General features: G+C 32.2%; 7 protein-coding genes and 1 long non-coding RNA gene across 16 annotated transcripts; 3 read left to right on the top strand and 5 right to left on the bottom strand.

The window, feature by feature from the left end:
• Nucleotides 1–1,253: 1,253 nt before the first annotated feature.
• On the top strand, nt 1,254–16,074 carry ATP8B (ATPase phospholipid transporting 8B). 2 transcript variants are annotated; one of them, XM_076402533.1, is made up of 19 exons: nt 1,254–1,942; nt 3,318–3,376; nt 3,444–3,656; nt 4,025–4,230; nt 4,341–4,518; nt 4,763–4,915; nt 5,066–5,210; nt 5,492–5,674; nt 5,992–6,284; nt 6,349–6,468; nt 6,587–6,778; nt 6,829–7,105; nt 7,742–8,015; nt 10,905–11,179; nt 11,236–11,459; nt 13,065–13,290; nt 13,349–13,452; nt 14,757–15,032; nt 15,287–16,074. In XM_076402533.1, the coding sequence occupies exons 1-19, from the start codon at nt 1,615–1,617 to the stop codon at nt 15,590–15,592; spliced, it is 4,032 nt and encodes a 1,343-aa protein (XP_076258648.1). In that variant the 5' UTR covers nt 1,254–1,614; the 3' UTR covers nt 15,593–16,074. The 2 variants fall into 2 exon arrangements, with proteins under 2 accessions (XP_076258648.1, XP_076258647.1); XM_076402532.1 differs by having other exon boundaries at nt 7,742–8,054.
• A 724-nt stretch (nt 16,075–16,798) lies between these two features.
• LOC143195437 (uncharacterized) lies at nt 16,799–17,478 on the bottom strand. Its single transcript, XR_013005536.1, has 2 exons — nt 17,338–17,478; nt 16,799–16,960 (listed from the first exon to the last, which is right to left on the bottom strand). It is a non-coding gene; the product is annotated as an uncharacterized LOC143195437 (long non-coding RNA).
• Nucleotides 17,479–19,269: 1,791 nt separating this feature from the next.
• LOC143195433 (uncharacterized) lies at nt 19,270–34,258 on the bottom strand. Of its 4 annotated transcripts, none has more exons than XM_076402528.1 (22): nt 33,798–34,182; nt 33,494–33,734; nt 33,359–33,435; nt 33,121–33,306; nt 32,829–33,068; nt 32,552–32,767; nt 32,255–32,494; nt 31,865–32,193; nt 27,154–31,566; nt 26,431–26,612; nt 26,148–26,377; nt 25,850–26,091; nt 24,683–24,871; nt 23,887–24,087; nt 23,631–23,733; nt 23,289–23,577; nt 22,899–23,230; nt 22,482–22,844; nt 22,210–22,427; nt 21,631–22,152; nt 21,281–21,504; nt 19,270–20,201 (listed from the first exon to the last, which is right to left on the bottom strand). In XM_076402528.1, the coding sequence occupies exons 2-22, from the start codon at nt 33,679–33,681 to the stop codon at nt 19,895–19,897; spliced, it is 9,291 nt and encodes a 3,096-aa protein (XP_076258643.1). In that variant the 5' UTR covers nt 33,682–33,734; nt 33,798–34,182; the 3' UTR covers nt 19,270–19,894. The 4 variants fall into 4 exon arrangements, with proteins under 4 accessions (XP_076258643.1, XP_076258645.1, XP_076258644.1 ...); XM_076402530.1 differs by having other exon boundaries at nt 32,255–32,488; XM_076402529.1 differs by having other exon boundaries at nt 33,494–34,258.
• Nucleotides 34,259–35,076: 818 nt separating this feature from the next.
• On the top strand, nt 35,077–37,055 carry LOC143195431 (uncharacterized). The gene is made up of 3 exons (XM_076402522.1): nt 35,077–36,316; nt 36,518–36,693; nt 36,746–37,055. The coding sequence occupies exons 1-3, from the start codon at nt 35,389–35,391 to the stop codon at nt 36,893–36,895; spliced, it is 1,254 nt and encodes a 417-aa protein (XP_076258637.1). The 5' UTR covers nt 35,077–35,388; the 3' UTR covers nt 36,896–37,055.
• Nucleotides 37,056–39,691: 2,636 nt separating this feature from the next.
• LOC143195432 (thiamine pyrophosphokinase 1) lies at nt 39,692–42,644 on the bottom strand. 4 transcript variants are annotated; one of them, XM_076402526.1, is made up of 5 exons: nt 42,517–42,644; nt 41,389–41,547; nt 41,075–41,325; nt 40,556–40,820; nt 39,692–39,966 (listed from the first exon to the last, which is right to left on the bottom strand). In XM_076402526.1, the coding sequence occupies exons 2-5, from the start codon at nt 41,537–41,539 to the stop codon at nt 39,842–39,844; spliced, it is 792 nt and encodes a 263-aa protein (XP_076258641.1). In that variant the 5' UTR covers nt 41,540–41,547; nt 42,517–42,644; the 3' UTR covers nt 39,692–39,841. The 4 variants fall into 4 exon arrangements, with proteins under 4 accessions (XP_076258641.1, XP_076258640.1, XP_076258639.1 ...); XM_076402525.1 differs by lacking the exon at nt 42,517–42,644 and adding an exon at nt 42,145–42,260; XM_076402524.1 differs by lacking the exon at nt 42,517–42,644 and adding an exon at nt 41,691–41,950.
• betaCOP (coatomer subunit beta) lies at nt 42,642–48,213 on the top strand. The gene is made up of 14 exons (XM_076402521.1): nt 42,642–43,146; nt 43,208–43,541; nt 43,597–44,131; nt 44,185–44,332; nt 44,615–44,826; nt 44,884–44,997; nt 45,051–45,217; nt 45,277–45,473; nt 46,202–46,387; nt 46,447–46,626; nt 46,680–46,888; nt 47,474–47,659; nt 47,718–47,960; nt 48,027–48,213. Exons 1-14 carry the CDS (start codon nt 43,056–43,058, stop codon nt 48,102–48,104), a joined length of 2,880 nt encoding a protein of 959 aa, XP_076258636.1. The 5' UTR covers nt 42,642–43,055; the 3' UTR covers nt 48,105–48,213.
• A 1,114-nt stretch (nt 48,214–49,327) lies between these two features.
• Nucleotides 49,328–53,348, bottom strand: LOC143195429 (troponin T, skeletal muscle). The gene is made up of 9 exons (XM_076402520.1): nt 53,201–53,348; nt 53,015–53,143; nt 52,686–52,932; nt 52,015–52,233; nt 51,855–51,947; nt 51,723–51,803; nt 51,592–51,670; nt 49,712–49,777; nt 49,328–49,655 (listed from the first exon to the last, which is right to left on the bottom strand). Exons 1-9 carry the CDS (start codon nt 53,212–53,214, stop codon nt 49,471–49,473), a joined length of 1,113 nt encoding a protein of 370 aa, XP_076258635.1. The 5' UTR covers nt 53,215–53,348; the 3' UTR covers nt 49,328–49,470.
• Nucleotides 53,349–54,845: 1,497 nt separating this feature from the next.
• LOC143195428 (troponin T, skeletal muscle) lies at nt 54,846–67,144 on the bottom strand. 2 transcript variants are annotated; one of them, XM_076402518.1, is made up of 13 exons: nt 67,031–67,144; nt 61,931–61,976; nt 61,839–61,874; nt 60,993–61,019; nt 59,817–59,942; nt 59,580–59,701; nt 58,835–58,953; nt 57,649–57,870; nt 57,495–57,587; nt 57,360–57,440; nt 56,670–56,748; nt 55,032–55,269; nt 54,846–54,969 (listed from the first exon to the last, which is right to left on the bottom strand). In XM_076402518.1, the coding sequence occupies exons 2-12, from the start codon at nt 61,954–61,956 to the stop codon at nt 55,049–55,051; spliced, it is 1,152 nt and encodes a 383-aa protein (XP_076258633.1). In that variant the 5' UTR covers nt 61,957–61,976; nt 67,031–67,144; the 3' UTR covers nt 54,846–54,969; nt 55,032–55,048. The 2 variants fall into 2 exon arrangements, with proteins under 2 accessions (XP_076258633.1, XP_076258634.1); XM_076402519.1 differs by lacking the exon at nt 60,993–61,019.
• Nucleotides 67,145–70,743: the final 3,599 nt, after the last annotated feature.

Below are 70,743 nucleotides of genomic sequence, written 5' to 3'. Positions count from 1 at the left end.
ACTTTCACCAAATACACAAACTAATAGTGATGATATATATGACCCGCGTGAGTACGCTTTCATTGACCTTAACCCCGCGGTGGAAATCAATGTCCGGTAAAACAGGCAACCACCATCGGTCAATTAGAAACATATCAACCTTCCATTGTATATTTATTTTTTTAATCCAGTTGCATATTTTTAAACCTCTCTTTGATCAAAATTTTTAATTACATGCTTCTGTCTGACAAAAGGGTAAATGATATTTTCTTTGTTGTCATGGACATACATTTAATATGTTGAAGTTATGACCTGCACTAAAGCAAGATATATGTATGAGTTAGTCAATGAATTAACACACCCGTAAAATAACAACATATAATTTCTTGGTAAAAATGCGTCACTTTACTAAATATTAATATATAAATCATAAGATAACTTATCAGTTTTTGTAAGACAGATAAGAAGTTACTATATTATATTAGCAATTGTCAATATACATTAAATTGTTATCTATCACCTTAGAATGTAAGTAAAAGAATGATTAATATCGTATAATTAATAGCAATATTATTTGTTTCAGGGCAGTAAATGGCTAAGTGCATTATATCAACTGGCGCCAATGTTCAACCCCCCAGCCCCCCCTTGATACCACAAAGGCGCCCTCCTCCATTTCTACCCCATTCCTATTCGCCTTTAATTTCAAACGTTCGATTCAAAATTTTAAACGAGGACTCATATTTTTTCCTTAATAGAAAATAAAATCCTATACTTAGATTGTTAGTTGATTAATTTATTTTGTTTTATATACACTGAATATTTCTACCTCCCGCATTTTTTACTTACTAAATCATTTTTTTTATAAAAATTTTGCATATTACTAAGTGGCCTTAATCTATACCTGATCTAGTTGTTTAGCGAATTTAGAGTATTTGTATATCTTGCGAAGTGTCCTTACTAATATTTATAGTAAACAGGCTAGACCTGGAACATTATTATTTTCTTAAAAGTAACGTTAGTTTTCATCATTCCCTGCGTTCCCCATATCCGTTGATTCGAACTTTATTTTCATAATGGGTGGCAGAAGTTCATTACGGATGTCTCGTAGATCACAAATAATCGGTAAGTTTATGAAACATGTTTAATCAGGTAACTGTCCAAAAGTATTTTTAAGTGCGTTTATTAAACATTTCCTATATTTTACTTGAATTTTATTGGTCAGGCAACTTATAATACAATATATGATGCAGTGCGTAGCAGCGCCATCTTTACATTAGTCTATAAATTAATGGGAACATGGCGAATCGAAGTTTAGAACAGATCTAGTTTTTTAAAGAAATATGATATTTCAGTTATTTTCGGTGTTTATCGGTGATATAATACTCGTTATTTCGCATAGATAAAAGGGAGTAATCAACGAATCAATATTATTACTTAATTAACTATTTAAAGTGTTTACTGTGATTGTTGTATTTCTCTATATTGATGTCAAACAGTATTATTTTGGTATAATAATATATTTTGCAAACAATAAACGAAAGGTCCCGTGACGAATTAGTTAGTTTATAACTGGCATCAGCAATTAAAGCCGAAAAGCAATACAAACAAACAAATGGTAACAGTGGAAAAAATAACATGGATTTTGAACTTGAAGTATTTGAGGTATATGATGAAACTGAGCCCCATGCTCAAAAGAAACGATCCAAACACACTAGGAAAAAGTGTAAACAAAAAGCAAAAGCACCAAAAACCTTGGCCAACATAGAAAATAATGAGAATGATATATCAAGATCCAAGTCTAGTGTTCGAAATAGCGATAGAAGACATTTGAGTCTTAGAGAATCTATACTAAATGTCTTTAGTAAGTTGGTTGTATGGAAACGGAGTTCTAAATATCAAGTTCCTGATAAATTGGATTCTCCTCATTCTTCAAAAGATTATCGTAGAGGTTACATTCCTTGTGGTAAGTGTAATGAGAATGACTCATTCTATTTAAAAATATTTATGTGATAGGAAATACATGGATTAGTTAAATGATTGCTTTTAATATAATTGAGTGATTTTCAAGTAAAAATGACTGAGGCCAGTATTGATAATATAAAAGTGTGATTTATAATTGTTTTTGTAGGTGTGGTAAATTTGATATCAATGAATGTTATATAGTAAAAATTACTCTATTTTAATGTATATTTTGAGTAAGAAATTAAATAGCATTAAATGGAACTATGCCAGTTGTTTAACAAACTGACGTAAGCAGTCAATTAACTTTAAATTGGGAACTAATATTCAGAAAATAAAATTGAACATAAAACAGTAAACAGATTGTAAAATAAATATTATAGGCCTTGACACTTTTTTATTGGTAACAAATAATCTGAATTTGAATTAAATGACAATTGAAAAAAGTTACTTCAATATATCTTATATTATTTAAATAATACAGTATCAAATTGGGTCCAAAATATTGAATTATATTTTATTCAATTAACTAGAATTAAAATGTTTTAATATAAAATAGCTTGGTATTATAGAGGCTGTTTTTTTTTAAACAGTAAGTCTATTACACTTAATTTTTCATATTTAAGTTTTTTACGTATTTTTAAACATTTAATGTGTTTCAATTAAAGAAACTGTCAGACACAGTTTAAGTAAAATATATTTGTCTGACAGAAAGAATAATAAATTGTTATATTGTTTTTAAAATGCATTTTATAATTTAAAAATGATATAATTAGTATTTTGTTCTAATATATCAGTTGAATATGTTAAGTTTAAATAAGCTAGTATATATAATAACAGAAAATTCAATAGTGTCCGACAATATTACATTTTTCTGTCAGAATTTGATCATTAAGGTTTTTGACGTTTTTGTCTAAAAACTCATGGTTTTTTTATGTTATTGTATAAAAATTTCGATGTATTCATTAACGATGATTCGATGACTTAATTGAATATACATTGTAGTTAGAATTTGAATTATAATTATGAATAATAAATATTGACTTTTGTGATTCAAAAAAAATATTTGAATCATATATTAAATTAATAAATTTATCAAAATAACAATATAGTAATGCTATATAAAAATTTAAATATTAATACGTGTAATGTACTTTGATGGAATAAAACATATATATATCATTATGTAAGGATACATATCAAATAAAATCGGATTGTGGGAATATAAAAAACTTTTTCATTAATACGAATGTATTTTGTTGATTCTAAACATAACCAGGACATAACGGTATGAACAGAATTGAGGACCTGGATGAAGGTCATCGCTAAGTCACTAAATGAATGCTAAAAATCATTTTAATTAATCTTTTTCATTTCAGATAATCAAAGAAAAATTCACGCTAATGATAGGGCATTCAATTCTCAATTCAGATATGCTGTAAGTACGGAGAATAAATTCGAACACTTATGTGCAGGGGAGCAACCGTGTTATAATTTGTTTTTAGAGCAATTTTATCAAAACGTCTAAATACTCGATTCTGACGTTCCTGCCACTGAATTTGTTCGAACAGTTCCAACGACTGGCCAATTTTTACTTTTTGTGCCTTTTGGTATTGCAATTAATCCCGGCCATTAGCAGTTTGACTCCGGTTACTACGGCACTGCCCCTCATTGGTGTCTTAGGTTTGACGGCTGTCAAGGATGCCTATGACGACATAGTACGTGGATGTTTACTATTACATTTTTTTAAATAAAAATCAATTTTAAATTTATCTTTAAGAATTTTGGAATAATATACTAATTTGTTCAGTAAGTTCGTTCTCAATTAAATTACACACCAGACGTTTATTAGTATTTAGTTTGTAGTACCATTTTAGTATTTGATTATTCACAGGAATATAACTTAACATTTCAGGATTGAATATATTCAGGTAGTTAAAAAAACCGCCGTTAAAATTGTGAAAAACTATTTTTGCAACAATAAATGTTTTTTTTTTATTTTTATGAACTTACTGAACAATCTACTTGGTTATATTATTTATAAAATCATGTTCATCTGAAACAATTCGATTCATTCTAATTACAGCAACGCCACATCTCAGATTCGCACGTTAATAACCGAAAATCAAGAGTGGTGCGCAATGGTAAACTCGTACAAGAAAAATGGTCGGCGGTACAGGTGGGCGATATCATCCGAATGGACAATAATACTTTTGTGGCTGCCGATTTACTTCTCCTCACTTCGAGCGAACCAAATGGTTTGTGTTACATCGAAACGTCGGAATTGGACGGGTATGCATTTGAATTTCTAACGAAAATAGATTTAGAATGAGAAGCCCATATATTAACTATTAATTTGGTCATCCCGTAAAATACGCTGATGCTATCCGTTATATTTATAGCGAAACCAACTTAAAATGCCGCCAGTGCTTGATGGAAACTGCAGAAATCGGTCAAGACGATGCCAAGCTGAGCGAATTCAATGGAGAAATTATTTGCGAGCAACCTAATAACCTGCTTAACAAGTTTGAAGGCGTTTTAATATGGAACGGACGAACTTATCCTTTAGACAATGACAAAGTAAGTTAAAATCAAAGATCGCGGATTCTGGTGGATGTATATTGGTTTTTACCGAGAGTCAGGTCAGTAACCAGGTTGGGCGTAAAGATTAACATTTACTTAATCTCCATGACGGTGTTAAGTGCAATCTCTAAACCCTGGAAGCTGGTCTGACTAAAATCGATAGAAGCAAACATTCTTAATCTATTCAGAATTTCATATAATTTTAACTACTGTCAAGATATATAATAATTATAAATTGTAGATAATTTTAAGAGGGTGTGTACTAAGAAACACGGCTTGGTGTTATGGTGTTGTGATTTTTGCTGGCAAAGACACCAAATTGATGCAAAACAGCGGAAAAAGTAAATTCAAACGGACCAGCATTGATCGTTTACTGAACTTTTTAATTATAGGAGTAAGTAATGTTCTAAATTTCAATTATTCTCGCTTGGGACATCAATGTTTTCACATTTTTATACCAGAATACCTACCTTAAATATATTTACAGTGTATTATAGATACTAAACAGCTTTATCAATATTGCGAATATTTTTTTCCTTTTTAGATAGTATTTTTTCTATTATCAATGTGCCTTTTCTGTATGGTGGCCTGTGGTATTTGGGAGTCATTGGTAGGCCGCTACTTCCAGACCTTTCTACCTTGGGACACCTTAGTTCCATCTGAACCTCTGGGAGGGGCTACAATAATAGGTAAATTATTACCACAAATAAATGTTTTATTATCTTTAATACTGGCCGGTGTTTTAATTGGTGATTGACGCCATCTATCTGAAAATGTCAGGAACTTTTTTCCAGATCTAGTATATTTAAAAACATTTGATAGATGATGTGACAATACTTTTTTATGATGAAAGAATGTTTAATATCATATGGTAATAAAATGTTTATTTTTGTAATATGAATATATGTTCTTGAGTGATCTAAAATACATAAAAATATTTGATTTTTTACATGTTACCGTTTTGTTTCAGCTTTATTGGTATTTTTCTCATACGCCATCGTTTTGAACACGGTGGTACCGATCTCATTGTATGTATCAGTAGAAGTCATACGATTTGTGCAAAGTTTTCTTATTAACTGGGATGAAAAAATGTATTATAAAAAAAACAACACTTACGCCAAAGCTAGAACTACCACTCTAAATGAGGAATTAGGTAAATATAAAATCTTTAACCTCTTGGGACTTCTTGTACATTTTCCATCTTACCAACTTCATGCTTACATATTACGAAAATCGACAACAGCCAAATCATAATGTTAGATACATTATTTTATTATTTCAATGCAAGCCTTGGAAAAAGCTTATCAACGTAAAATAGGTTTGAGCCTGGAATGTGTTTAATGTTTGTAAGTTGGGTATCAAACTATATGGGATTTTTAAAAAGCTGGGTCTTGAGAGGTTAAATAAAAATTAATTGTAAAAAATTAAAATGTATTCTTATATTACTGTGACTGAAGTTTTATATTTTAGGTCAAATTGAATATATTTTTTCGGATAAGACGGGTACTCTCACGCAAAACATCATGACATTTAACAAATGCTCCATTGGGGGTAATTGTTACGGAGATGTCATCGATCAGAGGACCGGTGACGTCATAGAAATAACTGAAGACACGGAACCGTTGGATTTTTCCTTCAATGCCAATTACGAACCCGAGTTCCGGTTTTACGACAAAAACTTATTGGAAGCTGTACGGAGGAGAGAAAAAGACACTTTTTTATTTTTTCGGCTACTAGCTCTATGCCACACAGTAATGTCAGAAGTAAGTTGTCGCCGATAAATACGCATCTTTGTATTACTATTCTATCCTCATTTTCTTGCTTTAGAACCGAGAAGGGAAGCTGGAATATCAGGCGCAATCACCTGACGAAGCTGCTCTTGTTTCAGCAGCAAGAAATTTTGGTTTTGTTTTTAAAGAAAGAACTCCAAACAGCATTACAATTGAGGTAAGTAATGACGGTGTTTCTTTTGATTTGGCATTTTGAGCAAAAATAACGTCTCAAAGCTAAGGAATATTGCAATATTAAGCAATATTTAATGACTATCTTGAATTGTCTATTTCAGGTCATGGGCACAAAAGAAGTATATGAACTTCTCTGCATTTTGGATTTCAATAATATTAGAAAAAGAATGTCCGTTATTTTAAGGAAAGATGGAAAACTGACCCTTTATTGTAAAGGCGCCGACAATGTTATCTACGAGAGACTTAAATCAGGTCAAGATGAGGTCAAAGCGAAAACTCAAGACCACTTAAACGTCGGTATAATGTTCTTCTTGCTTTCTTTTGTGCAATGTGATGGTTTTAGAAATTCGCCGGAGAGGGTCTCAGGACGCTTTGCCTGGCCTATTGTGATTTGGAGGAAAATTTTTTCAACGACTGGAAACAAAGACATCAGGAGGCCGCGGTAGCTCTGGAAGGTCGCGATGAAAAACTAGATGCAATCTATGAAGAGATCGAACGAGATATGCTACTAATTGGCGCAACCGCTATTGAAGATAAATTACAAGATGGCGTACCGAGTACTATAGCTAATCTTATTTTAGCTGGAATTAAAATTTGGGTACTTACAGGAGATAAACAAGGTAATTTGGTGTCATTATATATATAGTCTATACAAAGTAGCAGTAAACTCGTTATCTCAATTTATGATGTCAAAACTGTGCAATTATGTCGCATTTTAGTTTATTTTAGCTTCACTATATAACAACATTCTAATATAAGTAAAATAATGAAACAAAAATTTTATAAAATATAATTTATTTTAACCTTACAGTACATTTAATGCATATATTATCAAAATACTTAAACTACAGTTAATTAAACAGCCAAAATAGTTTATAGATTAGAGTTATTTTATTTTATGAATTATTTTCTAAACCACCTGGGTATCCCCTGGAGGCTTAATCCACCTAATTAATAATTGAACATCTAAGTAATATGTCTTCGGTTATATTTTCAATCTTATCAGTCAGTATTGTTTATTTTTATTTTTATATTATCTATTTTTAACTGGAATTAAATTAAAAGGAAAATATTGCCTGGTATTAAAACGAATTATAAAGTGCAATAAACAATACATTATACATCTTGATGACGTAAGTTCACTGCTACTTTGGATAGACTACATAACAGATTGTTCTAACCGTTAGGAAGAAAGGATTAACCCTCCACCCCCTTTAATTTGCAACACATTAATTTTCTTTTATAATAAATTTCAGAAACCGCAATTAATATTGGTTATTCCTGTCAACTGTTAACCGACGAACTAGTAGATGTTTTCATAGTCGACGCGTCGACGCTCGATGAAGTTCAACAGCAACTACTGAAATTCAGGGAAAACATCAAAATCGTACATCGGTTTCGGCCGCCAAATGAAGATGTGGGAGGTCCGAAAACGGAGAATGGAGTGGGCAGTACGAACGGGGCCAGCGTGGGTCCAACGAGTCACGGCACCGGCTCGGGACCGCCCGCCGTTAGCGTGGTGACGTTCAGGTGGGCGGGCTCAGAAGCAAACAAACGCAAGAGAGCAAGGTAGAGGACAACAAAGGGCACCCTCTATCTCTCTATATTTGTCTGTGCTTTAATACACTGAGGATATTTTGCATATCGGTAGAAGAGAAACAAAAAAACCAATCAGCTTCAGAAATATCTTACATACAATTCTCTCTTCGTTGTTCTTCCAACAGCATTTAAATTTCACAAATCAAAAAACAGCATGAATAATTGGATTAATTTTTTTTTAAATTAATTTTAAAGATTTATAAAAAATCACAATGTTTTTAAATATATCAATATTTTTCTCGGTGGCCGACACGTCTGCTTTGAGACAACCATTGAAAAGCAAAGAGGCGTGTTATACAACCCATAAAAACCTAGTTGGAAATACTTAATTTGCTCCTGCTAGATTTACTGACTTTCCATTTATATGGCTCAACAAAAAAATAGTTGATTGTTTTCTTTATCTCATAAATCAATCCTCACAATTTTTTGTGAAGAAAAACCAATAGGAAAAGGAAATGTCCTCTTTACTTTTTTTGATCTCGAAAGACAGGCGTTTTTGACATTCTTCATACTTGAAAGGAGTCTCCTACTGTGACAAATCAAGACCTCGAATATGATCAGTCAACCTATATGATTAATCATTTCTTCCTTCAGAATCAGGGTCATTGAGTTCTTCTTTCGCACTGGGTTGGATTATATTAAGAAATGTTAAACTATGTAAATCCGGGGTAGCAGATGAAAGATTTAGATATTTTTCCATGACTATCCTTATTTTATAGACAAAGTGAAGCAAAAAGCGCAGTTTATACAGTGTTCTTAATCGTTCCCATTCATGCCAGTGCTATTTTTATGAATATACCGAATAATTGCAGGAATTTTAGATAACCTGGAGAAATTACCCCGATTTAAATGCGGTTGCTGTTGGAAGGAAAAAATACTATACCATATATTTCAAGCGATAACTTATTCCAGGTTTCTACATTGTTATTCAAATAATGATAATCAAAATAATGAAAGGTGTACAAATAAGTTTTGAAGGATTTGCAATAATTGATAGCATAACTAGTATTAAAATGCGTTGCTTTATGATTATATTCACTTTAAAGCGTCATTTCCGTCTAAAAATAAGCCAATTCTCTGAATAACACACAATTTACTGGATGCGCTGTTTTTATTTCAATTGGGAGAAAAAAAAACAGTACAGCCTTTAATTATGGTGCGAACGGCATATGGGGAACTTTTTTTTAAGTGTCGATTTTGATATCAGTAACAAAGAACACGGTAAGACATCGGTAAAGTTATGCTGCATTGGAAACGTTATTGGACCGAGTTTCATACCAAACTCATGAAGAAATGATCCAAAGGGCGATTTAAAACCATGGATAACTGTGGATATGATGCAAAAATAAGGAAATTGGGTATATAAACATATTTTGCAAAGGGCATCTACTGCTCTAGACGAAAAATAAAAAGGGGTTTTTCACTAAGTCATGCTGATGGATGAAAAGTCAATGCACTATGATGAACCAAAACATAGAAAATGGGGAGATAAGCTTATGCACTTCAATCAAATATTCACTCAAACTGAACATTTATGAAAAACACTATGAACTTCATCAGCCTAATGAAACCATCACTCGAAAGTTGCCAACAATAGTTGATTTGTTACTTACAATTTTCGAGCCAAGCACCTCTATATAAAATCATTACCAAGTGATTTTTGCTACTATTGTAGCAGTGTATCTGATTAACGCTCCAAAGATACAGAAAAGACCTCAAAACGTATTTGTACATCCCACATACATGTAGATTATTATTCAATTTAGAATAATTTTCAATACATATTTCTGAAACGGGATATGGTGACATGCAAAAATGCACTATTAACACAAACTTAGTGGGCAATTATCGCATCGCGTGGTTCAATTGGCTGTTAGAACATGTTGCTAAATTTTCCGAATCGAGTTACTAACCAAATTAGTTTTAGAGAGGAGTCACTAGTAATGGACCTCTTACACACTCTGAATTAATCTACCTCTGCTCTCTAATTCTGTAACATAAGCTTCTATAGTATATAATTAAATGTTGTGACTGTTTATGTTTTAATTCGCGATGACTTCGAAAGTATTGAGTTAGGTGAAAATAATCTACTAAAATATATGACGTATTTTAACAGATAACTTTACCTAACTCAATAATTTCCAGCAATAATAGAAATGAATATCAGATGTATAACTTAATTTTTATATTTTCTTAGAGTGTAAAATTGTAATCGAAGTCGATAAATCTATTACTTATATAACTTCTCAGAATAGCAAAGTTCAATGTAATTGTTAAATAACACATTCAGCATTGCATTGTACACTATATACGAATTCCAAGACGTGCCTTTCAGTAGTACGGCAACAAATACGAACCTCTTATCAAAGGTTGTAAAGGGTGAGAATATTCCTGAACGTAAAAAGTCCTGAGTTCATTCCGGACAACTTAATACATCGACGCCAAAATAAGACAGTCATGTCACGTGCTTTCGATTATGACTGCGTTCGAAAACCCTCTCAAACTTTTTCAATTTTGTTCGCACGTGGTATTCACCAGACTTGATAGAGTGCTTTTCAAGATAATAATACTTGCTGTGTCTTTATCTATACAATATATATGCTAGAAAACCTATAAAAATTAAGCTGTACGCTTGATAGAATCAACTATTAATATAGCAGTTTCGAATCTAACTGAAATATTTCTGGAATATTTTCTTCATTACGAAAATTTAAAATTTTGGAGAACCGTAGTAAATTTTTTAAATTTATTTTCTGATAAGTTTGTTTCATGTCAAAATCGTTTTTACCAGAAAAATAACGTTTCATTTAATGATTTTAGTACCGAATTAGAGTACTTGGGTGGTATCGAGGAACCGCCCATGGAAGAATCCAATGCCGGTTTTGCTATTGTGGTTAACGGTCACTCATTGGTCCATTGCCTTCATCCTCAAATGGAGAGGCTTTTTTTGGAAGTAGTTATGCAGTGCAAATCGGTAATATGTTGCAGAGTCACGCCTTTACAAAAGGCTCTAGTTGTAGAGTTGGTTAAAAAAAACAAACATGCCGTTACATTGGCTATTGGTGATGGAGCCAATGATGTTTCCATGATAAAAGGTAAATTTAATTTTAATTCAGAATAGCAGAACAGTAACACGATTATTTCTTTATAGCTGCCCATATAGGTGTCGGTATATCGGGAGAAGAAGGAATGCAAGCTGTTTTAGCATCCGATTACTCCATTGCTCAGTTTCGTTTTCTGGAACGATTGTTATTGGTCCACGGTCGTTGGTCGTATTATCGTATGTGTAGTTTTCTACGATACTTTTTTAATAAGAACTTTGCTTTTACCTTGTGTCACTTTTGGTACGCATTTTTCTGTGGATTCAGCGCTCAGGTAAGCTTTTTATTATGGTTTCATATATTACTAATATTTGTATTTTAAAATATTTCTAAACGATTACAGATTCAAGTCAATAGAATATAATTTACGATATTTTTTTAATAAAAAAAACTTATTTAAACTTATCTAACATGATTGAAACTATCAAGCCTATAAATTGTTATTATTTTTTTATTTGAACACTATAAGCATATAAAAGAAAATGAGACAAAATCTACCTATGAGACGTTCACCCTTTCTAGAAGAACATGTCCCTCGGTAAAATTGTATAATCATGAACTTCGGCAAGCAGACAACATTAAATATCTGGGAATGTATTTCCATCGACGTTTGACATGGAAAAAACATAGTGACAAAACGCAAACTTGGGGTTAAACTAAACCAAGTGTACTGACTGATAGGGCGTAAATCTAAATTACCATTATATAACAAGGTTTTGCTGTATAAGTCATTACTTAGACCCATACCATATGGTATTAACTGTGGGGTACTACTAGCAAATCTAACATAGATATCCTCCAGAGATTCCAGAATAAAGTGTTGATTCGGAGTGTTAGTGCGAAATACTTTAAAAGACTATTAGTGCATCCCAATGCACTCGCCAAACAGTTAAATGTGCGCGATGACAGTGAAGTGCGTAGGCTCCAACGCAAACTACCATACGAACTGATTAATAGACACATGGAATGAAATTTAATAATTTCTAGAATAAGATTTAGATTATAAATTGTATAGCAGATCACTGAAGTAATCTACTTGTCAGGATTTTTATATTATATAACTGAAATCATGTAATAATACTTATTATCCACGGGCAGATTGTTGACGTTCTAGGAGATTAAAAAAAAATTTAATAAATTTCAAATAGTGTTGGTTGGCTCAAACGCATCAATAGTAGTCAATTAATCTATTAGGTTTTACCGGCTCACAGTATACCATACTAAGCTGATCCCAGCAAATGTAGAATATTAACTTGGAGCCATGGATATTCCGCTTTGCCCTTTGAATTATCGTAGTGAATCCACTTCTAATCACCAGTAACAATACGATGCAAAAAACCTTTCCGATTTTGTCGTTGAAGCAACATTTCACACATGACCAAACGTAAACAAACACACGATTGGAAATGACTTCTGCATATTATTCATGCCTTTTACACTGATCATCATTGAGTAATGCCCTCAAGTTCTCGTCTTCAATTTTTTACTGTTCAAAAAGGTTGGTCTGTTTTCTCTTGATCTTTGACTTCGTTTTTCAAAATCGTCAGTTTTAAAATCAATGGAGTTATTAGCTTCACACAGCGTGCTTTCATCTTTTTCCTTCAAATTGAAGTAAAAAAGTAAAACTTCCCGCAAATGAGATTTACTCGGTACAAACCCAAACATTTTCAACGCGCTGACAAAAAAAAATTGTTCCTACTTCGACGAAATGACATACTGAAAAGTCAAGCCTGTCAGTGATACTTTTACGTGAAGTTAGCTACAAATGTACCCGATGCGATTAATACACAATAATACCATCTGTTGTAAATCCTTTAAAATTAGTTTATAGGCCTAATAACTTCATATCACATTCAGACAATCATATCCTTTTTTTCAGACCGTGTTCGATCCAATGTTCATATCCATCTACAATTTGTTTTACACATCATTACCAGTTTTGGCGGTGGGAATCTTTGACCAAGACGTAAACGACAAGAATTCCGTTCTGTATCCCCAGCTGTATAAACCAGGTCATCTGAATCTCTTCTTTAATAAGAAGGAATTTTTTCGAAGCGCTCTTCAAGGATGTGTTGTATCAATTCTCTTATTTTTTATGGCTTACGGTAGGTTGATTAAACTTTTTATGATAAATGTAGATACTTACATCTTTTATGTTTTTAGGTACATATTATGATGCGGTCGCTCCTAACGGCCAAGGTCTTTCCGATTATATGTTATTTTGTAGCGTCACTGCAGCTATATTGGTTATAGTTAATACTGCCCAGGTAATAAATGTATTTTTTTATTTAATCATAAATTACAGAAGATTTCCATCTTCGTTTTACATAATCTCGTTAACAATAAAAGCAATAACTGGTGATATTTTTTTATTAAACACATATTAAATTAGATATGCTTAATACAATCTCAATTTATAAATTAATTTATTACTACTGTTTTGTTGTACTTGCATTAATACACAAACAAGGCGAGTACGAGATTAATACATCAGTATATATTTCCCAAATTATAATAAAACTAATCTACTTAAACTAAAGTTAAGAATAAACAAGTTTGAGTGGTTTGGTTCGCTTCAATCTTCTGATTTCCTGCCTGTTGTCTAGCAGCTGTATGGCTTCCACATTGCTGTGATTTAGTAATATCTACATTATTTTTCCTATTTAATGTTTTAAGACGAAATCTTCGATCACTTCATGTGTCCATTTGATTTCAAAGTTATTGTGCAATTCTTCGTTGGTTTCATAGGTCCAAATTGGCTTTATGATTGATGGAACATGCTTCAGTCTCAAACAGACATTGAATATACATTTCAACATGACTATGCTTTTCGTGGCAGCTCTTTTAATAACCCAAGTGAAATATTATCAATTTCAGGAGCCTTTTTAGGATTGAAGTTGTTGTAAATTTTTGTGGCAACCTCCATTGTGATATCAGATTTACAGCTGCAACGGGCTGATAAACATGATTTATATTTATTGTAGATTCTATATCATTCAGTTGGAATACGTTAGCTAAATGTTCTGCAAGTAATCCAGCTATTTCGTCGTTGAGTTAAACCCATTCATTGATCATTTTTTATAGGCCATACTTAATAATTAGTCTTTTAATCACCGAGTTGCTTTGCATAGCGGGTAATCTTTGTCTGCTTCCGGGAACTGATGATATAACCACATAAAAATAAATCAAGTTTCATATGATCAATGTTAAATCACATGATTTAGATGACCCACTCCAATAACCAAGACGAGCTGTATCGTATATAATAACACGAAACAACAAATTAGCACCGAAAATCGTATATCTTCTCTTATATATAATCTGATCAGATCTATATTTTCAATTTAAGTTATCTCGTGATAAATTTGTTTACAAATTAGTGCGGAGAATATAAAAAATGCACTTACGTTTTAATCTTAATGAAAAAAACGTTTAAAATTATCACGAAACTAGAAAAAAAATAGAGCAGAAAATAAATACATAATAATATAAATACATAAGGCCAAGGAGGTTCTATATATTTTTTAGTTTTAATATATAAAGAGGTTCAACATATACATTTATTTTACAGATAGCAATGGATACTGTATATTGGACGGTTTGTAACCACGTAATGATATGGGGCTCATTAGCATTTTACTTTATCGCTGACAATTTCTACAATTACATCTATGGAGGTCCGTATGTTGGTTCCCTCACTAAAGCTATGGCCGGAGTCAATTTTTGGTTCACGACTGTTCTAGTGGTCACAGCCTGTATACTTCCTGTTTTAGCATACAGGTTTTATTTTGTAGATGTGTTTCCTACATTATCAGATCGTGTCAGACTGAAACAACGCCTAGCCCAGGTAAGTAAATGAGAAATTGAAAAATTATATATATGGACGGTGGAAAAGTAATTTCGGTTTTTTCTAAAAGACATCTCTAATAATACTTATTTAGTGAACTCATACTTAGTTTGAAAACTGACAGTGTCTAGAATATTCTAGACATAAAGGTAGCGGAACTACTTTCACCAAAACTATTTCTCCAACCCATTATATGTATATAAATTTTAATTATAAATATATAAACTTTTTTTGACGTATTACGTGTATTTCAGGTGAGATCGAGACAAAGCCAAGACGTACTACGGACCCCGTCTGCCCGAAGAGCTCGAAGATCGATAAGATCTGGTTACGCCTTCGCCCATCAAGAGGGCTTCGGAAGATTGATTACTTCGGGAAAAATAATGCGCAAGTTACCTAATTCGGACTTTACCATACCCAGCATCATCAACAAATTGAACATGTCAAATTCGACAAAAGAGTCTAACAGAAACCCTCCCAACTCGGCGGCGTCCAACTCCCAAGATGGAAGTAGTAGTGGGAGAGCACCGATACAAGATTTGGACACCATCAATTTGTGATAATTAGTGGAACTTTCTTAGCTGTGACACGAAGTTACATGTATTCATTAATTTTGGTTCAGGATGAATCTTTTTGCCGAGTTCCAGTTGAAAATGTAGACTTATCGAGCATTTTCTCAATGGCGAATACATATTGTACACTGATGAGTTGCCATGACCATTTTCATACAACACCCCCATTGAGATTACTGTTTTTTATATAATAGACACGAGAGGAATTGTTGACTGTTAACATTTTCTTTGTTAATTCTTGCTGAAAATGATTGTAAGGAGTAAAACACCTTATAAAAAGAAAAAGTGTATTATCTATACACATTCACCGACAAAATTATTTACATTATGTAAACTAGACTTAAAATTAAGCTTTACTAGTCAAACAAAGTATGTTTACTGTTAAGATTATTACTTATTGTAAAAGTTACATTTAAAATATTGCCTTTTGTTTTAATTTTTTATGAATAAATTTATTTTTTCTCTATAAACGCTTTTTGAAGTTCATTACAACAAACACTTGTTTCATAATGAACATAAGATTCTCCGGTAATATACCTATGCATATAATGTAATATATCAGCAAAAATAAAATTAAAGGTAGATTTAACTTATCAACAGTACTATAGCTTCAAAAAACCTCATAGACTGCCCCTGTCGGGCCAATGTACGTCGTCAAAATGTATAGCGTCTGCACGTCGCAATGCTGCCGCATTAAATTGAACTTTTGGTACATTTACAGGTTCATAACCTTTAATTATTATCACTAACGTTTTGAAGAGTTTTGTTGCGTTTTGACTTTTTAACTAAGTTAAAGTGAAAAGGAAACACGCAATACATTTTTACAAACTGTATTTGGCACTATAATCGACGTTACCTATGACATGGATGGACTGTTTCATGGAAGCACTATATAGTCAGTTCAATAAAACAGTGAACTCACGCCATCTAAATTTATGATGTCAAAAAGCTACACTAACTTTAAGCTTTACTTCATTTTGGCTTTGAAATATAACAAAATTATAGTCTAGATTATGTTCTTCTAAATTGTAATTTTTATTTATAAAATTCTCATCACAAAAAATATAAATAAATAAATAAGTACATCTAACGCATATATGATACGATCTCGTTTCGGTTCGAAATAACAGATTAGATGCAATCTGTTTCTGACTCTTATTATCTAATGACTGGCATTTTCAATCAGAGAAATAATAAGCAGCGACTTCAAATTTATTAAAAAAATAAAACACCAAAACCTGTATATATAATCACTAATTTCTTGAAGAAATTTGCAGAGGTTTGACAACTATGTGAATTTTGTCAGCTGACTCAGTTACATGTTCCAACCTACCACAGTATTGTATCTCTTTTTTTCTAAAATAAAATGGAAAAGGAAAATATTGTCAGAGTTTAAAACCAATTTACAAATTGTAATAGTATCTTTGATTATTTTTATATTCCAACCATTTTCTGATTCAGCCTGATTATTTGTATGCAACATGCCTTATACCTTTACATAAAAAAACTAGGTTCAATTACAAAGATATATCTGACTTTTTAACTATCAATAAAAATATGCTATTTGCAAATGATAACATTTGGTGTGTTAAAATATTTCAAAAACAATAACAATTTACTTTTATCTTAATTTATACATAAGTAGCGGATCCAGATATAATGTTTATGAAAAAACCTGTTCTTTGCATGATCTTTAAATCAAAATTAAATTTTACTAATGTTACAAATTGTACCATTTATTTAAGAAGATGTTATCGGTGTTCTACAATTTGGGCAGTCTTTTTTACATTGAAACCATTTGTTTATGCAAGACTCATGAAACTGATGGTCACACATTAGGATTCTACTTTGTTCTGGCGAGTTTATATTTTCGTAACATATTGTACAATTAATATCTTGTTGGGAATTTTTCCTTTTTCTTCGTCTTCTACCAATCTCTTCTACAATTCTACCAATTGTCCATATTAGAATTTATTATAAGTGTAAATTTAATAAATATGAATACCTTACCTCTCTTGATATGGTATTGTCACTGTTATATTATCATCATTACTGTTACCTCTATTTTGGGAACCATAACGGTGCTGATTAGAGCTATTGTCTTGGAAATGATTATATACAGCAAATCCTACTGTTGCTATAATGGTTACACCAAAAAGTATAAATTTTAAAGGTATCATTTCTATAATTAAAGGAATACACAAAAAATTAACTTCAACCGCATCTCTTAAATAATTGATGATTTACCTTTTATCTTAGATAATTCGGTAAATCACAGAATTTCGAACAATCACTGGCTAAGAAAAATTTTCCCAAAAAATATCACATAAAAGGGGGCCTGAATACTAATAATGCATATATATATATATAATAAATATAGATACATATACACACTTGAAACCCTACAATAACATAAACGAATTAAAGAAAAATGTTACAATTCTAATAACAAAAACTTTTCTAAAGCTATATTTATAAATTTATCTCAGAAGACATTTCTCCTAACCTGCAATTAATATTGTCGAAATCTTAATACCTGAACTATTCAAGGGATATTGAAATAATAGTTTAAAATAATAATATGTAAATTACTGTTAACGTAAGTAATTAGTAACGTAAGTAATTAAAATTATTTTACACATAAGATTTTATGTTTATGTTAATTTATGACATCATTGATTCAAATCACAAAATATAGAGGACTTCTCAATTTTTTGTGATTCAAATTGAAGTATCTCACGTATTTCTATATATTTGAATTATATCCTTGATAACAAGTTATTTAATTATTTTAACATCTTCATATAACAATATTTATACTGTTTTACTGATAATATAATTCAGGCTCCCAAAACATATTACTGTAAACAAAAACAATAATCATTCAATATTGTTTAACATGTACTATAACAATTGAGTGTGTAAAATATTTACGATTTTTGTTGACTTTTTAATTTTACAAAAATATATTTGTTCTTTTTTTTATATACATTATATATATTTTAAAGTCTCCTTTTACCAACTATGGATTTATCTGGACTGGGCCTAAAGTTTAACGTGTGCTCCGGGGCTCCAAACCACTGTCCTCAACATTGAGGCTACCGACTGGCGAGTGACCAACTTTAGAAATCATCCCAGAAGACATCCGGTCTTACCCAGCCTGGTTACTGAGATCATTTTTCTTGTCGGATCTTACACTCTTGCCTAAAACATTCACACATTTTAAACAATCACAAACATAAATTTACGACCATGCCGCCCCAGTAGGATTCGAACCCGCAGCTATCGCAATAGTAGGAGGATCATCCCATCGCCTTTAAAACTGTGCCACCAAGCCGGCTATATTTGTTCTTGTTGGGGTTGTTCGTATATTAACATAGAATTCTAGTTAATAGTTCTCTGTGCAAATTAGATGTTATTTTATGTGTAAAAAAGTTAAAACCTATACCAGCACCTTATGGACGGAATAACGGCTAAATTCAACTATACGCGCAGAAAAAAACTGGCGATAAAATTAAAAATTTGATTTGATTGCAATCTTTAAAAAAATGACAGAATTTGCTACCCCAAATGTCTATAACTTCCAATTTATTAAAATAGACTAAGGATTTTTGTTACTACAATGAATTTGTGGGATTTACAATATATTAATAAAGCACCTAGTATATTTTTGAAATATTTATTATAAATAATATATTATTTTAATAAACTTATATTTCAATTTTTACTAAAGACTAACAGTGTGAAGATCCGATAACCTTAAAACGGATTTAAGGGTTTTATGGTCACACTATCCATTACACAAAGTTCTATAAATAATGCCTACAGACAATGGTTTTATATATATTTAATTAGATTATGTGCTTATTTACCATTCTGATAAATCCACGTGTTCCATCTCAGGTTGAAATAAATCTTATTTAATAAAACTATAAAATAACATAACAAAGCAAAATTAATTAATGTCGCCCCCAAGATCGAAAACGTGAAAATACAAACACAATGAATAATTGCAAACAAAAATTGATGATGAAAGAGTTTCGGAAAATTATTTTGATTTATGTACAATAACGTACATAATAACAATTATGGTACAAAAAAAAACGATACGAGGTTTATAAAAATTCTGTCTCTACGGACTGCAATAGTTCACTTGATGCTGAAAAATTTGAAAACATTTTTAAAAAAATCTCATCAAATGGACAAAAAAGTGTCCCCCTATTGCGTCCTCCCCCGATTTCCACAAGTAAACATTTACAGTCTATGTACAACCTTCGAGTTCGTTAATTTTTATTCAAATTTCTGACGTTTTTCGTTCTGTTCATTTTCGGTTTCCGAACAGGGCCGTTTCAAATCGTTAAGGGTCGCAACGATTTGCGGTTGCAGCGGAATTTCTCCTGACGTCTCGCTGTTCGGTGACATTACCGTACCTTCTGGCACAGACGATATATCACTGGATATTTCTTCTTCTTTAGTGATCATAGGACCTAAGTCGAACATGTCTGGAGGCGGCTCGCTGAGAGAGCTGCACATTTCACCGCCCAGTGTACAAAGGCCTTCGTTCACGATGTCGTGATCTTTACTTTTCGGAGAAGATCTACAATAAACATAGATGTTACATTAAATTATCAAATAAACAATTGGTTTAGTTCGCATTGAGATTTGGCTTGTTTCATAAACTTTAAATCAAACTGAAAAACGTTCTATTTAAGAGAAAGTATAGTCTATTTAAAACAACAGTGAACTCACATAAACACCCGTCATCAAGGTGTATTGCCTATCGCAAATTTTCAATTTCTTTTAAAATCAGACAATATCTTCCTTCTCATTTGATTCTACTTAAAAAGAGATACAATGATGATGCGTGTGAACATGTAACCGAATGAGCCTACAAAATTCACGTGGTTGTTCAAAATATTAGTGGTAATAATTAGAGGTTGTAAACCGGTAAATTTTGTTTGGGCAATTTACTTGTTTTCATAAATTTTAATTTGGTGCTTATTATTATTTAATACAAATAATGTTTGATCACTTTTTTTTGTTTCATTATTTTATTTAAATTAGAATTTAGTTATATGTCCATTATATAGCCAAAATGAACTAAAACTCAAAGTTGATGCGGCGACATTGCGTCGTTTTGACGTCATAAATTTAGGTGACGTGGTTTTATTGAACTCTTACCACTATTGCTCTCAAGAACTCTTATCACTATTGCTTTCAAGAATTTTGCATACGTCTGACAACTAGGCGACATTGACAGGTTCATTCGTTTACGTATTCGAACTAATCAGACGGCATTGTGTCTCTTTTTAACTAGAATAAAATGAGAAGGAAAATATTGTCTGATTCTAAAACCAATTTATAAATTGCGGCAGGCAATACATTAAAGATCTTGATGACGCATATACAATTAAACATTGCATAGTTTATAGAATACTTTGATTGATGTGGTCCGTGGTAAGTTATCTTTTCAGACTGATTAAGCCATCTATAATTCAAGCGCTCTCTTAGTCATTTTATCACCGACTAATTTGTTTTAGTTTATAAACTAGACATAACTGATTCAGTGATTAAAATAACTGAAATATTGGGTTTGAAGTTAAAAGAAATATACACAACACTTAAAAATTTCTAATATCAATAAAAATATTTATTGCAAGTATGCAATTATGTTACCTCGCAACTTTTGTTGAATCAATGCTACTAGTACTATCTTCGACAACATCCTCCGTGAGAATAGGTAATGTATTTATGTCTCCAAATGTATCACTTTTTGGATTATGTTGCTTCGATGTCTCTATAGTATCTTGTATCAGTTGAAGAGAATCAAAGGTGCTATGATCGTCAATATCCTTTCCAATTAAGGACTCTTTCTTTTTCATGGACCTGCTGCCTTCAACCTAAAATAAATATGTTAACTACAATATATTTGTTTATTATATGTAGTATGTATAATTTTTTAGTTTTGTCTTGGGCAAATGGTAGACAAGTTGATACTGAAATCGTATCTGATAACTTGGTAGTACCTCGGTAACGTCATCCGTTAACAATGGCATGCTGCTATTAAAGGGTTTTTGGGTCATTCCTACTGCTTCATCTAAAGTTGGTAGTGTATAAGCATATGAAGAGGGGCTGTTCATATCTGAAGAACTTGTGGTTTCAGTCAGACGTAGCGTTAATTCCATTAAACCGGCAGATTGTTGGTGAGAAACAGTCTGCGATATATTTGGATCCGTAATTGTAATAGGGAGATCCACATTTTTAGGTACTTGATTCAGAATATCCGCTTGATCGTCTATTTTCTTACTATTTGTACTTGGTACCTCAAGAGGTGTCATTATGGGGGAGCTCAAAGTGAGGCTGGTTTCCAAAACATTGCCAACGTGCATTGGATACAGCGATGTACCACCTCCAGGACTTAATTGACTTTTTACTGAAGAATTCGGTAACGACTGATCTGTCTGTTGGAAGACATCAGTATCTGCTAGAGCAGCAGCTAAAATGTCCTGATTTGGTTTATGCGAGGAAAATACTGGATTTCCTGCGCCCTGGAGCGAAATCTTTATATGTTTAAACAATTTATGAGACCTTAGTATAAAACATACCTCTGGACTTCCTCCTAGTCCAACCATACTTTGCGCGTCGCTTGAATTCGTTTTTATGAAAATTTGCTGACCATCTGCCTGAATTATTACACTACCACCATCAGCATTTGCTAGTATATTTGCTAAATCTGTAGTACCATCCGAGAGAGACTCCAAAAATTTCTGAGTCGCTATAGGATCCCCAGTCACTATCAGTTGTTGGCCGCCTAACGGTGCATCTGTTTTAAATAAAAGTAAATATGTAATATACTACCATTTAAATAAAAACTTGCCTGATGATAATGCCGACGGATCTTCCCTATTAATTTCCGTGGGCAATTCCTGAACTTTTGTTTGTTCATCAGGTAGCATTTTGGGCGTGATACCTTGAATGATCTTCTTTGGCTCTGTTTTTAATCTATCCTCAGCTTGTACCTTTTTCTGGTTCACTGGCGTCTCAGTTTGCTTTACCGCCGCCATAATACCTTGACCTTGATCCACTTGGAGCACAACATTATTAATATCACCACCCACCCCAAGACTAGGATCTAGAGACATTAAGGCTTCATTGTTTAAAGGTGTAAGATTTCCAGTCTCATCTAATGTAACCAGCATGTAGGATTGAGGCTGCCCATCTACAGTTTCACTTGGCAAAGCTAAAAATCGCCAAATGACGCATAATGGAAGCACTTTCTTCTTTAATTACTTACCTAGTATTTGTCCTTCGGTAATAGTTGTTTGATTGCCTAGAGCATCCTGGATAACTAACTGATTTAGGGGACGATCTGGCTTCATATCTGTTTTAGCGAGTTTAGTATCAGATTGGTTAGCCACTGATACTTGCAATAACGCATCGGTCGACTTTTCGGTGACAGAAGAGGACTTTAAATTCAAATGAGAAGCTAATTTTGGCTGTGGAGAAATTGGAGCTAACGCTGGAACCGTATTTTCAGACGATTTTAATGTAGTCTTGCTTTTCATCAACACATCGGGTTTTTTAATAAATCTTCGTGGACCGGCAATTTTATTAGCGGGGATTTGCCTAAAAATTATCACATTTAGCGACCATTATATGTTATTTTGCTTCTGCAAAAACCTACCTATTTAAACTTATCACGTCTTGAGATTTGGTGCCTTGTTGCTGCCTCGAACGAGCTTTTATAGCTTCCAACTGTTCGGCTACCTGCCTGTCTAACTCTGCATCATCGGTACCCTGTATTCGCCTCACGGTTTGTCCCAACTGATTCTTAATCAAAATGGTTTTTTGTGGTTTTCCAGGTATCTTCGGACTCACTTTCTTAGTTTGTGTGGGAGCTTTAACATTTTTTGCTATAGGCATTAACAACCCACTTGTATTTGACACTACACTTGACGCTGAAGATATAATATCTTGAAAGGAAATATCATTAATAATGTGAAACATCTTATTTATGGAAAATTACTTTGTGTTACAAGGGTAGTTTTAGGAACAATACCGCTGGGACCCGCACTAGTGGATTCTAGTCTACTTTTGGGAATACCACCCTTAATAACAGTTTTTGTTACCTAAAATATACTATATGATAAAAATTTATCTCATGCAATTTGGACCAACTTCTCGATAGAGCCTGCTATATTAATGCAACAAGCAATAAATAAAAGTTGTACAAATAGTCTAAAATTAATTAACAAATTATAATAAAAGTTATAACATCATACCTTTGGTCCGCTCTGCGCTTGCATTATTAATTTCTGATGCTGAGGTGTAAGAACAACCCGATGTTGCTGTCCGTGCTGATTTGTGACAATCATAATTTTATTTCCAACAGGTTGGCTGGGTATTTCACTCGTTTGGGGCACTGGCTGTTGTTTTGATGGCGTTGGCGTTTGTTTCTTTATAACTGTTTTTAATGTTTTACCCTTCAAGAGATACATATATGTTTAAATCAAAATGATGTATATATTGTCTGCGTAAAAAATTAAATGATGTTTTTTGATCCATCCATGAAATGTTTATATAGTTATATCTATTTAAAGAAATTAGACAAGCATTGTTATTTGACAAATTTCAGATACAAAGATTCAGTGGTTTCCAGAAAATTACTTTGCATTCATAATACCATGAATTTAAGCGGAGATGGTGTACTTACAATTTTTGCCAAGTGATCAAATATTATAGATATCATCCAAATGAATATATAAGAATGAAGAAAACCTTCCACGAATTTATATAATCATATAGATTGCGTTGTAGATTTTCTGCTTAAACTTTTTAACTTAATAACTCATTAGTTTTGCTTCTACAGGTCTATAACTGATAAACAATATTCTGTGAAAAAACTATAGTTCAAGGAATAAAACAAAACATCATGCATGAAATTGTTTAGACCAGTCTAATGCGTAATATGTTAAAGTCATTTATTTTTTACCTGTATCTATTTTTGCAAATAAATAATTTATGTATTAAAAAAGCATATTAATTGATAAACGCCCAATAAAAAAAGCTGTTTCTTACTGCTGATAAAGTAGCTGACATGGACGATGGTACTAAGACGTATTTAGTAGGTTTTCCATCAAGAGTCGCTAACAAAGCAGCGCCTGGTTTGTTTATCTTTGTAGTAGGGGTTGCGTTACTTAAAATTCTAGGCTTCCCTTGTTTACCAATAACCGTTCCAGTTGTAGCCTGTGTCGTTTTGAACACAATCTGTAACATAAAATCAACACAAACTTATTTAACTTATTTATATAAAAATGCTAACCTTCTGAAGATGGTTCCAAGTCTTCTAGTTTAGTTTATTAGTTATGTAGGAAAGAGACATAACTAATATTTAATAGAATTATTATAGTCTTATGTTTTGGATGGACCTTTCTAGGTTAAACCCGAAAATTAAAGCAGAACAGCAGAATCTAATGTATGTCGGTGATGTTAAGTTCTAGCATAATATAATAACTACTATGGCTGATGATATGGTACCGGATAATGATATTGAAGAAACAGCAATACATTTGTAGGCGTCAATAACCAAAATTAACAGTTGGATCTGTTACTATAAATACTATGCAAGTGCCATATGCTACACCTGGATATTATATTTTAAAAAATCTGTCGGCTATTTGGAAGAAATTCTACCCTGTCAACAAAAAAATAAAATATTTATTATAAACAAATTGTTAAGCCCTATAGGCATACGGCATTTAGATATGGAGATGTATCAACAAAAGCAATTTGAACATAATCCTGCGGGATCATAACAAAATACTGGTGACACCATGGTTACTTAATAAAACAGATATAAATGATCTTCGTAGACTTTTAAAGGGCCGTTAGAAAGTTTGCCAATACTCATGAATAGAGACTTCTGCATCATATTGATGTCGAGGTAATCCAATTTCACGACAACGCAAATCTGTGAAGACGATCCAAGAGGATCAAACTTTTGAGCTAATGTAATATGGTATTAGTTGAAAGGCAGATCAATATATATATATATATATATATATATATATATATATATATATATATATATATATATATATATATATATATATATATATATATATATATATATATATATTATACACTTATCATCAATATATATACCACTTCTGGAAGGCTAACATTTATTACTATTTTGATATGATCATCATATAGAGTGTATAAATTTAATTAAACTTATTTTACCTGTTGCTTGGAAGACATAGTCGATACAGCCTTCTTGATAATTGCACCCGAAGCCTTTTCTGTCACTTTCTGCATTTCTTCAGACAATACCACTGGCATGTTTTGGATACTTTCTGGCGAAAGCAAGTCATCGGAAAGAACAATAGGCATAGAATTAATGTCGAAAACAATTTCGTCCGTTTGTAATGGTGTTGATTGAGTTGTGGTTGTGGTGGTAGTGGTTTGTGGTTGAATTATTTCGCCTAATAAAGCACAATTATCTCGTATTCAAACCTAAATAGAGTAAGTCACTACTAACCTTTAGACGTAATAATGGTTTGTTGTAGAATTTTTGCTTTGACGTTCGCCTTGTTAGTGGGTTGTTTCAATATATGGGTTTTATCAGGTGTAAGTGCTATAACTTCCTCTTCAACCGATTTCTTAGCTACTTTCGGTATAATAAAAGCAGTCTCCACATCTTCTATATCCTCGAAATGTCTCTTAATTCCTTGCGACTGATCTTTTGTAGAGACGGGTGGATTTGCTGGCCTAAATATCAATGTTCTCAACAAACACTAATCCAAACATGTCACAATAAATACCTTATTATTTGTTCTGATAAAATAATCGGTTTGCCTCCGGATGAACTTTTCGTTAATGGACCAGTTTTCGAGGTCTTAATAATTATCTTTCGCCCTGGCTTAGGTATGGGAGGTTTTGGTTTGTTTACAATTGCTTTGGTGATACCTTCATTCACTTTTAAATCGCTTTGAATAGTAATTTTCTGAAACAGAATATTCCGAATATAAAATAAAAAATATGTGGTGTTTATGGTGATTAGTCTTTACTGAACGACAGTGTCACAGGTAATAATGAACTTGCTCTAACCGTTGAAAAAGTTTATGATGTTAGATGATGAAAAGGTCGATAAAATCTCGCGACTTTACGGAACTAAATACTGGAAATAAAACAGTCTTATTTACTTAAGACTAGATACAAAAATATACTCGATAGTTAGATTCATTAGATTGCATTTGTAAATGGCTGCTGAAACGAAACTAAATCGAATCACTTTTGAAATGATTGATTATGAAGGCTGAAAAGTTCAGACTGAAAGATTACGTACGACAATAAAAATAATCCGTAGGAAAATAGATAATAAAGGATATCTAATAAGGAAAGGAACTTCAGGGACGACTTTTACCGAATGTCTCTGATGAAATATAAAACAGGGAAAAGAAACAGAATCAAATCAACAGTTGTACAACTGTCTTCAGTAAGTCATCACATGATATAAATATATATATATAAAATAAAAAATATACCTTCGATGAATCTGTTGACATCGACAACCTTTCCAGAAGTTTGGGAGAATCCAACAGTACACTGTCACTCTGTATTTTGTTAGACAATACAATTTGTGAAGGAATGGCATCTTCAAAATCGAACATATCGGTTACAGGAGTTTTTTTGTCAAAACCATCGAAAGGGGACTTATATTTGCTATCCGACTCGCTGGAATCGGAATTACCCTCAAGTATATCTAATAGTTCAGATTTATAGGATCTGTTAGACTGCGAAACTATCGGACGTGTTTCTGTCGATATTTTCGCGATACTCTCAGGTGTTTTCGGGATCTTTTTTTCCTTCGGGCATTTAGTATTGTTATCGAAACTGACATCGGCAAAATCCATCGAGAATGCTCCTAAGGTCATCGGTTTTTTCTCGCTAATAACTTTGTCCGGTGTAATTTCAACTTGAGAGTCAGCCAAATCTTTTTCTGACATCACCGTGAGAGTGCCTTCTATGGGGACCAATTCGGATTCTGGAAGAAATGGGATATCGCCTGGAATTGTTGGATCTAAAATGCCGTGCATTTCCGGTGTGTTTAACGCATCACTTTCCACCTTGTCGGGCGAATCTATAGATTTATCTTTATTTACTTCTTCACTTCCAGGTTCATTCTGCATTTCACTGGATTCCAACAATAGGGCTTTACTATCTTCTTTTTCTTCTACTGTGACATGTTTTTCATTATTTTCTTGAACCTCCACACTAGTACTTAGTGGTTTAATTTCTGTTTCTTGTTTAAATTCGCCTGATAAATTAGAATCTGTATTGTTTGTTATTCCTATTACATTCAAAATTTCATTAGTCGTTAATGAACTTTCAATAAGCGGTTTTTGTTCAATCTCAAAGTCAATATCAGGAGAATTCTCTGATGCATTATAACTATCAGATTTGTCTATAGCTTCAATTGGACCAGCCTTCTGTTCAGATTCATTAACATCCACGGATTTTTCTAACCCCTCGTCATTTTTATCGCCACTTCTATCACACTGTTCATTAGGTAGCTCTGCAGTACTGCTTAAAAGATCCGAAGCATGAGACTGTTGAATAGACTCGACGCTCTGATCTACTTTAATTTCCTCCTTTAATTTAATGTTATCCCTGGTTTGCTTTGTTTCAAGTTCCTGCTCATAATCTTCCTTTTGAAACAAAAAGTTTTTCTTCTTAGCTAATGGAGACATTAAAGGCATATCATGGCTTTTCTCTAGAGCTTGGCTGCTTTCGAATAGTTTTTGCATTTTTTTCTTTGGGGGCTGAGGAATTTCTTCAGATTTAGATATGTCTGATGTTATTTGGTCATTCAGAGAGTCGATTTTTTTCTTTTTAGGGGGCACACATTTAAGATGGTCACTGGAATCAGGCTGTTCCAGGTGGGATGAGTCTTGAACAACGGAATTGTCTGATGATTTATTTTCCAGCCCCGCGTTAGTATTATCTTTTTGAGAATCAATGAATTGCGAGATATCATTTGCCCTTTTTGATTTTTTTAATGGTAAAATAAGTTCGGATTCCTCAAAGTTCTTGTCTTCGCACCTTTTGTCTTTTTCCAAAGGTCCAGAAATTGTATGTAACTGTCTATCTGTGGAAATATGTTCATCCTTTTCTGAGCAACTGTTTTTTCGTTCATTTAATTCGTCTGCAAATTGTTTTTCATTATCAGGTTCTTTATCTTCCGCATTATTTGTATCACAGGCTGTAGTAACATTTTCACTTTCCTCAACAATACCATCAACTTTATCTTCATTTTTATCTACTGGTTCAGATGTATTATACTTTTCAATACTATCAGAATCAATTTCAGTCGTTTTTAGAAGTTCCTCAGCTTCTGTCACTTGTTTTGGCGTTTCCATTTCTGTATGAATTATACATAACTCCTTTTGATTTGATAATACATCTGTTGGCATATTTTCAACATTACTTAATTTTTCATGTAATTCTACTGTACTATATTCACAACTTGTTTCTACATTTACTTCATTTTCTACATTTAAAGTATCCAAAACAGTAGCAGCAGTTTCACATAAATCTTCTTGATGGCATTGATGCATATGTTGTTCAATATTTTTATTAGCCTCTTCTGCAATATTATTAACTTTATTTTCAGAATTTTCGAGTTCTCTTGATATGTCATCTTCTAAAACATCACCAACTGAAACGCTACTTGTATTCATACTTTCTTCTTTTATTTCTAGAACTTCAGCTTCTTGATCTATAGTTTTGTCTTGTTCTTTATCATGGAGGAATTGTGTTTGAATGACAGATTCGTTTGGTGATTCAATTACCGCCATTTGAACTTGTAGCTCTGAGGATATAGTTTCTGGTTCAGTATGTTCCTGATTTACAACATGCACAGATGCTTCATCGTCATTCGATTCTTTTATAATTTCATTTTTTTCCGTTTCAGAATTTTCTTCAATAGTGTTATTTATTTGACCATCTTTAGACTCAGTATTTAAATGAAGAATCTTTTCACTAACATCCTCGGTAATAGTAGTTTCAGAATTATTTTCTACACTATTTTCAACAATGGGACACTCATCATCTTCAATGGGTGAATTTTCTTCTATAGCAGATTCGAAAACACTTTGATCTACGCTTTTTGGCAGACATTTATTGATAGGTTTAATAATAGTTGTTTTATTGTTAGATGGAGACTGTCTTTTATATTGTCGGCTTGGCGATATGCTTTTTTCTGAATTTGTTTCTGTTCCTTCCGTTTCAAGAATATCGCTGTCGATACGACGATTAATATGGATATGTTCGCCTTTAGAAGGTCTTTTGTGTCTCCCTCTCTTGGCTTTTGTATTAGTATTCTTATACTCGGTTGATTCGAGAATTTCATCCGATTTAGCCATTCCACTTTTGCCTGCATCGGGAGATTCACAAGACTCCGCTTCATTACTGTCAGATTTATTGGTATCAACTGTTAATATGGCTGACATTGACAATATCCTATTCACGATATTTTCCTCTATCGACGGTTTAGTTTCTGATTTCTGTTCAATATCACTACTACCGGACCCGGTGACGCATGCTACTGTAGTATTGTCCACTAATTTAGACGAAACATCTTCAGGAATCGATGTCTTTACTTCAGAATTGTTGCTGAATACATTAATTTCAGTTTCTAACTCTGTGTTTTCTACTTTTTCCTTGGAGAGTGCAAATACTTCTACATTTGGTTCTTTATTATTTTTTTCAATTTGTACCAAATCGGATTTCGAGTGCTTTCTTCGTCGGCGGCTCTTATAGCTTGTAGACCGTTTGTGCTCACTAGATTCTTCATTAAGTTCTCCTTGTTTTGCCACAGACACATTAGTTTCATTATCTGAAGATACACTTGTTGATTGTTTACTTGATTTGCTAGCATCAACCGCATTCTCTTTTTCCTCTTTGTTTTCAGCTTGAATCTCGTCCATAGCAATGGTCGATTTTTCCTCCAAATCCAACGGGTTTTTAGATTTAACGGCTGCAGTTTGACTCTTCTTTCTTCTTCCTTTAGTTGAGGGCAAGTCGTTTCTTTTATGTATCATCTCTTCGAAATTTTGAAAAGATAATTCGGCAGTGACAGGACCCTCGAACGACTTTACTTTTTCCACGTTTGGTGAAGGATCGCTATTACCTTCTACTAACTCACTGGAATCGCTTTTACTGGCCGCCTCTTCATTCTCTACAACTCCCACTACAATTTCTGGTTTGCTGTGGCGTTTTTTGTTTTTACTTCTTCTGCCTTTTCCTTCATGTTTTTCGATATGATCTTGAATAGATTTGTCAACTTTTTCATTTCTTTTTTTCTCTACAAGTTTATTATCAGTCGCTTCAATATTATCAGACTTTGGTACATCTGTTTCAGTGCTATTTCTCTTTTCTGGTAATATACTTTTCTGTTTACCCTTTTTGGTTTTATGAATATTGATTTTTTTAAACTCAGTACTATCCGATATCGGTTTAGTGTTCTCTTCAGGTTCTTGACTAATTAAACCCGCATCATCACTCTGAATCATGTATGCAGCTTCGTGTTTCTTTTTCGGTCTCCCTCTACGACTTGCTACTATTTCTGTATTTTCTTCACTTGGTATGAAGCTTTGACCACCACCAACACGCCCCAAATCTTCTTGAACGGGAAATCGCTGAGACTTCCTCCCCGCATGTTTCTTGGTACCAGTTGACTTTTTTGTCTCAACTTGGACATCCGGCTCTTGTTCATTTGGTATTTTATTGTCAATTTCAAGGTTAACGCTATCTTCAATCGCCTTTTTACTTGAAATAGTAGCATTTGCAATTTTTACAGCTTCTGTAATTTCATTTTCATTACTTTTTTCCCATTCTTTTGAAATGCTACATGAACCTTCATGCATTTCATCGCTTCTCTTAGCTGTATCAGTAATCTATAAGAAAAATACATTAAAACTGGTTTTGTTAAATTAGAGTTAGATAAAAAATAGATTTAAAATGTTGTATTAACTATAGCGAAACTTTCTCTATTAAGATATTATTTTATCTATATTTTATTATTTATTTAATATTTATTCACATTAATTCTAGAGTTAAAAAGGCTTTAAAGTAAACATCCAAAGTTTAGCAAAAGAACATGTGTTTTATTTCAACCAGTATTCGGTTTTTCAACCAAAAGTTCTTAGCAATTGCAAAATAGAAAATGTTGTAACATCAACAAGTAATAATCACCTTATCATTAACATCAGATTGTTGTTTTAACTCCCGCTCTTGAAATCCAGTTTCAAAATCCTCAAATGACGTTATACATTTTCGTTTGGAGGTACCGCCTTCAGAGGCGGTACCTCCTTTGTCAGGGTATTTGATTGTCGTGGCATCATGAAAATTTTGCTCCGGTTTCAATGTTTGAGTGATATCATCCAATTTGGGTACTGAGGTTTCTTCCATTAACTCATTGAATGCTTTGTCAATAGTCTCATCCCCTTCATTTGGTGTGACGTTAATATCGATTGGCTGATTAGTTGATTTCTCATTAACTTGAAGTAAGTCTCCTGCTTCATCTAAAAACAAAATCACTATAGTAAAAATTAATTAAAACATTTAGATATGAAAAAAGCATACCAGAGATTTTTTTTTCTGATTCTTCCTCTATTAATTCTGAAATATTTGTCTTGGGTTTTTCAGGTAAAACTCTGGGTATTTTTCTTCCTATGGAAGAAGGTAGCATAATTTCATCTTCATCTTCTTCTTCAAAATCAAAACAATTTTTTATATCTTCCTGGGTATTTTTATTAACTGGAGATGCTATAGAGTTATCAGCATTTTTAGAATTTTCCTTGGAGTCACTTTCTACCACTGATTCTAAATTATAATAAAAAAATCACTTATTCATAGATTTTTTTTTTAAAAGAACCTCACCTCCCTTATTTTCTGATTTATTGTTCTGAAGTTCTTCATCTGTTTCACACCAGTCTTCCAAGTGACTGTAGGAGTTTTGTTTTTTTGATTTAGGTCCCTTCTTCTTCTTTTGCCTTGGTCTTGAAGATTTTATCATTTCAGATTCCGATTCTGAATCAGTCAGTATTACATTCTTTGATTTCATTGATTTTCGCTTTGCTGATGAGGTCACATTAGCTATTTACAAGAAATATGTATTATTAAGAAATTAGCCTAAATAAAAAAGTAAAATGTATACCTTTCAAATGTGTTTTAGCATGTAATATCATCACTTCAAGTCTTTTTGTTATAAAAGAACAAAATCTGCAATTTAAATCTTTTGTAGGCTCTCGATTTAGTTTCTTGATTTCCTCTTCATCACTATCACATAATATATATTTTCCAGGATATTGCAGACGAATATATGCCTTATAATCATCTTTGCCAACAAACCGCCTGTGAGTTATCAATGGTTGTGAGGCATCCTTACCTGTGATTTCTAAAATTGCATATATAAAAAAAAATATATTAAATAGACTCTTCAAATTTACTTTTAGTAGAGGATAATTTTGGCTTTTTCGCAAGGGAAGAACCAAATATTTCATCATAATTAATTTTTTTGACAGGTAAAAATTCTGGTAAACTTAAGATGTTTGGATTGCCATTTGTTCTTTCTTCTGCTGTGCCAATATCAGTTGGAAATTTGGACATATGACTGCTTTTGGACCGAAAACCAACTATAAATTACAATATTATTTATTTATAACAATAATTAAGATAAATTCTCACCCATTCCCTTTTTAATAAAATCATTTTTCTTTTCACAATTATATGGATAAATATGGGCCCAATTCTTTACATATTCACTAAAAGGTAAAATCATAAAAAAAGGAATTTGTTAAAAATGAATAAAAATCAACTTACTATGAATCTTCATCAAAAAACTTTACAATAACTAAAGGAGCTTTCCTAAATTGGGAGAGCAACTCTTGGGGTACATCTTCAATATTTTTAACCTCACCGGGCCACCAACACCCGCTCAGTTTGACCCAAACAATATCACCCCTGTTGTAAACAGGAGCATTATCAATTGCATCAGTATCATCATACATAGCGTTTAGAATAGTTATATGAATGTTTTGAGAACTTTTATAAAATATATTTGCTGTCAAGAAATAAACTGTAAATATTTATTTGACATCTATAGCTTAAAATCAGGTTGTCTTACAATATCCGATTTTTCCGCCTAAAGCGTTACGTGCGATAATACATCATGCACTAATTTTATTGAAGAACACTACAAGATAACAAATTGTTCTGTATGAAACTTCATAAAAATTCTCACGTCACCAAAAATTATATCTGTTTATATTTTTGTGAAAATGCGTAACAATGATAACTTGTCATGGAGGTTCATTATTCTCCCATGATGCCTTGTAAGTTGGCGTCGCCACACTGCCAACCTAATTTTGTTTAAACAATTGCAATTTAAAAATTAAATCTCAAAGTTAAAACAATGTAGTCTTAAACCTTTAAATACTTGATATTAACAGCATTTTAATTGTACATTATATATACACTTATATTACTAGATAGTAATTCTTGATGGCAACAGTGCTTTGACATTTTTTTTCTTATGGTAGGTTCATAAATTTTACCCGAATTGCTCGAAAGAATTTCAAATTGTTTTGTAGAGTACGGCATAATTAAAAAAACTATGACATATTTTAGACATCAAGATTACCTTGTAGAATTCGGTTAAATAATTGTTAGTCTTTAGCACTTTAATAAATATTTGTAAAAAATTGGCAGCATTCATCATTTCTTTCGCTTGATTAAACGTTGTGTTGTGGACCTAGCATTACAATTTTATTCATATTTAATTCTTCTTCCCTTTAAAATCCAGGCTGCATATAATTTTAGGCATATTTGTGATTTATTTATATTATAGGGATAGGGACAGGGGTGTTGGCCTCCCAGAGAAATATCGATATTTCGATATATGATAGATCTTTAAAATTAAGTATTAAAATTCACCAAACCTTTAACATTAAAAACCAATTTTAAAGGTTTATTAAAAATTACATTTAAATCATTTTAAAATATCAGCTAAAAGAAATATCGGCTGAAAAAATTGATATATTTTTCAGAAAGTATCGATATATCGATATTATTTCCGCATCCGTAGATCGGCGATCGATCATCAAATAAAATATCGATATTTAGTTATTTTAAAAAATACCGATATATCGTTTACTTTATTTTTTTAAAAATATCGATATTTTTAATAAACTCTTACAATTAAATACTAAAATGTACTAATCATTTAAAACTAAATAACAAAGTACACTAAATATTGAAAATTAAGTATAAATGTAAAAGGTTTATTAAAAATAATTAAACAGTTTTTTATAATGTTTGATAAATATATTTATTTTTTTCGATAAAATAATGAAAAACATCGGCTTACAAAAATATTGATATTTAAAAAAAATCGATATAACATTATTCCGATATTTTTTAGGCATCCCTATCATATTATATTATTTTATTATTTAGTATATTTAGTATTTATATTTAATGATTGATGTGTTATCATTTAGTTGTGCACATAAAGCTTTTCTTGTAGTCTATTTGGTGGTGCTTATATATCAAAAGTCAAATAAATCCGGGTTGTTAATATTCTTATGGTATTTATCTATGGAACTGTCATTTACAATAGGGTATTAAAATATTTACATTTTGTGAAACGACGATTAACCGAAAAAAGTTATTATGAATATAATATGAGCTAGCTCAGTTGTTCAGTGCTAGTTAAAATGTATAGTTCATGTATGAATATGTGGATAATTTTGTTGTGTTGCTTTATACATTTTCAAAAACCCAGTTTAGTACTATCTGATCCGATTATAACTGAATCGGGACAAATGTACTCGGCCATAGTTGAAAAATGTCCTGCGGTGAAAAATACAACAATAAAAGGCAATCCATTATTTACAAAGGACTGTAAAAAGTGGAAGCTTTCAGTGAATGATGGAAGTGAAGACTATAAAAAATGTATGCTGTTTTATGACAGCTTAATTTTTTTTTGTACAAAACTTGGTAATGAATTGACTCAAAGGTATGGAGATCTTTTTACACTAAATTTAAAAAAATACAAAGTTGACTTAATATGTAATGAATTTCCTAATGAAAAATTGCTAAGGGAAAAGTACAATGTAACTGATTTTACTCAGTGCATTCGATTATGTTTTAATGACGGTGTATTTGACGACAGGTGTAAATATGCACATTATTACCTAAAATTTAACACTACTAAATTAAAAGCCGATAGAAAAGGAGTACTGGAAACATATTTAAATAATTCTGTCGTTAAGACTCCTCAGGAAGTATCTGATTCTAAATCAGACACAAATGATGGAAAAGCAAGAACTGAAACTGCAGCAGGATCCCCTACTATAGAGTCTAATTTGCCAATTAACTTGTCTGAACAAAAAGCTAATACTATTCCAGAAAAGGGTAGTCCTGAAAAATCAGGTCAAGATAATAAAAAAGTTGATGTAGCCCAAACTGGTCAAGATAAAAAAGATGATGCGGAAATAAATAAAAATAACATAGAAGATATTGACAATTTAGAAGATAATGCACCAAATCCATTAGGTGTAGATAAATCGGCTGATATGGAAGGGGAATTTGAACCAGATGATGAAGACAGTCTCAATGAACAAGAACATGTTGAAAACAACGGTATGTATATGAAGATTAATTAATTCATTGTTTTGGACTAATACAAAGCAAATATTGAATTAAAATTTATAGAATTCCTTGAATTGTGGTAATACCTGTTTCATTATAATTTCTTATATATGTATTGTTCTTTCAAATGTCATATTAAATTATAATTTTCAGCAATATATTAGTAACTTAAATTTTTTTTTTTTTTTGAAGCTGAATTAAATGTCCAAACAAACAAAGCCAAACCCAATACTGTAGAAGATGAGTCTGTGAACAATTTTAACACTACTGAAGATGAAATGGATGGAGATTCTTATTTCTTTTCATACTTTACTGTATTAATGTGCTTATGTATTGTGGGTTATGTTGGATACCACAATAGACAGAAGGTAAGTTATGTTAGCATAAGAGAATTATATATAACATTTCAAAAATATTTAGATATTGGCGTTAATTTTGGAAGGGAAAAGAGGAAGAAGATCCAGTAGGGGCAGAAGGCCAAATTCTATAAATTATCACAAACTAGATAGCAATTTGGAGGAGGCAATTTCTTCATCTTGTCCAAAAGGATCCACTAATGTTATTTATTAATTTTTAAAAAGTTATGGTGTCTTTATATAATTGCTAATGGGGTCATATATTTTCCAGTAACCCAGATCATTAGAAGCAGTATAATTCTCATTTATAATTTTGTTCTGAATTAAATTATTGTAAAAAATGTACATAAATAAAAAGTAATTAGTTCCTTTAATTAAGTTGGTTGGTTCTTTATATAATTGCTAATGGGGTTATATATTTTCCAGTAAACCTGATCATTAGAAGCAGTATTATTCTCATTTATAATTATGTTCTGAATTAAATTATTGTAAAAAATTTACATAAATAAAAAGTAATTAGTTCCTTTAATTAAATTGGTTCTTCAGGTCTGTTAGGTTTATTTTGTACCTATTTCATTATATCAAAATAATGATAGGTTTCATTAATTCACCATTTTGGTTATTTTGAAATAAACATTCTTACAGTAAAAATGTATTTAATACATCGTAAAATATTTAAATTACTGTAACATCTTTCAAGAGCATTTGAATTTTTTGGTCAGGTGGTCACGGAGTAGAGGTACAGTGCCCATGTTAAACTGTAAGTCTAGTCCAGATAAACCCCCTAGTTGGTATAAGGAGACTTCAAAATATATTTAAAATAAAACAGGAATATATGTATAGATAAAATTTTTAAAATTATAGATAAAAATTGTATAAAAACAATATTGTTACGGATACCTGGTCGAGGAGACCCCAAGAATAAGCCAATTTGACTCGTTTTGTGGAGACTGCCTATGGGCCACCCACTAAACCCTACTCTATCAGCTGATCCAATGACCCTAACTGATACTTCTTACTGTTAGTAAGGAGGGTGCCCGTAACTGGTAACACCAAGCAGCTTGCGGTACATGAGTTAATCGCTCGCCGGAGAAGGTCGAGACAATTTGGCGTTAGAGCACAACGGGGTAGTGTCGGCTGTGATGGAAAAGGCCACGAAGAGCCGAATGAGTTATTGGCCTAAAATATCGGCCAGCTCAGTTATACATCTATTGTCCGAGAGACGAAGAGTGGAGAAATATCTCGAGTAGAATTTTGTTTTGAAAGACTTGAAGACGTTTCACCTGGTTAGGTGAGACGTATTTTAGTTAGACACTGGAGCCGTATAGAACGACTGATCGAACCAGCAGATATTTTATTGAGAGAGGAAGCCTGCGGGCCCGGTTGATGAGCGGGAACAGCAAATTAACAATACCTTGACCTTTCTGGAGGGACTTTTAAATCTGGGAGTTCCACCTAAACTTGCGGTCGAAGACAAGACCGATATAGGTGGCCTATTCTGACCATGGGATTTCGGCGGTCTTGATTTTAAGACGCGAAATTCTCGGTGCAACGCTTCTTGTGGAAGAAGATGGCCTGAGTTTTCTGTGGGTTGACCTGCAACCTCCAGAAATGAAACTACTGAGCTGTCTCATCGAGTTGTTTTTGGAGCCTTCTTTAGATGTGCGGTGCTACTCTTGAAAAAGCAAAGTAAGCAGTGTCGTCTGCGTAAAAACTGTCTCAACTTGTGACCTCCTAAGGACATCTGAAAGAAAAATATTAAATAAAGCGGATGCCAGGGAGGAGCCTTGTGGAATTCCTGCGTCGATGGTTTTCCGGCTAGAGAGAATATCTTTTATCTTCACCTGGAGCGATCGTCATGAGAGAAATGATTTGATAAGAGCTGTTAGGTCATCAGGTAGACCTAATCGGATGCATTTCGCCACTAAGCCTTCGTGCCAAACCTTGTCAAAGGCTTTGGTTAGATCCAAGAAGACCGCTCCAAGTCTTTCACGTCGGTTAAAAGCAGAGTTGATTTTTGCGGCCAGCCGATGGGCCTGATAAACGGCTGATTGTTTGATATTATTTGTCTTCGTAAAATCATTAAGGACATAAAGAATTGTTCTTTCAGCAAGCTTGGAAATGGAACTTAGCAGGCTGATAGGTCTGTAGTTAGAAAATGATGACTTAGCTCTTTTTTGTGGATAACTGCGATGAATGCATGTTTCCATGTGGATGGGAAGTGTTGTAGCCTCAGAATGGTGTTGATGATATGTTAGTTCGGCGAGCGGCTCGTAGGGAAGTTTTTTGATTAGGGTTATTGAAATCCGGGGCCTTCTTGTTCCAAATCTTCCGTTGGTGAGCGTTGAAGTCTCCACCGATCACTTTTGAGGTTTGGACGTCGAAGACTGCTTTGAAGGCAGACGAGTCATACGTTGAGCATTTCCTGTACAAGGAGGTGAACACGATTGGACGATCCTAAGTTTCCACCTGGATAGACGTGGATTCGATGGTTGGTGACGATACATTTGAAGGAAGAATGTTGTGTTTGATTCCTTTCTTGACTAGGATAGCAGTTTCGCTACCGCGGGCAGCGACACGGTCATTCCTGTAAACCGCGTAGTTTAGAAGGGAAAAACGATGAGAGGGTTTTAGGAGAGTCCCTTGGATAAGTGCTATATCGATGTTTGAAGACGAAAGAACGAATTTGTGATGACAGTTAAAATAAATAAATCGGAATCAAGAATGCAAATAAAATTAAGTTTTTTGAAATTTTGACACAACATTGCATTATATATTTATATATTTTTTTTTCATAAATCTGGATTTCATTATATATAATATTTATATATCTACAATCAGATATTTTTGTTTTATTGGTAGCCTTTAATATACCAAATTTCTTTTAATTATTTCTATTTCATTGTGCAAAATATATATTAAAAACAACATATTCTTTATAAAACCTAAAAACTCATTTACATAACTTAAATGAACAGAATACAAAAATAGCAACAAAATTAAATACATATTTGACTGAAAAATATTTTTTATTTTAACATAAACAATTCAATCACAGTTTCAATCCCCTTAGTTAATATTCTTGATACTCAATAATCTATGCTTCCCCATATAAGTAGTTCTTTTCTAATTCAGGTATTCTACATTGTGTACCCCAATATTATAATATGGATTGTATACCCATTGACCATACTAAGTAGCTATCGTTAGAGATAGTAACAAATGGTTGACCATTATAAGTATTAGAGCTGCTTACTAACTCACCAAAAGAGAGCTTGGTATTATCTGAAAAAAATGTATTATAACAGTAGGAGCAATTCACATTTTAATCACATTATTTATATAACATACATAATTAGCAATTATTCACAATAACGGACCGAGTGAACGAAAATTATTGTTCCTTTTATTTATAGAATAAATTAATATTTGTGATATGTAGTTCAAGTGCAATGAATAAAATTCTTTTTAAACCTTTGTTGGTCGTTGTCACGTAGGCCTGTAAAATCAGTTACATGTAGAAATGGGAATATTTTGACACTGCAATGTAAATATTGCATAATTGGTAACTCGATAAATGTGCTGCCGACAATAGATTAATTATGCTTTATAACGGAAGTTTAGAAAGTAACATTGAATTATATAATTATTGTTTAAAAAAATGATGGTGTTTAAACTTCGAAAACAATATTTTATTTTTGTTTGTCTTGGACTTATCTGTTACTGGTTGTTAATGTGGTAATTAGATGTTGATTTTAATTCAAATAGTTTTGTTATTTTAAGCAAAATATAAGGAATGAATTGTTAGATAAAACAACTGAATGCTGTTTTGGCTACGTCTTTTTGGTAAAATTACATTACAATTAAAACTTACTTAAGTTCCATTTTAAGCCAGTTGTAGTGGCTTTACAACTCGATCCTATAGGTATCAAAGCGCACCATTCTTGATCCCTTCGCAGATTCTCGGGTATAATAATTTTATGACTTCCCGGTTTAAGTAACCATGTTATTGAATTTGATGCTATGTGATAAATTTTTTTCTCTCCGAGAAAAGAAGGTGCTTTGAATAGGGTGTTTATATTAGCTAATATTTGATCAAATCTCCCTGATGTATCTGCCAGCACAAATATTGTATTTATCTGAAATAATTTATTGTGTTTTATTTTGATCTTAGTCTTAGTAAAAAATTAACAGTTAAACTCATATATTTAATATAGGCCAATTTTTCATCACATAATCTACAATATAGATATTTTTAAATAATTAGTAAGAATGATGTAATATTTCATGCATTAAGATATTTAAAATATTATTTTAAAAAGTTTAGAATTGTACAAATGCAATTATCATGATGTTTATGGTTATAATTATTAAATAAAACAATGTAAATTACCTTGATAGAATGCATGTCACAATGTTTTTTTAATTCTCTTAGACTTTTAGTATAGTCAGTTTCGTTCTGATCTGGTGTTTTAATAACCTTAGAACCTTTTTCTTGAAAGTAAACTAAAACATTATCAGGTAAAGAATCCATGTCACCTGTAATTAGATCAGGTGCTGCTATATCTCTGTCTTCAAAATTGTGGGCATTTATCCATTTAAGCCACCTTTTGGTTCCACCATCAACTGTGATTCTTAAATTTGCTTCATAATAATACAATATTTACATTTTCTTATTAATATTAATGATGATAATGTATATGTTACCTTTTCTCCATAAGTTAAGCAATTTTTTGGGATCTACATTAAGATCTATTCGACAATTAAGTACAATTAAAGCATAGTTTTGTTCACAATTATTTACCAATATATCATCACATGGAGACCATATCTCAATTTCTTCACATATGTGATTCATTTCAAAACCTACAAATAAAAGTAAATTAAGTTTCCATATTTTTCTAATTGAATTCCAAACTGTTATTGATTTATAAAAATATACAACAATTGTGTGTCTTTCATTTTTAAATAGTGATTTATAATGTAAATAATATAAAGCGCGAACTTACACGTGAGAATTATCCAAAAACTGCGTAATATTTCTGATAAGAAATAACATTAAATTTGTAGCAAAAATTATTAAAAGAATATTGGATATATTTCTTATAGCTCAATTAAACTTTTCAATATGAAAAAATACTTGTGTGATAAGAAGCGAATCATTTTTATAATCATTTAAAATACTTAATTGTTTTTCTTAAACATAACATTACATTTGGTTTATAAAAACAAAAATGTAGGGTTATATTACAATTCTCGCTAATTAACCTATGATTACATGGTTGTTCCAAAGTATTATTATTTAAATTATAAAATTAAATATAGCTTAAAAAATTCAATTTTATAATAAATAAATAAAGTAAGTTGTTTATTTTAAATGAGTTTTTATGGCTTTTGTTAGAATATTTGAATGAAAGCTACTGTTCAATGTATTTAATAGAAACCCTCTTACATGCCTCTTACCAGTTAAATGTAATTTAGATAAAGAAGACGCACAAACAATACCGATGTTAGATTTATTTTGTGTTCTAATCTGCGGTGGTTAAATAATAATAAAACCTAAATCAGAGCATTCCATTATTACATTACATAGTTGACATAGTTTTTTTATCAAAACTTTATTATGACCGAGTTTTAAATGATGAAACTATATATTTCTTTAATAATTTATTTATTTGGAATAAAATTTTTATTTTGGATTATATATACGTATATATATAATCGCTCTGCACTCTCAGTCCAATCATTTTGCTGATAATATGATCTCTGAATAACACTTCTTTTATTTTACATTAAATTATTTAATCAGATTGGAAAATTAGTATCTTGGCATACCTCGAATTGCGTGCGTTTTTCTTTTGGCATGCGACTAAAACGCAACGTCAAAACAATTAATGTTGTTTGCAGCGCTCATTATTTTTTTGGTTCAAAGTGGTCATGATTTAAAACTATGAGTATTCAGATTTGTCTTCGGGGGTGAAGTATGATCAACCAAAGTACACTTAACATTATTGTAGCATATTTATATGTTAGTCACTGAGAGTAGCAGACCAAACACTATAGAATGCATAAAAGTAATCTTTCTCGTGGACATTTTCCGATAAATATCGTCAAATTGCATGGCCCAATATTTCTCATTTTTGAATCAAGCCATGATTCCATAGAAAAAAAATGATGTCATTCTGGTCATCCAAAGTCAAATTTTGAGGTTATATTTTTTGACGTTTTAATAGTGACACAAAAACCGACACGTACCACTTTTTGTTTATTTCGCTTAAGTGGCGATCATTTCAATTAAATAATAGAGTAGATTGTAGGCATAGTGTTTTTTATTTATTATTTTAATCATTGTCTGTGGACAACATAAATCGAAAATGACAACTGTGGAACAACCGTGTTATACATTAATTAACGTGTCTTCAGATTCAGAGCCCTACAATGAGATGCATCTCAAGCAGGATCTGGGTAAGTTATAAACATTGCTGAATGGAATGTAATTAATTAAAAACGTAAATTTTTTATACAGAGAAAGGCGACGTAGGCCAAAAAGTGGAGGCTCTTAAAAAAATTATTCGAATGATTTTAGCAGGTGAAAGACTTCCACCTGGTTTTCTTATGATGATAATTAGATATGTACTTCCTCTGCAAGATCATGCGGCTAAGAAGCTTTTATTGATTTTCTGGGAAATTGTACCCAAAACAACCCCTGATGGTAAACTCTTGCAAGAGATGATTTTAGTTTGTGATGCTTACAGGAAAGATTTACAACATCCAAATGAATTTTTACGTGGAGCCACTTTAAGATTCTTATGTAAATTGAAAGAACCTGAACTTCTTGAACCTTTGATGCCATCCATTAGGTTTGTCGAATAAGTAGTTTTAATACTCTAATCTAGCCCTAAATGTTATTTTTAGGACATGTCTGGAACACAGACATAGTTATGTGCGCAGGAATGCAGTTCTTGCTATTTTTACTATATATAGAAATTTTGAATTTCTTATTCCTGATGCTCCAGAGCTTATTTCAACCTACTTAGATGGAGAACAGGATATGTCATGTAAACGTAATGCATTCCTTATGCTATTACATGCTGATCAAGATCGTGCATTGTCATATTTAAGTTCCTGTTTGGATCAAGTAACTTCTTTTGGAGACATTCTGCAGTTGGTAATTGTTGAATTAATTTATAAAGTGTGCCATTCAAATCCGTCAGAGAGATCGAGGTTTATACGTTGTATATATAATCTGCTGAATTCAAGCAGTGCTGCAGTTAGATATGAAGCTGCAGGTACTCTGGTCACACTCTCAAGTGCACCAACAGCTATAAGAGCTGCAGCATCCTGTTATATTGATTTAATTGTGAAAGAAAGTGATAATAATGTGAAGTTAATTGTTTTGGATAAACTTGTTAGCCTTGGTGAACATCCAAATTATAATAGAGTGCTTCAGGTAAAGATTTAAAAGCGTTAAATTGTTTGATATTCATTCGTAGCACATTTTAGGACTTAGTTATGGATATTTTAAGGGTTTTGTCTAGTCCTGATCTAGAAGTTAGACGTAAAACATTAAATCTGGCAATGGAATTGATAAATTCTCGGAACATTGAGGAAATGGTATTGTTTTTGAAAAAGGAAGTGTCAAAAACCCTAGGTAAATAACGATATTTATCTTAAATTGAATAGGTTACATATAATTAGTATTACTTTGATTTATTGAAGTTATTAATGATTCATTAACATTATAATCTTTAAATATGTATTTACAAAAATATTAAAGCTAAAGCTCCATAAAGTGTTAAAATACTGGATTGGTGTCATCCAAAACATAGTTCTTCTGTGTGATTCTATCTGTATATAAGTGCAGGCTTTCATGACAGAGGTTACCTAATCCTTGGATATATTTTTATTGTTTTTTTTTACGTTCATAACATAGATTCTGAACATGAAGATACTGGAAAATACAGACAGTTATTAGTGAGAACGCTGCATTCTTGCTGTATTAAATTCCCAGATGTAGCAGGAGCTGTTATTCCAGTTCTAATCGAATTTTTATCTGATAATAATGAATTAGCTGCTGGAGATGTATTAGTTTTTGTTAGAGAGGCAATACAAAAGTTTGAAAATTTAAGACCACTTATTATTGAGGTAAATAATTGCTCTTCATATTTTGTTAGTTGATGTTACATATTTTTTCCCTTATAGAAGCTTCTTGAGTCTTTCAAAGATATTAAATCAGTCAAAGTATACAGAGCTGCTTTATGGATTCTGGGAGAATATGCGATAACGGTTGATGATATTGAGTCTGTTACTAAAGAGGTAAGGATATTGTGGAAGGAGAAAAATCCTTGTTAAACTAAAATATAACATAGATAAAGCTTACTCTGGGTGAAGGCTCGCTAGTGGCAGCTGAAAATCGTCTTAATCAAGGAGAATGTGATGAAAAACAATCTGAAAATATGAGTAATGGACCTGTAGTTACAACTTTAGTTACATCTGATGGAACATATGCTACTCAATCAGCTTTTAATACTGTCCAGTGAGTTGTTTTTTATAATACAGTATGTTCTTTCATTGTGATTTTTGGTAATACATTAGGAAATCTAAGAAAGAGCAGCGCCCACCTTTGCGTCAGTACCTTATCGATGGTGACTTCTTTATTGGTGCTGCTCTGGCCTCGACTTTAACAAAATTGGCTTTGAGATATGGCGATTTGGTTGTACCTCAGAAAAAATACAAGTTTGATGCAGAAGTTATGCTTATAATGAGTGGGATCATACATTTGGGTCAATCTGGTTTGTATTTTTTGCAATAACGTATTTAGAAGGGCTGTGAATTAATTTGGAGTGTTTGCATTTTGAATTCAAAGCAAAATTGGGTAAGTTCTTTTTGTGTTTAAGAAATTTTCCTGGTGTGCCGTTTTTCCTGGTATCATTTTATATCCCCAACAGAAAAAAACGAATATTCGTTTTTATCTAGGTTTTTATAAATTTGGCAACAACCAAGTGTTGCCATGTGCTATTTGTTTATAACGACGTTTTTCTTTCAGTGCCTGCTCAAACTTGGTGTAATATATCAGTTTCGCATCTACATTTTTCGATTGATTAAGATACTGTTCGTTATTTTTATGGAAGTTGCCATTCCTAAAGTGTCAAAACTAATACACACACATTTTTCCTGATGGAGTATATTTGTTCCAACTTAACGTCTAGCAACAGTCGACACTCTGGGCTGATAAAAAACATATTGCAACATAACGAAGTTCCAGGCGCTTGAACAGCTGACCGAGTAATATTGAAACAACCATATCTAACGCAAATTTGATGGTCTACGAAAGTAGTTTAGAAGTAGACACTTTCGGCGAATGCGGACTATGGATTGTTGATGATCATCTATTGTAAATTCCTCAAAATTAATTTACGGTCCTAGTAAATGTGTTCAGAATTAGTTTGTTATAGTTATGTAGTTAGGAATATATTTCGAATGTTTCTATACCCCTTAAATGATTCTGAATATTCCGTAGGACTTCCAACTAAACCTATAACCAACGACGACAGAGATCATATATTATTTTGTTTGAGGGTCGTTTCTGATAGGTCGCCAATCATTGTGGAGATTTTCACCGATTATTGTCGAAAAGCTCTAAATGACATGTTACTAGAGAAGGAGAAAGAAGAGGCGTCCGATCAAAAAGCAAAAGAAAAAACTGGTAATTTTATGGAAGTCACTTTTTGTTAAGCCAAATGATATCGTTTTATTTATTAACAGGAACTAAAATTCAAACGGACGATCCAATCAGCTTTTTACAGCTCGAGACAGATAAAGGTGGAGAGCTCGGTGAGAATATGTTTGAAACGTCGTTATCTCAGGCTCTCATTGGCGGCAGAGGAAGTGGCAATGAAGGCGGTCTGGGACCCAACAAACTCGATAAAGTCACACAACTCACAGGTTAAAGTCCGCGGTTGGTTGTTTACGGTGGTGTTTATAAAATCGGTTTTTAGGCTTCTCAGATCCCGTGTATTCGGAGGCTTATGTACATGTCAACCAGTACGATATTGTTCTTGACGTTCTTATAGTGAACCAAACGAACGACACTCTTCAGAATTGTACATTGGAATTGGCTACGTTAGGTGATTTGAAGTTGGTGGAGAAACCACAACCAGTAGTGTTAGCGCCTAAGGATTTCTGTAACATTAAAGCCAATGTTAAAGTGAGTGTAAGGAAAAAGTTGGGGAAAAAGTAACTTTGTTGCCTTTTAATAAACTGGCTTTGTAAAAAGAATTAAATAATGGTTTTTTTGAAAGCGAATGTATTAATATTTCAAAAACTAATCAATTATATATGGGCCGTTTTGATCCATGACCTTTTGCCACTTTTTTTTTGGAAAAACCATAGTTTCGTTAGTGTAAAATTTAAGACATTTTTGGACGAAAAATTGAACCAAGTTATTTTTACAAGTCTCTTCTGCAGCTAACTTTACATCACTCAAAAAAGTTTGCTGGGACTGGAAGACAAAAGCGGCTCGATTTAGCTTTGTTTTAGCAATGACGGAAACTTAATTCATTAATATTTTTCACTGCTAATTCAAGCGGAAACCAAGACGATTGGTCGATCTGGGGGCGTGGTTTAACTTTAATATCAGAATTTCCAGAACAGAAAGGAACGAATTTTTCATTGAATCTGAACGAGGCAACTTTAAAACCGTCTATTAGAAAAACCTGCAAATACTTTTTCCCCAACCTTATAAGAATGTTTAATATGAAGAGTGGTTTTTAAAATATTTAAAATATATTAGGTGGCTTCTACGGAAAATGGTATTATATTTGGCAATATTGTGTATGATGTAACTGGAGCTGCTTCTGATAGAAACGTTGTCGTTTTGAATGACATTCACATAGATATTATGGATTATATTGTGCCGGCTACCTGTACAGACACCGAGTTCATGAGAATGTGGGCCGAATTTGAATGGGAAAATAAGGTAATACTTTCAAAATAGAATGTTCCAATGACCTACAGCATTCTTCTATATTCTTTAGGTCACAGTCAACACTTCCCTTATGGATCTCAACGAATACTTGAAACACCTGATTAAGAGCACAAATATGAAATGCCTCACACCAGAGAAAGCGCTGTCGGGTCAGTGCGGATTTATGGCTGCAAACATGTACGCGAAATCTATCTTTGGAGAAGACGCCTTGGCTAACTTGAGTATAGAGAAACCATTTAATAAACCAGATGCTCCTGTTCAAGGACATATTCGAATAAGAGCTAAAAGTCAGGTAAGTTTTATGTTAATCCCTTGTACTGAACTATTTTCACATTTGTGCTTGAAACATGTATTTTAGGGCATGGCTCTAAGTTTAGGTGATAAGATCAATAGTAGTCAAAAAGCCGGACATCAGAGCAAAGTTGTTGCAGCATAACTTAACTTTTTTTCATCTCAGTTTATGTAAGAACATATTGTATTATTTCTGTTTTAGTTGGTAGGCATATATTCCACAAATTCAATAAATAATTGTAAATCATTAATAATCTTTTCTTTAAACCTTTTGGTGTTGTTTTTTCAGGCCACAATGTGAAATACAAATTGATTAAAGCTTGATAACAATGTAGTTCAATTTTGTTCCGACAAATATTTTATAACTTAACACATGTTTTTTAATTTTTGAAACAAATAAAAAGATAAAAATTAACTCTAAAATAACATTCTAAAAATAAAAAAATACTAAATTTGTTTTTATTGAGGCTTTGTATTGGGTGTAGGAAAATGATTTTCCATTGAAAAATCTAAGCTGCTGGACAAAAGCGATAAAGCAGTAATATTTAAACTTGTTATTATGCTATATGTTAAGGGTTCTTTATTCGACTCGAAAACCAAGATTTCAGTTGTTTTGTTAACTTAACGCCAGAAACCAGTGTCTAACTGAAGGTTCAAGTACTTCCTCAAGTGCTAAGTCCTTGTTTTTTTAAATCATACTTTGTTATAAACGCAAATTCATAATTAATGTTAAATTAAATAGAGAATGTTCGAAAAGATGCGTCTGATAATAATATCGCTTTAAAAGAATATTATATCTCTCTGAAGTATTTCATAAGGACTAAAAGGGCGAAAATTTAACACGCTCAAGTAATATAACGGTATATAAAAATACCGAACTTCTTCAACGTGCTGAATATCAATGGGAATTGTAGATACGGAAGCCAAAACTGTTGTTATAAGTTTATTAAAGGTCGCTTGAAGATATGCCATCGTAATTTAGGAGAATATATATAAATAACAAATGAAAAGTTACAAAAAAGCTGACATATATTGAAAAAATAATATTTAACAGAATCAGTTGTTTTTTTTTACTAAATTGTCGTTGGTATTTTCTTGTCCACTTGTTATATTACAGTTCTGTTTTTTTATTTGCCTTATAGTAATTTTCTTTGTTTCTTATTCTATTTTTAAAATAGGATGTTTTACCTACCCTGTTATTTATGTGATATGTAATTTTTAAAATTTTACTTTTAAAACTTAAAAAATATGGTTTTCAAAGCATAAGGTATAATTACAATTAATATACATTGTGGGCGATTTAGGTTTGTGATTTAAATATAATAGTAAGAACATGGAAGTTAAGAGGCTAAAAATATATAGATAGTAACACAGTTAAAATCTAATTCAATTTCGTTGATGTTTAATTACATTACATAATAATAACTTACGTCCAATAACTATTACTCCAAGTTTATTTAACCCATTATAATACAAATAAAATTAAAATTCTACATTAGAGTTGTTTTTAACTATTCTTCTTCCTCCTCCTCCTCTTCCTCCTCCTCTTCGTCCTCATCCTCTTCGGATTCTTCCTCGATTTCATCAATCTCAACTTCCTCCTCCTCTAAGTCTTCGTCCTCGATGTTATCCGCAGCTTGGGTATCCTTAATAATATCATCGACATCATCATCGATCTTCGCCGCTTCCTCTTCGCCTGATAAATACATTATTTTAAGGGTTTCAATTTTAAATCGAGTCTTTAACGATTACCTTCGGGCGTTTCGGGATCGCCCGGCTTCTTTCCCGGACGTTCCCCGCACCATTTTGGCAGCCTCCCTTTGTAAGAAATTTGTTAGTAATTAATTTTTATAGATATTAGATCTAGGCGATTTTAAATGAAAATATTTTCTTGTCCTTTTGAATTTGTTGTTCTCGCATTTCCTTAGTATTTCAGTATGTATCAGCCAGGCTTAAATCGATCACCAGGAGCTAAGTTTGATGAATATGTTCGATGTGCCAGAAGGATAACTTTATATTACTTGCTTCCTGGTCTTATTCTTAATAGTTCGTTATTAAAATTGTCCAATCGACATTGTTAAGCATTAGTAGTGATTTCATTCGTTATTAACACAATATTTTTCAAATATTCCGTTTTGGCTAGTAGACATTGCAGCCTAAACGGAATACGGTTTTTTGGATAAAAGCTAAGATCTTTTTGTTTCATCTTTCCATCGTTTTGTCACAATAGACGTTAGGGAAATCTTATTCTCTACTTAACAAGCAAAGAAACCACTATTTTTATACTTAAATCAAAGGTAACTCAACACAATTAATGTGATAATAATTTTTCATGTTAAAATTCGTTGCCTTAAAGCTTTTTTGGTTGTCCTTGTGATTTTTGCCATTGATATCAAAATGTGGCTTTTGGGATTAATCTACAAAATGAGTAAATTGCTACCGCGGAATTACTGTCGACTGCTGGAATCATATCTTTTCAAAAGAAAATTTGGAGTCTCACATGAAGGCGCATTTTCAATATTTAAACCTATTTCGGCTGGAGTTCCACCGGCTAGTCTCTTGGGACCACTCCTGTATCTCTTCTATACTGCTGATATCCAAACAACAAAATAAACAGTACTTGGAACATTTGCCGACGACACAGTTATCACGGAAAAAGATATATTTCTGCCTAATGCTGTAGAAAAAGTACAAGTAGCAGTCAACAAGATCTACAAATGGACGAGATACTGGAAAATGTAGCTTAATAGCTCCAAATCTATCCATGTTAGTTTTGTGTTGTGGCAAAATATTACTTGACAAATGTCTAATTCTTCAAGCCGAATCAATTAAATACCTCGGCATACATCTCCATGGTAGGTTAAATGGAAAACATCATGTTAAACAAAAAGTAGAACAGATTAGACTCAAAGTTAAGCAACTCTACTGGTTAGCCGGAACATATTCTCAACATAACGTAAAATCAAAGAGATTAGTTTATCAGTCAATCTTAAAGCCAATTTGGACACATGGTGTCTAAATATTGGATTGTACTAAAACATTAAACCTACTAGTAATCCAACGCACCCAAAACAGAGTTCTATCATTAATTACCAATGCTTATCTCTACGTAACCAACGAAGAGCTGCACGATGACCTCAAAATCAAATGGATATACAAAATGATCCAAGATTTCATCTTAAAACATGAAATAAGATTGCTAAATCACATCAGCGTGGAAGCAATACAGTTCCTCGATAACACGCGGGAAATTAGAAGATTGAAGCGAACCAAATCACACGAACTTGTTTAGTGTATAATTGTATTCTTAACTTTAGCTCAAGTATTTACTCGCCTTGCTTTGTGTATTAATGTAAGTACAACATAATAGTAGTAATAAATTAATTTGTTAATTAAGAATGTATTAAGCATATCAAATGGAAAATGTAGTTAATAAATAAAAAAATTGATATCAAAATTAGTTTGAAAAATATAAATGTCAAACTGTAAAATTTAGCAGTGTAGATCAGTAACAATACATGGCGAACCTATAGATATGCAACATTCGAACTTGGAATTTGAAATGAAAAAAATCGACCATTATTAAGCTTGATATTAAAATTTGTTAATAAATGACGCTATTACTAACTTACTTCTGGGTCTCTCCATAAATTCCTGTAGCTTTTCGTTCCATATCTTTTCCATCATTTCTAAAGCGACCATATCAAAACCCTATAGAAGGGAAATTATTATACTACATTTATCGAATAACGATGATACATACGCCTTGAAAAAGTTTTTGTTTGTCATCAAATGATCTAGTATCGACACGGCGTTCATATTTTGACGCAAGTTGTATTTTTGGCTAAAAAAATACGCGTTAACAATTTATGCTTTATAGGTTATGGTTTCTTACAGGATGTGGACCTGTCAGAGCTTCCGGGTCTAAACCCTTCTTTAAAGCCTTATGTCTCAATTGTTGTCGTTGGCGTTCTTTTAATTCCTTAAGCTATTGTGTGTAATAAACGATATTAAGATATTATGCAATTAAGTTTACATATGTTTGCCTATCTTACATCATATTCCTGTCTTTTTTGCCGCTCTTCCAAGTCATACTTTTCCGTTTCTAACTTGACGATAACGTCCCATAATTCTATCGCCTTCTCTCGGAGTTTTTCCTCCGATAAACCGTCGAGCTGTAGGGGTTTAATTCTGATCGACAAAGAAATTTTCTTCTCCTCTTCCAGTTGCTCCTTGGTTTTAGTTCGTTCGAGTTCTGCGTCAGATAAACTGGCCTAAATTAATTTCAAGTAATATTATTTTTTAACATAAGATATCATAGGGACTACAAATAATATTTAGAATATATAAGTTAGTTAACATAACCGTCATACCGGTTACATAAACGTCAAATCTAAAGTTTTGTGTCAAATAAGCGATATTTGTGGGAATTTAAAGAAAGTTTAAAAACTATGTATTTGATGACATATATATTTAAAGCAGAAGGTCTTAAGTTGTAAGAAAATGAAATGGGAGGCCCGTAACGGTTTTGTTAAAATGTGACACTGATTTGTTTATATAGCTGGCTATGTTAATAATTTTATGAGGTGGTGTACCTATGAAAATGATAGTCTATATTTTAATTCGAAGTGTTGCTAGATTGTATAGATTGTACTTATATATCAGGAATATATATTACCACCGTCCTAAATCTACACGGTTAATAATTTTAACTTATAATACTTACAGCTAAGGCCTTTTTTTTCACGACAAAATTTAGGGTCTTGTTTTTATGTTGTTCCTTTAATGCCGCCATCATCGCTTGACGTTTCTTCTCGGCCTCGATGAGCCTCTGTTTTTTCTCTTCGGCGTCCCTTATTTTCTTCTCTTCCATCTCCTTGATTCGTCTTTCTTCTTCCGCCTTCTTTCTTTCGGCTGCGGCTTTCTCTTCATCTGCTCGGGCCACTTTTCTCTTTGCTTGCTTTTCTTTTAATCTGATAATATATAGGATTGTGAATGAATTTTAATGGATTCTTTGTTCAATGTGAAGAAATGCACTACAAGCTCTCCTATTACCTTTTAAGCTCCTGTGCTTCTTTGATTCTAACAGATCGCCATTCTGCTATATATTCGCGAAGTTGTTCGTCCAATTCAGAACGTTTCTGTTCCTGTCTCTTGATGAATTCCGGATCTCCGGTATCTCCTCTGAAACAGTTGTTTGATATGAATATCTCGAATTAATGTATAATTTCTTTTCCTTACTCTTCCTCTTCCATGTTGATACGTTGATTTCGGTTGCTAGGAACGGCAGTGCTTTTGCCGCGACCGATTTAATTGTAACTGGTCGATTAACCAATGCGGTTAATTGCATATAAGCTTTGATTGCTTAACATAAAAGATATTTGGACCGAAATCGATGCGGGCCGCTATATTTAGTGTGTAGGGCGAATTTTTGAGCTGGCATCATTATTCGAACGATCGGAATGAAAGCAGTTTGAAAGATCTGACTAGTTGGCATTGTGCGTCGTCATTAGGCTTTGCCAAAAGAAAGTTCTTCTATTTACCGAGGTGCGTAGCGGTTTATTAATCGGTAGCTTTGCCTGTAAATATTAATCAGCTGATCACTAGTCAAAATGTTATTAATAACATCTATTTTAAATTATTGGTTTTAAATTAAATTAATTGAATTGATCAAGATTTTTTTATAATTAGTTTTATTTTGTCAGCAACTGATACCAGGTGTACTGGAAAGTCATTTTCCAACATATGTCACTAGGCTTAAGTATGTAACGTTAGGATTGGACACATTTCTAATCTTTTTATTATTCTACTGACTGACAATGTAGGATGATTACTTTGTGAATTTATAATTCACTTCATTTTGAGTGAAGCAACTTTTGTTATTGTGAAAAAAAATGGATAAAAACGAATTTCGCTTGTTGATAAAATATTGCTTTTTGAAGGGAAAAAATATAATTGAAGTAAAAAGTTGGCTTGATGTCGGGTTTCCGGACACTGCTCTAGGAGAATCAATCATCGAGGATTGGTATGCTAAGTTTAGACGTCGTGAAATGAGCACCAAAGAGGGTGAAATCAGTGGTCGCCCAAAAGAGGTTGTTACCGACGAATATATTAAAAAAAATCCGCAAGATTTCGATCTGCAAGACAAAGAACGTTCTGACTGGAAGTAATTTCTGCATCGAATCGTGACGGCCGACGAAAAGTGGATTTATTTTGAAAATCCTAAGCGCCAAAAGTTATCGTTATCACCTGGCGAAGCCGGCTGATCGACTCCATGTTTTGGTAGCAAAACAATACTCTGTGTTTGAGTGGCGTGCTGTATTACGAACTGTTGAAACAGTTAATCGTGATCGCTACGGACAACAAATGATGAACAATGATCGATTTGAACTATGCATTGATCGAAAAACGTCCAGAATTTTTTTACAGCACGATAACGCGCCGTCTCATAAAGAAAAACAGGTTAAGGAAGCGTTGAAAGCACTTGGATGGGAAATATTATCGCACCCGGCGTATTATCCAGACCTTGTCTCGTCCGAACTTTTCGCATCAAATAATCGGTAACGCGCTTGCAGAGTAGTACTTTGCCAATATCGAATAAGTTAGAAAATAGCTAGATGAATGGTTTTGCTCAAGGATAAACAGATGGGTAAGATGTATAGAATCAAATGGCCAATACTTTGAATACATAAATCACTTCATCACTGCAGTGATTTGTTTTTTTTGCCTCAAATTGTTAACTTTTTCTTCGAGTAAATCTTCACATATCACATATTTTTGCATTTGGTTGATTTAAAATGTTATAATCATAATTGAAATGAAAAGATGGTATCGAATTTGTAGTTCTTAGGATATTGACGTACTTCTGCAAATTAAAATCAAAACACTTAGGAATATACCTTTATTTATTAACAGAACTTTAATTTAACAGATATAATATATTTTAAACTTATAGATAATGCGGAGAAAACAGAAACATCATGTAGATAATGTTGATACTCCACGGGAACCTAAAAATAACCAAATCATTAACAATTTTGTATCACGAGCATCATATATCTAAACCACGTACCTTATAATACCTCTTATCTATTCTTCCTCTTCCTCCTCCTCTTCTTCCTCTTCGTCTTCCTCCTCCTCTTCCTCTTCTACTTCCTCGACCTCCTCCTCTTCCTCCTCTTCTTCTGGTTCGGGTTCGAAGACTGGTTCCTTCAGGTCCTCATCGTCCTGTTTGGTTTCCTCGCCTTCTGGTGTTTCTGGGTCGCCGGCCTTCTTGCCGGGGCGTTCGCCGAACCACTTGGGAAGGCGGGCTGTGGGTGTACAAGAGAGTGCGTAATGTAAAACACGTAATCGAAATACTAGAAAGAGAGGGGAAGAAACGTTGAGGCATCGAAACTATTTGGTGCGTTCTTGAACTGTATTGATCGGTGCATTGTAAGTTGTGTTAACCGCCTATCGTTTCTTCCTTTTAACATTCATACAATTAGGGATGGTGAAAAAAAACCTTTAAAACAAATTAGGAGTTGGAGGGTCGCTATAATCAGTGTATCACCCTTGAAGGGAATTATGTTGAATAAAAAAACTAATTTTGCCAAATAAATGAATTTTATTATGGTAGGCCGACGATTTTTCATTTGACCTGTTACATATAATGAAAATATAATCACAATTTTTATTGATCCAAATAGTTATTACTTATTTATGCTGTATATTTCAGCGGTTTCAAAATAAAGGGTTGCGTGCCATTGTTGATGCTACTATATTTCAAAGGAAGTGATACAACGCTATATTCTTCTAGAACCCATAACGAGTGTAATTCAACTTGTTTGTGTGAAGTACTTCGAAGGAGTGTCAGTGCATCCCATGCATATGCGACATGATAGTGAAGTGCGTAGACTAAATTGTTTAACTCCACCTCATCTGATTATTGGATATATATAGCTTTTAGAATAAGCTTTACAATAAGACTAATTAATTAAGATAATTAACAACATGCTATATACATATATATATATATATATATATATATATATATATATATATATAAAATATAAATAAGAAATACTTATTGCCTATTGGGCAGATTGTCCAAGCAGTAAAAGTAATAAAAAAAAATTGTGGTACCCTATGCGGAAAGACACTTCGACGACACTTTGGTTTTGAAAACTTCAACATGGCAATGATTTCAAATGTACAACTAACGTAAGAAACAATCATTTACTAAAATCATAACTGAGTCCAGATTTAAATTTAATTAAAAATCTATTAGATACATTGGAAAACTAGAGTGTTATAGGCTTAGAACGAAGTAAATTAATTGAACCAATGCATTGAAAACACAAGTATTTGTTAAAAAGTGCGAAAATTTCCTTTGGCTGAAATCCGAACTTAGTAATAGTTCGGATTTCAGTAAAAATATTTCAATAGAAGCTTCTTTTATAAGAATGATGTGAAAGCTTGATCCGAAAAATAGTTATTAACAATGTAATAATTACAAATTTATTGAATTTATTTTCATTCAAAACTTATTCCAGACCCAGTAGTAAGTGTTGCTAGTTCGTTGTGCGTTATTTTATAATGTCTTATTAACAAAACAAAGAGACAAAAAGTCCGAGAACTGCACAGTTAAATGGGGATAAGGAGTGAAAATTTTTAAAATAAGGAGGCCGAAGAAATTGTTCAAGAAAATACTATAAAAAAATCATCTTACCCTTCTGTCTGGAGTCGAATTGTCCCAATCTCTCCTTCCAGAGCTTTTCATTGATTTCTTTAACAATATCTTCATATCCCTGGGAAGGAAACAAAACACAATCAATTAAAATAATAAAACAAGCAATATAATAATAATGAGGTGCGGGATATTTTACAAAAACTGACTCACATCTCGAACAAAATCTGTCTTCTCGTTTTAACCACCTTTTGTTAATTTCTTCCAAGGATATTACTTGAATACCCTTGAATAATACAAAATAATTTAATTAAATTTTAGGTATTAAAACTATATTAGGTATTAAGGGACTATACGGCCTTTTTCCCGGTCGGATTTTTTCTATATTTTTTAGTCAGCAAATATCTTTTAGCGTTATACTTATTTAAAAATGATACTATTTTTATATATAGAATGTTTTGTCGACTGAAGGATATCATCTATTAGGATAAACCGAAGATACTTTTTTCTCACAAATACATATTTATAAAAACATACGATATTTATAAAATATATAAAAGTATATATGACGTATCGTGACGTTGTCAGACTGGTATAACCCCTTAAGAAATTAATTTAAATGATTTATGGAAATTGTAGTTTAATTATTGTCGTCTGTTTATTTTAAGTATGTGAATTATTATTTATTTGGTATATAGAGAAGTATCATTAAAATATGTTTTGAATACTTACACCTTCGAAGAGGTTCTTCTTGTCGCCGTAAGACCTGGTGTCTACACGACGCTCGTATTTGGAGGCGACTTGAATTTTAGGCTGAAAAAAGTTTTTTTAAATATCAACCATGATCTCATAAATCACCAATCTTACTGGGTATTTGCCGGTGAGTGCTTCAGGGTCGAGACCCTTCTTCAAGGCTTTGTGCCTCAATTGTTGTTTCTGTCTTTCTTTCAATTCTTTAAGCTGAAATAAAGGCAGACATGTATAGTTTCTTCGCGCGACCGGTTTGACGAGTCCAACTTACATCATAGTCTTGACGTTTTTGCCTTTCTTCCAAGTCGTACTTCTCGGTTTCCAACTTGACGATGAGTTCCCAAAGTTCTTGAGCCTTTTCTCTCAATTTGTCCACGCTCAAACCGTCGATAGCCAAGGGTTTGATACGGATGGAGAGGGAGATCTTCTTTTCTTCTTCCAACTGTTCTTTCGTCTTGTTCCTTTCAACTTGGGCAGGAGAGAGGTTGGCGCCCTGAAAATTATATAGTAACTTGTTACTTGGAAAATAGATTGTGGGAAAAGGGAGACAGACTAACAGAAACTGTTATATAATATTAACGCTTAGCATTTGAAAACATACTTTTTTGACTGGCAATAAATGGAATCTGCGAGGAAAAGAAGCAGTTCAAGAAAGGAACAGTAATTACCATTGCCTGATGTTTTATCATAAGAAAATTGTCATAAAATTCGAATATTCAGCCATTGTGTTATCCTTAATTGAAAACAAAATACTGAAATCTTATTGAAAAGCACTGACTAGGAAATATAACCTTCAGTGTTACATCAATACCAGTTTCAATGCGATTTAATAACTAGAAGAAGCTCATTGAGGAAGGGGATCATTGGCTCCTCATTCATCAGCAGTAACAGGCACCAGGATATAAAATATCTGATGAACCATTTTGGATATCAACAGAGAATCAAAAATCTTATGACACCTATTCCTCCTATAAGAAGCAACAATGAACCATGCGCCAGGGGCAAAAAGCTAAAGAATATTAATATCTAGGTAAACCCTGGACATTGATACCTTAAAACCTTAAAATTGTTGGCAAAAACAATGGCAAAGAAAAGCCATAACAAAGTTTTTTACTGAAATGTGTATCTGCTTACTACAAAGTTGCAGAAGGCTTTGGTATGCCTGATGTTGTCTGTCAATTGCCTCGACATTTTTTGATAAATTGTTATCTTATAAGGTTAATAATAAAATTTAACCTTGAATTGGATTCGTGGAGCGGAATTGAAAATATGTCATTCTCATATAAGCATTATATAAATCCAAACATCACATTCACAGTGGAACAACAACACATAATTATTTAAAAAATATTGATGGCAATCCCTTAAAAATCGGTTAACATTTTTAAGAATATATATCAGACTTATATCTTATCTTTAATAATTATTATTCAAACATCTTTATTTTAAATACTTACGGCGGCATCCTTTTTGGAAACTGTGTAATTGGGACTCTTTTTGCTGGCGGCATTCAGAGCCTGCAAAGCCTGGCGTTTCTTTTCGGCTTCTTCCAAACGCAATCTCTTCTCTTCGATTTCTACAATTTAATTGAACAGCATTAATTCTACTATATTATTTTATGATACTGGTTAAATAAAGATCAATTTTAACACTTTTGTCCAGAAATAATTGGAAATAAATATTGAATTAATAGGGAAAAAAAATTATTTTCATTCAATCTAGGTAAGATAAGACATAAGACAGACTGTTTTTTTATTGTGTATTTATATTTTAGTTGGAAAATATAATAAACTGTAATAATATTTAATATATAATAATAATTCTTTTAAAATTAGATTTAAACTTTAGTTAAAGTATTTTTCGACATTTTATTGTTATTTTATTTGTTTACTTGACAAACATAACTGTTATGATTATAATAATATTTGATAAAAAGTTTACTTTCAATTTTCAAGAATTAGCTCCAGTTATCCAAAAATATTATTGAAAATAATATTTATGTACAATAATATTACCTAATCAAAACTTGAAGTAATTTTATTATAGGCACAATTTTTCAATTTATTTTAATTAGGTTTTACTAGGGGGGTCTTATAAAGGAAATGTAATTAACTTGACTGAATGACGGTCGAATTTTTGCCACTGGCCGATCACTAATTTTATTAAATGCATTTAATATTGTATTTTGTACTTGTTTATTACCTTTTTGTTTCTTTTCTTCAATTTCACGTTGGCGACGTTCTTCTTCTTGCTTCTTCCTCTCGGCCAATTTCTTTTCTTCTTCGGCACGAGTGACCTTGCGTTTGGCTTGTTTCTCCTTTAGTCTGTAAAAACATCAAATTTAATGTGAAATCTGCCTTTTTACGCACAGATAAAAAATTGAGGAAAATTCGCCTGATAATTTATGTAAAATATTTACTTTTAATTGACATAATTTACCTTTTAAGTTCTTCTTCTTCCTTGGCACGTTGTTTACGCCATTCGGTGATGTATTCACGCAGCTGTTCATCGAGATCAGATCTCTTCTGGTCTGTCTTCTTGATGAATTCTGGATCGCCAGATTCCCTGTGGAGAAACAAACGTCAACGGGGCGAGATAAGGTCGGGCGCGAAAGTGCTCGGGCTAATTTTAGCCGGAAAACGAAAACGAATATCGCTCGCTGCTCCTAAATCATTGTAGTTAAATATAAGCGCAAGCCTAAGTTAAGAATACCAGCCCGGTCGGCTATGTAAACAAAAGCCAAACCGCCGATGCCAAGCTATAATTACAGTGTATAAAATAGAAGCTGCATTTCGCCAAGAAGCTTTCTGATTTTATTGTGCTAGGCGAATAATCTAGTGGGCAATGATGTGATAATACTGAATACATACTGAATTGTACTATACGCGGTTCTCACAGTATTTAAATCGCACTGCTACTAATAACGAATACTACTTTCAATTATACCAATTTCTATACCTGTTTGTTTGAAGGCAGGCGACTTGATTTATGTGTTTGAAGGTTCCTATTACAGACGTTTTTGTGGACGTTAATTTTGAAGGGTCAAGATGACTTATGTTATTTTTATTGGTTATGGGCGACTTTGATCCTAATATAGGCGCGTAATTTAAATACTCTTACAACCACTACGAATTCAGTATATATTGTTCTATAATGATTCTTTAATATAATTTGTATTCCACTTCATTAAATTTAATAACAGTAAATGGTGTTATAAGGTAGTTTAATTTAGTAAATTATTTTGTTTATTTTAATATATGAGACTAGTGGGTACTTTTTAATTCGGGTTTCCTCTTTTTATCTCTATTATTCTGGATGAAAAAATAAAAATATCGATTCGGTATTTTTGCGTTATTTTGTTCAAAAAAAAAAAGATTTTCTGTCTATATGATTTAATTAAATTAAAAAGCTTTTACAAATATACAATTAATTCTTTTGTAATGTCATTGCAATAAGATTATTATGGCATTCTAATATATATAAGCTATTTGTAAGAAAATAAGCTGAGCATTATGTACAAAACAAGAAGCCTTTGTACAAAATCATCATTCATCATCAAAATTAGATTAGGGACAGTGTTTTTATAAAATTATCTACCATTAGCGGGGAACTTACTCGACTTTGGTAGTTGTAGTAGTGGTCCTATGGGGTACACATCACAAGGGGGGCAACACGGGGGGAGTGACGAAAAAAAATGAAAGAAAAAAGAAATGGAATGAAAAAAAGAACTATGTACATAAAAAAACAAAACAAAGCCGTATTAGTTTTCACTGTCGTTGTTTTATTTTCTGTTGTAAAATCTGTTAAGGGTATGCGAAAGTTTTCAGTGTCAATTTTTGAACGTGTGTTCTCGATTCGAAAGAATCGAAAATGGCCGCCACGGGAACTGAAATCTTTGCATTCGGGTGGTTACTTAAAAAGGTTAATTACTTAAAACTGTGTGTTTCACTGAACGCTTGTGTGGGTTTGTAGTGGGGGAGGGTGGTGAGTAATAACATTCAATATGACTTTACGGGTTGGATACAGATACGTTACGAATGTTACGGGGCAACATTTTAGGGTGGTGTGTTTTTATTATTATTAAGACTTAAAATTAAAACGAAATAAACACATGTGCTAGTCACAAACTATCCTATTTCAGGGGGGTGGGACTCTCTCCAAAAACATACTCGCATCTACTGTACATTACGCATGACGTAATTTGATAAATATTTTCTGTACAGATTGGGGGGAGGGGGTTGTTTGAAAAAACTTACGTTTTTCTGTAAAAAGAAAAACAAAAATGGTATTAATGGGCGGCTATGGTGGGATAAAATATATTCCTTAATTTGGCGTAGAATTTATTGTTTTTTTTGTAAGAATTCTCAACGGGCCAATTGGTTTAACCGAATATCTCTTGATCTCGGTTGTGTAAACGGGATATCATATTTTGTTTTATGGTAATCGATATGTTCAACTTACGTTTCAACGACTTCTTCCTCCTCCTCTTCTTCTTCACTAAAATAGAAAATTGGGTTAAATTGTGTTGATTTTATTCGTTTTCGTGTACTTACGAGTAGACCTCTTCTTCGTCAGACATGATTGCAAAGGCTTAAAGTTCTGAAACAAATATAATATATGATATTTATAGTTACTTCGTTTATTGGATTGGTTGTTAATCTTACAATATTTTAAAATGATATCGAGTTAAATTCGAGTAACTCTTTTTGGATTCTTTGGATAAATTAAATTCAAAATATTGGTGAAAAATATCCGGTTTATAGATACAATCACATTTTTCTTTATCTAGATTACCGACTACCTTTACCTAAGATATATGGTGCTATAAGATTCTGTTGATTCAGATCATCATACTTGATTCATAAGAAGTCATTTTTGCAAAAATAAATATGTTTCTTTGCTTCCAACTCCTCTTCGCGAACTTACTGAACGATATAGTATACATACGATTACTTTCTTATGGATTTTCATTTATTTTAAGCGTAAAATTGTAATTACCAAATGAATATTATATAAGGTAGTCGAGTAAATAGTTCTCTTCATAATCTAGTTATAATATTTTAAAAAACGTATTTTTGCATACATATTGTAACATATTGGATAGTACTAAAAAAGGTTAAAAATATGGATTTCACAAAGTTCGTGTTATATTTTTGTTGCGTTTGTTTTTCTGAGTACTATATTTGTTTAAGAATTTTTAAACAATTGTGTTTTTAAATGAATTAGTTATTGAAGACCTGGACAAACTATGACAGAAATTTAAGACAGGAAGATTAGTAACATGTGTATTGTATTAGTAACATCCTCCTGGTCTGGGAAGCTAGTGCAAATGGTAGAGGTCAGCATACAATTTCTGTCATACGAAGCGTTGAAATTCATAAAGTTTACTGCTTTTACACAAAACGATAATGAATCTTTGAATTTTATTAATATGAATATCAAAATTAAAAGTACCAAAACATATGTATGTCAATATATACCCTATTGTAAATACACATTTTATAGTAGTGTGCATTTGCAACAAAGACGTGAATTCAATAAACCTCATAGAAATTGGCTACATGGAAGTCTAAGCTGGAAATTTCAAGCGTGTTTTTAGCGAAAATACTTTTTTCCAATTAATTTACGTCAAATTTAGTGTGAAACCTTCAGACTATTTGTACCAGAAAAAATATAATAAAATTTAATGTGTAATTTTTTTTAAATTTGAGTTTCTTTTAAATAACCGTCATTTTATAAAAAATACTTCTCTGAAGTATTGCGACTGTTTTGCTGATCACGTATCTATTTATTTTTATGTTCGGATGACTAGAAGGTTTGGTATCATGTCAACAAGGTTGCTCTATTTTTTAGACCTTCCGTTAACGCAGCTTTTAATTTTTTGAATTTTTTAAAACATATTTGAGATCATTTTCTGGCGAAAAATGGCCCGTTTAATGATGTTTGTTTTTTGTTGCATTTCAAAATGTGTGTCTCCTGGTCTAGAGACTATCTCCTAAAATGATTTTAGTCGACATATTTCAGAAACGTTCGATGATTTGATATTTATAATATTATTGTAATCAATAAATAATAAGACACTTGAAATAAAATGCAACAACCCGAAAAACACTTTTCATTTTCTAAGTTCGGTTCTGGTACAACGCATATCTTACTATTTTTTTATGGTAATAGTACTTTTTCAACTTTCATTTCAATATTTCAGGATTTTGGTGATTTTCGAGCCATTTCCGATTCTATCCATTATTTTTATCGGACAATGTAAACAACGGCGATTAGTCATTATTAAACAAACAAGTTACCGTGTTACCTCATACACCTACGATCACATTTTTTCGGTAGACTATTTGCGCGACGGGGTTTATAAAAATATCTGTCGATTAGAGCGCTCTATTATTAGACCACAAAACGTTCCTCGTTCTGATTTCGGTCGCCGAAAATAACCGGATAGCTTTCACGATGCCAAATAGAGTTCGCTGGGCGACGGCTTGAGTTTCAACCGACACAGGAATGGGTGTCGGTTGATGGAAGATCAATTTTAGCGGTCGAGCATCAGTATTACGTTTGGCTTGATATATTGTTTCGTCACGATCAAGCACAACATCCAGAGAAACATCAAACTACTTCTATTAAAATTTTATAGATGTTCACACTATTCTTAATAATATTGTACAGTTTAAATTACAATTCTACTACCTGATTATAAATTTGAATTTAATTTGATAATTTATTTTATTTGCCTTCCGATTTTGTTATTATTTTGGGCAAAGTTCCATGCAAGGTAACACCATTCAGTTTAGCAAAAATTCTACTATTAGTTCGACGATTAGTGAGTATATTTTTTGTTACAATATGAAAATGTAAATTAAAGTATTAAGTTGAAAAAGTTGTTCAATAATTTAATAGAAGAACCATCTTTAAACACATTTGTTAACAATGAAACTAAAATTTGAGTTAAAAAAAAGAACTTAATTTGAAAAAAACTTTCCAGACTGTTTTTTTTTTGATAAAACGCATGTAATCGATTTTTTGGGGAATCTTGTTTTGACGAATGCTTCCAAACTAATGAAGGTCCCGATTTGATTGAAAATTTGTAATATTTCGAATAAAATTAATTGAAAAAAGTGCGAAAAATACCCGTTTTATGAAGGAAAGTATATTTTTGATGCAATCTCTCAATAGTTACCATATAATGAAGTTGAGGGCAGTTACGAAATTAAATATATTTTATTGAATGTAAAACTATAAACATTTTAATATGCCATTCTTTATAATAAATACAGAGAAAGATTATTGAATTAAATTTAACTAGAAAATTTTAGACTATTATTTTCTTGCATTAACATTTTTTAAATTATCTTGTAGCTTTATTAGTAGGCATCAGGCTTGGGTCTACCAAAATACACTCGAATATAAACAAGAAGCGAAGAAGTAGTGAGAATTCGTCTTTTCAACCATTTCCTACAACTTTATTTTATTATTATTATTTTCAATTAATTTCGCGATTTTCTCATAAACTTGCACATGTTAGATTGCCAGTGTAGACGTGAAAATACGTGAAGAAAATTATTTAATGTTACATGCGGTATATTGTAATCAAATATCTGCTTCTAAAAAGTACAGAACTGAGTGACATTTACAAAATGAACTATTTATATTTTTAGTCTCCTTTTCACCAACTAGTGCAATGGGAAATATGTAATTTTGTTTATAGGATTTATTTAAATTTGATGGAAATAATTATTAATGTTAACCAATAATGTACTACAATTGATCAATTTGATTCATTATGTTTGTAACCGTGTTTTCAGTAGTCAGATAGTTATTCAACAATTAATGCTTTAAAAAGTAAATTCGTAAATTAGACCAAAAGTGTCAAAAATTCTTGAAAATTGGGTTAAAAATGAGATCTATTAAACCAACTCCGGCTTTTAATTACCAATTTTTCTCTAAAAATGAATCAATTCTTCATTTTACTGGAAACTACATATAATTTGAACAATCACCAACAGATGGGGTGGTCATGTTAGTCATAACAACTCGTCCTTTAAAATATTAACACCTTGAGCCTTTGTAATAGGAAACCAGAAAAACGAAGATAGAGAAAAATCTATTCTGGGGGTTAGTCTGGTTTTATTTATATCGAGAAGCATTTTAATTTGTTAATTGTTAAATAGAAATACAATTATTTCAGAGTATATCAAGCAGCTGTATTGTAATTATGTATCAAGAGTGATACATAATTACAAATGAAAAGTGCCATCTAAGTGGAAAATTTTATTATTTGAAAACTTAGTCGTCAGAAAAAATATACTGCCAGATTAATTTCATTACCACTAAATTCAGATTTGTTGTTGTCTGTTGTTCATATAATTAGAGATAAATTGTAACCCTGAAGAAATTATTATTACTATCCAAAAAGTCCATCAGGTTAATTTATTATCAAATTATTGTTTGTTCTTTCTTTTTATTTATTCAAAATGCAAAATCTTCATGCAAAAATTCATTTTTTCTTTTATCTTTTCTTTTATAAGTAAGTAAGTTTTCCATTCCAAATCAAACTAATTTTCTTCCTCGGAAGAAGGAATTTGAAAAACACCTAAGGCCAGGGCAACATAAGTCATTTGAGGTGTGGAAATCTGGAAACTTCATCACAAATAGTGCTTGGGCAAAAGAGGTGGAGATATTTATTTAACTGACTAAAATAACAAATAATAATAATATATAATAATGTTTATTATATTTAATATAATTAATACTAATATAATTAATACTTTTGGAGTTTATAAAACTTTACAATAATCAGGAAACTATAAATCCATATATATCTGTTTATTATTCATTATTTTATTATAAGTTATTTTATTCTTTTCTGGGCTTTTTGATCAAAACATCTTCGAATAGGATCGCAGAAAGTGAAACGTGAAACACTTTTTGTTGTGGCTCAATATTGGTATTCATATTATTTTATTCCTCATTGGAATAACGTTCCGGATTTTTAACGAAATAACAGTAGCAACCACTAAACATAGATTATGTGAAATTGACATGTAGTAATCATTTGATATTCAGTGCTGTAGTAGGCATATAAAACGTTAGAAATTATCTATCTTTTAAGTCTGCATTATATTGAAATATCAAATAAGGAATTAATGATTAAAAAAAGTACGTTATTTTCAATAAGGGAACTATTGCATTATTTCCAATAAAAAATATTTTTAATAATGATTAATTCCAAATTAGGTCTAAATATAAACGACCTTGAAAATTAATTTTTAAAATAATTTTGGCCTGTGGCTGGCTTTTTATTTATAGTAAATGGAAGTAATTAGAAAACATGGATAGTAATTAGTTTTGGGTTTACGACGTCCTAGAACTTTATGTTTAAACAACTGGAGAAGAATATTTTCTGCCTAGTTGAAATATAAAAATAGCATGCAAAAATAACGTTAAAAATAGGAGCTTCTACTGTACATCGGTTATGACGTCAGAGGGAACTGTTTAAACGACCTAATTTAGTATTTCTTCACACAGGTTGGGTGTTATTGTTAAGGCTGAATGAAGATGGGTTGATGTACAAGGGATAGAGTCGAGGGGGTTTGATGATGGCACGGTATGGGGATGATATCACTAGCACGAAACACTAAACTTACAACAATCAAAGGGGAAAAAAGGCGTATCCAGGAGCACCACTTAACTCAGGGAGCCCGTAGTGACTGAGGCAAAAATCCCGAAAATCCCGAGGAAGAGCCTGGGAGCTCGGGAAGCGCGCGCGCATCCTAAATCGGTACTTTTACAAACGACCCGGTTATTTTTGAAACGGTGGATTTTTTGGCGGTAGGGGTTACGTTACTTGACTGGCCGTTACGATACCCTGCACATTTTTGGCTACCGATTTGACCTATAGCATTCTGTTGGCCCGGCGAAAGAATAGCAGACATACTCGTATTGTTTCAGTATTTAACGAGTTCATGGTTACCTTTGATTTAAGGGGACATTCTATTCTAGAGACACGAACTTTTAGTTAGTTAGTTTTAGTTAGTTATTAGAAGGTATTTTAGTTAGTTACTCGGTTAAATAAGGAAAACAAACAATATTTATATTTAATATACAATATAATATGTACAATAATTATCCATTTTTATTAAATAACAGGGCAATTGAAATGTTCCCGGTCTACCATAGTAAAACACATTTTTTTGGTAAAATTAGTTCTTTTATTCAACATATTCCCAAGGGCGATACATTGATTATAGCTACCCTCCAACTTTTCGATACCATTTTTGTAGTACGATTTGTCCTTTGCTTCGAAATAGGCCTGAGTTTCGGCGACCACCTCTTCATTCGACGAAAATTTCTTTACAGCGAGCATTCTTTTGAGATTTGAGAACAGGAAATAGTCACTGGTGGCCAGATTTGGAGAATACTACACGGTGACTTGTGACACATTGTCTTGGTGAAGCAGCACTTTCTTTTTCTTCAATTGCGGCCGTTTTTCCGCAATTTTGTCCTTCAAACGGCCCAAAAACGCTATATAATAGTTGCTGTTGATGGTCTTTCCTTTTTCAAGGTAGTCAATGAAAATTATTCCATGCGCATCCCGAAATACAGACTCCATAACCTTGCCAGCCGATTGTTGAGTTTTCCCACGTTCAGCGGGTTCATCGTGTGCAGTCCACTCGGATAACTGTCGAATGGACTTCGGAGTGAAATGATGGAGTCATGTTATACAATTACAATACACTTGCCTCTGGTACTCCCGCTTGTATTTTTCTCAAATAGAATAGGCATCTTCTTGTTTGGCTTTTGAGTATCGGTTAGTTATATAGGACACTAAAATTTTTGGTAGCTACAGTGGTCAAGGCGTCAGAAAATGTTTGCTTGTAATTATCCACAGGGAAGAGGGCAATAGTTCGACGATAAATCCTAGTAAAGAGGAGATTTCAAAAAAAATTAAACAAAAAATAGTCTCAAATTCATATTTATTTAAGTACATTTTTGTTTAGTAGCTTCTTACTTAATATAGCACTATAACTAATGTATTATTATGAGAAAAATTACAATTTTAATTTTTAATTAATTTCATGACTCAAATCACTATTCCCTTAATTATTTATAGACATATTTAAAAAGAGACATTAAGTTGTGACAATGAAAAGTTCACGTTAACTTATTATTTTAAATAGTGATTTTATACATAGAGAAAAGAATTTCTCAAATTTGGCATCAGTTGCAAAAACACGTATAGATGATTTATCTATAAAAACAGGAGAATTTCCAATAAAACATTGACCTACAAATAAGTGACATTGACTTATGTAATATTTTGTTCGCAGACATAAAGGTGGCTTTCAATGTAATTAAAAATAAGCGAAAATAATTTTTAAATTTATTTTAATGTTCTTAATCTTGTTAAATTGGTTGTGGAACAAACTAAAATCAAGTTAATAACGTAATATATATGGACGTAACTAATGAGATCAGGAATAAAAATATATCTGAAGAGTCGATTTCTAATGAACTGAATTATTTTGGGTGCGAGAGAATATTTGTTTAAACTCACATAATACCAGCTCCTATAATTGTTTTTAAATAGTTAAAGGAAGAGTGACTGTACGTATTAAATTCAAATGACAAGTTCTAATTACGTACGTTCACTGTTCTAAAAATTATTTAAATTTATTTATTTATTTAAACCCGTCAGCCTCTTGGGCTATTTAGGGTGAAATACAATACATTATATGAACATTAACAGCTTAAAATACTACACAGTAGATTATAAACAGTAGAATATATACAATAAAATTTTTCAATTACACAATAATAAATGTATGTTACAAGTGTTGAAGTAGGTCTGTGGTCTTTAGATAGTCAATCAGCAGATTCAATTGCTCAGGTTGGACCAATTGTTCCAGTGTTGTGGGCATCTCAAGTTGTCTCCTCAAATCATCATATTTTTGGCAGTCCAGTAGGATGTGTCTGACGCTAAGTTGAATCTGGCACAAATCACATAAGGGCGGGCTCTGTCCCTTCAACAAATATCCATGTGTCAGTTTACAGTGCCCCATTCGCAGTCATGCAAGGACGCTTGATTTGCGTCTACTTATGTCCTTATGGTCTATATATTGATAAAAGATCCTCTTGACTTCACATAGTTTATTGTTTTTTATGAGAAGGTCCCATTCTAACAATTTAACTTGATAGACTCCTCTTCCCTACTTACCAGATGGTCGGCTCTTTCATTTCCAGATATTCCTCTATGGGAGTGGACCCAGAGGTATGTTATTCTTACACTCCTAAATTGTAACTTTGTCTGTATCTCTCTGATGTACGTGACCAGAGGGTGGCCTGTCCTTGTCGATCTTAAACTCTCTAGGGAACTCATACAATCCGATACTACTAGTATGGATTCGTTAATCTGTGATTCTTCCAAGGCAAATAGGGCTATATATATAGCCAGCAGCTCCATGGTGAAAATGCTAGTCAATGATGGAAACCGAAAGTGTCTCTCCAGTAGACTAGATGTATAAGCAGCAAAGTTCTCACGTTTTGAACCATCCATGTAAATAATAAAATGATTTGAATAGTTCTCTTCGATTATTTGACTAAAGAAGTTTTTTATTGTAGAAGAGCTATTTGTTTCCTTATTCAGAACCTTCATAGAGAGGTCTATGTGTATTCTTGAGAACAGCCATGGTGGTATATTACTGATTCTACAAAAAATGATTCAAAACTATTTTGAATGTACTAGTTATTAAGCAAAGAAAGCTATTTACTAAATAATTTTCGGATAATTATAAAAGCTATTTGGACTTATGGGATTGAAAAATGGGACTGCACTAAAACATCAAATCATCTAGTAATCTAGCGCTGCCAATAGAAAATTCATCGATTAGTTACCAATGCTTATCCAGTAGTAGTCCGATTTAATTTTAATTTGGAAAATACTACATAGTGATATATTATTTCCCACACTAGTCTTGTTTGAGTGTTGATTTAAGTAATTTTCGCTTATAATATAGTAGTTCCAGTAGCCATCAGGTATAGATTTTTATTGGAATAAATATGATGACTAATCTTAACTGTCAACCATAATATTCTAATGTACTTACTATTTCCTAAAAATTAGTGTTATTTCTTTAAGGTCTTCAGAAAAAATCTGTTTTAAAATGTATTGATTGTTCAATATTAGATACAACAGCTACTAGGTCTACATAATTTCATTATTAGATGGAAATCATTATGATTCCAGTTTTTACTTTATTTCATATATCCTAAAGTGATGTGTAGCTTTTTTTAGTTTAGATTTCACCTCTTTTATACATTCATTATTTTATATCTCATGACATACTTACTTCATTATATA

This window comes from Rhynchophorus ferrugineus, unplaced genomic scaffold, assembly GCF_030347505.1.
Source record: "Rhynchophorus ferrugineus isolate W39M unplaced genomic scaffold, kcgeb_rfMv2 rfM4, whole genome shotgun sequence".
Lineage (NCBI taxonomy): Eukaryota > Metazoa > Arthropoda > Insecta > Coleoptera > Curculionidae > Rhynchophorus > Rhynchophorus ferrugineus.
This window is presented reverse-complemented; position numbering and strand designations above follow the sequence as displayed.

Coding starts and splice junctions, on each gene's coding strand:
- LOC143195429 (XM_076402520.1), bottom strand. Junction 52,234..52,685: donor TGAAAAAAAAGGCCTTAGCT/GTAAGTATTATA, acceptor AAATTAATTTAG/GCCAGTTTATCTGACGCAGA. Junction 51,671..51,722: donor AACAAAAACTTTTTCAAGGC/GTATGTATCATC, acceptor TCCCTTCTATAG/GGTTTTGATATGGTCGCTTT.
- betaCOP (XM_076402521.1), top strand. CDS start 43,056: ATGACAACTGTGGAACAACCGTGTTATACATTAATTAACGTGTCTTCA. Junction 44,998..45,050: donor TTGAGTCTGTTACTAAAGAG/GTAAGGATATTG, acceptor AATATAACATAG/ATAAAGCTTACTCTGGGTGA. Junction 46,627..46,679: donor TAAAGTCACACAACTCACAG/GTTAAAGTCCGC, acceptor ATCGGTTTTTAG/GCTTCTCAGATCCCGTGTAT.
- LOC143195431 (XM_076402522.1), top strand. CDS start 35,389: ATGTATAGTTCATGTATGAATATGTGGATAATTTTGTTGTGTTGCTTT. Junction 36,317..36,517: donor AGAACATGTTGAAAACAACG/GTATGTATATGA, acceptor TTTTTTTTGAAG/CTGAATTAAATGTCCAAACA. Junction 36,694..36,745: donor GATACCACAATAGACAGAAG/GTAAGTTATGTT, acceptor AAAAATATTTAG/ATATTGGCGTTAATTTTGGA.
- LOC143195428 (XM_076402518.1), bottom strand. CDS start 61,956: ATGTCTGACGAAGAAGAGGTCTACTC. Junction 59,702..59,816: donor GAAGAAGAAGAACTTAAAAG/GTAAATTATGTC, acceptor ATGTTTTTACAG/ACTAAAGGAGAAACAAGCCA. Junction 55,270..56,669: donor ATTCGACTCCAGACAGAAGG/GTAAGATGATTT, acceptor GTACACCCACAG/CCCGCCTTCCCAAGTGGTTC.
- ATP8B (XM_076402532.1), top strand. CDS start 1,615: ATGGATTTTGAACTTGAAGTATTTGAGGTATATGATGAAACTGAGCCC. Junction 3,377..3,443: donor ATTCTCAATTCAGATATGCT/GTAAGTACGGAG, acceptor ATTTGTTTTTAG/AGCAATTTTATCAAAACGTC. Junction 5,211..5,491: donor GGGAGGGGCTACAATAATAG/GTAAATTATTAC, acceptor GTTTTGTTTCAG/CTTTATTGGTATTTTTCTCA.
- LOC143195432 (XM_076402526.1), bottom strand. CDS start 41,539: ATGAATCACATATGTGAAGAAATTGAGATATGGTCTCCATGTGATGAT. Junction 41,326..41,388: donor GCTTAACTTATGGAGAAAAG/GTAACATATACA, acceptor ATTATTATGAAG/CAAATTTAAGAATCACAGTT. Junction 39,967..40,555: donor TGGCTTAAAATGGAACTTAA/GTAAGTTTTAAT, acceptor CATTTTTTTCAG/ATAATACCAAGCTCTCTTTT.
- LOC143195433 (XM_076402529.1), bottom strand. CDS start 33,681: ATGTATGATGATACTGATGCAATTGATAATGCTCCTGTTTACAACAGG. Junction 33,436..33,493: donor TTTTTTGATGAAGATTCATA/GTAAGTTGATTT, acceptor TTTACCTTTTAG/TGAATATGTAAAGAATTGGG. Junction 22,845..22,898: donor TACCGAAGGACAAATACTAG/GTAAGTAATTAA, acceptor GGCGATTTTTAG/CTTTGCCAAGTGAAACTGTA.